The sequence below is a fragment of the Leptodactylus fuscus genome, chromosome 6 (assembly GCF_031893055.1).
Source record: "Leptodactylus fuscus isolate aLepFus1 chromosome 6, aLepFus1.hap2, whole genome shotgun sequence".
NCBI lineage: Eukaryota > Metazoa > Chordata > Amphibia > Anura > Leptodactylidae > Leptodactylus > Leptodactylus fuscus.
Genome location: NC_134270.1, coordinates 112,755,109 through 112,827,197, shown reverse-complemented (window position 1 = coordinate 112,827,197; position 72,089 = coordinate 112,755,109). Strand labels below are relative to the sequence as shown.

The following is a 72,089-nucleotide window of genomic DNA, read 5'->3' as shown; positions in this document are numbered from 1 at the left end:
CCATATATACAGCCATTCTTTTTGTGGCTGTGTATCTGGGCCAAATTGAAGAGCTGAAAACTATTGAGCAGGTCCTATATGTGTCCTATACACCCCCTATATCTGTCTGCATTTGCAGCCCTTTCAATTCATTTTTAATGTATAGGTCAGTGAAAACCACATGCGTGCCACTTGTATGCAGGAGGCCTAAGGCTGAGGCCCCACATTGCAGAAATGCAGCATTTTTGTTGCAGATTTTGATGCGGTTTATTTCAACCAAAGCTAAAAATGGCTACAGAAGGAATGGGAAATATATAGGAAGCTTCTTATACGTTTCCCTTCTGCTCAATCTACTCCTGGCTTAGGCTCAGAAAAACACAGCAAAATATGTAACAAAAAAAGCTGTGTTCCAACAACGTGGGGGCCTTAGGCTAAAGCAGGAGCAGGAGGGAGACGTATAAGAAGCTTCCTATATATTTCCCATTTGTTTTCTAGCCATTCTTGGCTTTGACGGGAAAAAAACGCAGCTAAATCTGCAATAAAAAAGCTGCATTTTTGTAATGTGGGGCCTCAGCCTTAGGGTGCATGCACACTGAGTAACGCCGGGCGTGTATGAGAGCCGTACACGCCGGCATTACAGCAGACTGCCGAACACTTCCCATTCACTTCAATGGGAGCGCTCGTAACAGCGGCGTTTACGAGCGCTCCCATTGAAGTGAATGGGAAGTGTTCGGCAGCCCTGCTGTAACGCCGGCGTGTATGGCTCTCATACACGCCCGGCGTTACGTAGTGTGCATACACCCTCAGTGTGATTCTATTGGATGGTGACACTGTAACTAGATGCAATTAAAGCCAAATCCAGTTCCTGGGCACCAGTGCATTCACTTTGTTGAAAGTGTGACACCCATTAATTCCTGGCTGGGGTTTTGCTGTTACTGCACCGCCAGGAACTAAAAGTGACAAATTAATCTGTGTTTCACTTAGGGAGCGTTCACACTACCCTCTGTGTCCGACGGCTAGTGTCCACTGCTAATGTCTGTTCAAAATCTTGTGCGGACATTAGCAGTGGACACTAGCTGTGTCTGTGACATTTTGCATTGATTTAAATGGACATCGGGTGCGTTCTTTTACTGTTCGTGGGTGTCCTTAAGTGTCCGTTCCCAAAGATGTCCGACTTTTCAAGCGGACAGAAAAACCTTCATAGTCCATAGAAAAAACGCAATCAGCGGCACCACTTCTCACAGGACATATTATTTGAAAACATACGGTAAATCTTAACGGTAAATCTGCGCCTTTTTAGCCCACACATATTATGGGGCGTGACACTGAACAAAAAAGACATCCTTCAGTGAATACATGGCTGGGTGCTCTCTGTATTTGTAAGAGAAGAAAGTCCACCGATATACAACAACATAGAAAAAAAGCAGGGCACTAGCCAGCCAGCTCCCCTGATGAAGTGCAGCATGCACGAAACGATCGTCGCTTCTGTCAGATCTTGTTTCATCTACATTCAATCCCGTATGTGAGTGACACAATGTGTGTTTTTTTTAACGGAATGAATTAAAATTTTGTCAAGTTTTAACTACTGGCTGGCTAGTGCCCTGCTTTTTTTCTATGTTGTTGTAGAAAAACCTTCATGTCGGGTTTTGCTGTCCGCTTGAAAAGTCAGACATCTTTGAGAACGGACAGTTAAGGACACCCACAGACAGTAAAAGAACGCACCCGATGTCCATTTAAATCAGTGCAAAATGTCACGGACACAGCTAGTGTCCGCTGCTAATGTCCGCACAAGATTTTGAACAGACATTAGCAGTGGACACTAGCTGTCGGACATTGACGGTAGTGTGAATGCTCCCTTACAGAAAACTGAAGTTACTAACAGCCAAGGACTGGATGGAGCATACAGGTACATTGTGTGTCAGCTCTTTACAGGTATGACCTCACTCTGCTCCCAGTCACATACATTACCACTAATTGTGGGTTACATATGTACTTACATTGCTTCTAAAGGAAAAGAACATGTGTATCCAGGCAAATAGTGGTAAGTGCATGTGGCTGGGAGCGCAGTATGACAGCACCCCTATGTTGTGGTTTGTGCTATATGACTTTAGTGTAGGTGTTGTCAGTTTTACAATTATTGCCCGGCACTCCGAGGACCTCATCTTTGATTTTTTTATTTAAATCGGCACGCTGAACAAAAAAGGTTGCTTACCCCTGCTCTAGAAGTAACAGAATGAATGACAGCAAGCAGAGATCTAAAAAACCATGAGGAATTGATACAGAAAGTATATTGGAAAATAGTATATCTTTTTATTGTACATTTGTTTGTCAATATTGGTCTGAAAGTGGCCAACCCCTTTAAAATCCGTATCAATAAGACATACACATACAGATTTTAAAGTAGAACTCCAATGAGATCTGTGGCATCACTATTCTGCCACATCTGAACTTCCTCTACAAGGAGGACATGGCCTGAAGACATTTTTTACAACTGATTGAGAGAACGGCTATGAATGGTAATGTTTTTAGGCGGGGCCCATGTGGTTATGTCACATTTTACAGTTCCTGCAAATCTAGTAATTTCAATCTACACATTGCAGGAAAATATGCACAGCCATCATGCTTTGGAAATCGCAGCACGTCAATTATACCAAATTAAACATTGGCGGTTTCCCTAGAAGTATAATGGAAGCAGCAAGTCCTCAGAGGAAACCTCTGCGGACTTTATGCGAAAAGTTTTATCCAGTCTACACCATCTTCTGTAAGATACATAGTAGTGATGCATTAACACCGCGTTTTTTCCCACAGTGCTTTTTTTTTGCTGTGGGCTGCTATGTGGGGCCTTAGTCTTATCTTATCTTATCTTATGGTAGAGTTGGAAGGGACCTCAAGGGCCATCGGGTCCAACCCCCTGCGAGTGCAGGTTTTCCTAAATCATCCCAGCTATATGTTTATCCAGATTCCGCTTGAAGATTTCCATTGATGGAGCGCCCACCACCTCCCGTGGCAGCCTATTCCACTCTCTCACTACCCTCACTGTCAGAAAGTTTTTCCTAATGTCTAATCTGTATCTCTTTCCCTTTAGTTTCATCCCATTGCTTCTTGTACTTCCTTGTGCTAATGAGAATAGGGGAGATCCCTCTGCACTGTGACTACCTTTCAGATATTTGTAGACTGCTATTAAATCTCCCCTCAGCCTTCTCTTCTGCAAACTAAACAATCCCAGTTCTTTTAGCCGCTCCTCATAGGACATGGTTTGCAGACCTTCCACCATTTTGGTTGCTCTTCTCTGGACTTGCTCCAATATATCGATGTCTTTCTTGAATTGAGGCGCCCAGAACTGTACACAGTATTCCAGGTGTGGTCTGACCAGGGAAGAGTACAGCGGAATAATGACCTCTCTTGATCTAGATTCAATGCTTGTCTTAATACATCCCAGAATTTTATTAGCCTTTTTTGCAGCAGCACCGCACTGTTGGCTCATGTTGAATTTGTGATCTACTATTATGCCCAAGTCCTTTTCCCCTATGCTATCACTTAGTTCTATTCCTCCCATACTATATATGTTTTTTACATTTCTGTTACCCAGATGTAGAACTTTGCATTTGTCCCTGTTAAATACCATTTTGTTTGCCTCAGCCCATTGTTCCAGTGTGTCTAAGTTCTTTTGAATACACTCTCTCTCCTCTCTAGTGTTGGCTATTCCTCCTATCTTCGTATCATCTGCAAATTTTATGAGTTCCCCAATAATTCCATCGTCCAGATCATTTATAAAGATATTAAAAAGTACTGGGCCCAGAACAGAGCCCTGCGGCACCCCGCTTTTGACTTTCTTCCAGTTCGATGTGTAGCCATTTAGTATTACTCGTTGTGCCCGATCATTAAGCCAGTTGTGAATCCACCTAACTGATTTTTTGTCAAAGCCATACTTGAGGGTCCTTTCAAACAGAGGAAAATGGTGAGGAATTTGGTGTGGAATTTTCCACGCTGAAAAAAAAGCCTCCCATTGATTTCAATGGGTTCGGAAAGTTTTTTTCCCCACTATTCCGCTGAAATCAATGGGAGGCTTTTTTTTCAGCGTGGAAAATTTCACACCAAATTCCTCACCATTTTCCTCCATGTGAATGGACGCGAAGAGAAGAAAGAATGTGCATATAACCAGCACAACTGACTGTAACTGCCTGGGATGCCATAAAGCAATAGCTAGTGCGCGTCAGTATGTAAGTGAGATCCCATCCCCCTCTCGTCTTATCTCTACTAGTTCACCGATAAGAACAGACTGAGGGAAAGGTAAAGAACATATTGTCCATACTGAAGCCCTGAATATGCTAAATTTCCCAGAAAACTTTGCAACCTTTGATATACAGGATTTAGCGTGGAGCACCAGCCTATAAATTCCGCAGATAGAATAGAATTAGCAATAGATAAATGTAATTTTTAAGGCAATGAACAAAGGCGTGATATGTTTCTTTGGTTTTAGGGAAAAAAAAATAAAAAAATAGATATATCTATTTTTTGAGAAAAAATGACTAGTATGACCACGATTACAGCACCTTCTAGAGTAGTCACCAAGCCTGGTTGGAACACCCCCCACACACACACACACAGTGGGGTAGGCTACATTTGTCACTACAGGGAAGTCATTTGGTTTTTTTCCTCGACTGTTGGGTTTTGTTTTCCAACTTGTTCTGCCACTGCGGAGAGTTATTTGTTGATTGTTAGTGAACATTTATTTGACTATAGACATCAGAAAATCCCCTGATGAGTGGTGCGTTACTGTACCAGGAAACGCGTAGGGACTAGGTTTCAGGTACAGCATTTTAAAGTTAGGTAGTGAAGCTGAAATATGGAAATAGAGAAGTTGGCAAAGCCAGCTGTCATAGGAGTCAAAGGCTGCAATTCACTCCTGTGGTTTTTAACTTCTTCAGCACCCACCCTATTCCCCGATTTGGCTCCCTCAGACTATCACCTATTCCCACAGATGAAAAGGCACCTGTCATGGATGGCTCGCTTCGCCAACTTCTCCATTTCCATATTTCATCTTCACTACCTAACTTTAAAATGCTGTACATTGAACAAAAAAAAAAGTCAAAACACATCCAGATTGCTCATGAAACCTTTCAAATAACTAAATATCATATTGCATTGCAATACAAGGCCATGTGAAAAATATTTCATGGGTGGGATACAAACTTTTCAGGCGCCCCTCATAGTTTTTCCTTTCAGGAATCTGGGCTAAAATAATAATAGCAATTCATTACAGCATTATAGAAAATGGAAGCTAAGACTCGCCTCCTCCCAAACTTCCTCTGATACCATGGTTGCTCTGTAGCTGAAAATGAAGCTGCTCAGAGCGACAATTTAGCAGTTAATCCTACAGATAGACCTATCGGTATATCATACTTTTTTTTTTTTAAGAATTTAGTCTCCTTTAATTTGAGACATTATACATAGTTAGGCCTCATGCCCATGCCAATAGCATATGGACCCATTCATTTATATGGCTCTATGCACACAATTGTGATTTGCATCGGTCTACACGTGGGCCATGGGACCAAAAAGGAAAATTTACCACAGGTCTTATTCCAGTCTGCTTTGCTGCTCTCTCATACAATCAAGTGATAGGGTTTGTGAAAAGCTAAGATGGCATCCATGTGTTACCCGTTACGTCTTTTATGGACCTATGCACATATATACATGTCGTCTTACACTCATTTATGTTGTGTTCCTCACTGGAGGACCCTGCAGTCTTTCTCATGCAATGTAGAGGGTGATGCAGAAGTGGCTAAGGTTTTAAGCGGTTTTAAACAAAAATTTGTGTAAAAATAATAAAACATACTTAAAAGGGAGTCTCTCAGTAGAATACTGATATTAAGTAGAGATGAGCGAACACTATTCGAAATAGCCGTTTCGAATAGCATGCTCCCATAGAAATGAATGGAAATGGCCGGCTGCTTAACCTCCCGCATGGCGACTATGTCCATTCATTTCTATGAGAGCGTGCTATTCGAAACGGCTGTTTCGAATAGTGTTCGCTCATCTCTAGTATTAAACCAATGAGCTCATCCTCCTGGGCAGCGGGAGGATCAACTCATACTGTCCAACGGGACAATCTGAATACAGGATTGGAGTGTTTAGTGATGATGCAGCAGTGCTCAGTAATAGAAGAAAACTCCCCCTGTGCTTCAGGATCCTCATGGGAATAAAGAATAAAAGTGATTTTTCTACGCATCTCTGGGGCTCTGAAACCTAAGAAAGGTATCGTTTTTATTGTGCTACCAGCATCTACAGCACTATGGGAGTGGTTTAAAGTAGTTGGGGGCAGTGATTAGACTCCCTTTAAAAAGTTCAATGAGCTGTCACAGAGAGAAGCTTCCTCGTCGTATTACCTCACTACTGACTGTGGTGAAGAAACTGCTGATCATAGTTTGCATAAGGAAGACAAAGCCTGCATGGAATATATCAGGCACTGTGGCTTGGCTAACAGCAAATTTCACAACTTGTAGTTCATTTCAATGAGAATGCTGGAGACAGCCGAAGTAAAGCACACAACTATCTCTGGTGCTCCCACTTAAGTGAATGGGAGTGCATTACTCACTATGGTTGTGGTCAGGCACAATGGGGTAAAAGGACCCTCTAGTTCTATGGATAGAGGATAAATACTTTTCATACCTCCCACCTTTTGAAGAACTGAAAGAGGGACAAAATGTGGGGCGCACGTAGCGTGCTGTGGCAAATTTAGCTTCACACACTTTTATGTTGACTCCGCCCATTCTCTTTCATTTTCCATGTGCCCCCACACAGTATAATCCTCCTACAGTCACCCGTACATTATATGTCCCCCCCTCTATCGCTCCCCCAGTTTCATATACAACCTTCATCTGTCCCCAGTTTCATGTCCCCCTCTCCATCTCTGTCCCAGATTCATGTCCCCTCCATCTCTGTCCCAGATTCATGTCCCCTATTTCTGCCCACAGTTTCATGTCCCCTCATCTCTACCCCCAGATTCATGTCCCCCATCTCTGCCCCCAGATTAATGCCCCCCCCATCTCTGCCCCCTTCATGTCCCCCATCTCTCCCTCAGTTTCATATACACCCTTCATCTGCCCCCCAGTTTCATGTCCCCCCTCCATCTCTGCCCCCAGATTCATGTCTCCCTATCTCTGCCCCCAGATTCATGTCCCCCCAACTCTACCCCCAGATTCATGTCCTCCATCTCTTCCCCCAGATTCATGTCCTCCATCTCTTCCCCCAGATTACTGTCCCCCCATCTCTGCCCCCAGATTCATGTCCCCCCATCTCTGCCCCCAGATTCATGTCCCCCCATCTCTGCCCCCAGATTCATGTCCCCCCATCTCTGCCCCCAGTGTCATGCCGTCCTCTCCTTCATCTGCCCCCAGTTTCATGTTCCACTTCAATGTCTACACACAAAAAACACTTATACTCACCTTTTCCTCGCTCCCCTGCCGCTCTCTCCGCAGTCTCGCTAACACAGTTGTAGGTGCGATGTGACATCATCACATCGCGCCTACACAGTCACTACTCGGAGTGCAGCGGCAAAGCAAAGAGCTGAGCTGTGATAGCTCCTTGCTTTAGTCGCGTATGACTTCAACTCAGATCTGCGTTCTCCAGACGCAGATCTGAGTTGAAATCGGGACATACCTCCTTCCAACCGGGACCGTGGGACACGTCACCGAAATCGTGAATGTCCCGCGGAAATTGGGATGGTTGGGAGGTATGTACTTTTTTGGTCCAACACCAGTCATGCCCACATTCACTCTGGTTGCGGTTAGGCTGAGTGTGCAACAGAGAAAAGCACCCCTGGTTCTTGCCTTGTGATTTTTGAGTATATACTGTATACTATATTTTCTGTGTATTTTACACACTGAGCTGCTGTGCCTGCCAGGTACTACAGAGGAGTCCCCTCCAGCAGCCTGGTTCATAAATGGAATAAGAGAGCTCCACATAAACAGTAGGCAGCTGCACCATGCCATATTGCCACCTACTGGACACAATCATTATGTCTCTTCCACGATAGATGAAGACAATGCAAATTAGACCTTCCTGGTAGAAAAGAAGAAATTGCTCTAGCACCATCTCTTGGAAGGCAGCTCACTGTAAACCAATACATATTTTTAATGAAACACACTACCATAATTTGGAAATATAGCCAATAATAACTCCTCCAAAAAGGAGAGGGACCCAGGTCTTATTTGCATATTCCTTACCCAGAATTCTTAGCAGAGCATGCATGGTCTAAATATGTCCCTTTACACGTCATAAACTAGAAAAATAGCTACAGCCCTCATCCAAAGTGACATACAATTCAAAAATAGGTAAAAAACCTTGTGCACTCACTCTGTCCGTTTGCTGGTTGCTGTAAATCGTGGAACCTCAAGACCGGTGCCAGGAAATCTCTCTCGGCTGAGATGAGGTCAAATGGAAGCAAATTTGAAGAAAATCCAGCACTGCAGTCAGGTATCCGTATAAAATAAAACTTAACTTTTATTGACTTGTAGTTGCTACATTAAAAAATCTGTGTGCAGCAATAGGAGTAGCAGAAGCCTACGCGTTTCGGGATAGACCCTTACTCATGGCATACAGAGCTTTAATATGCTGCAATCTTATATAAAAATAAAAGAGACACACATAAAATCCAGGCCCCTCCCATCTGCACATAGACAGGAAGTTAATTAATTAAGCAACATCTGTGATACATGCGATAAGATGCAAGTGAAGCAGGAAAGAAAGCAGACAAAGTTGGCTGATTGTAGTCAAAATAGTTCAAACAGGTTAAGGTAAATAAGTAAATAAATCATAATTTTTAGTGACATAGATAAAACGTGACATGACCAAGAGATGTAACATCTTCATTACATAGTTGTGGCACCATACTGAAGAAACATAATGACAACATCCCTTTCTATGGTGCATAATGCACCAGGAGGATAGAGTACGTATTATACTGAGAAAAAAAAAAAAAAAAAAAAAAAAAAGTATAATACGTACTCTATCCTCCTGGTGCATTATGCACCATAGAAAGGGATGTTGTCATTATGTTTCTTCAGTATGGTGCCACAACTATGTAATGAAGATGTTACATCTCTTGGTCATGTCACATTTTATCTATGTCACTAAAAATTATGATTTATTTACTTATTTACCTTAACCTGTTTGAACTATTTTGACTACAATCAGCCAACTTTGTCTGCTTTCTTTCCTGCTTCACTTGCATCTTATCGCATGTATCACAGATGTTGCTTAATTAATTAACTTCCTGTCTATGTGCAGATGGGAGGGGCCTGGATTTTATGTGTGTCTCTTTTATTTTTATATAAGATTGCAGCATATTAAAGCTCTGTATGCCATGAGTAAGGGTCTATCCCGAAACGCGTAGGCTTCTGCTACTCCTATTGCTGCACACAGATTTTTTAATGTAGCAACTACAAGTCAATAAAAGTTAAGTTTTATTTTATACGGATACCTGACTGCAGTGCTGGATTTTCTTCAAATTTGCTTCCCTTTACACGTCATGGCGGTGTCTCTAATGAGACAAAGTACCTAAAAGAGAGGAGACCTATTACTGCTCACTCTACCACCTTGCAGTCTATGGGCCATTATGCGTACGACCACAATGAGGACTTACACGGTAAACCACACAGATATTGGTTGAAAGTCACATGTGGCTCCTAAGTCCGTGCTTGAGGACCAAGGATCTGTAGTCATCAATGAGGGCTGTGCAGGTTCAGTGTAAATATAGAATACTTACACTTGATTTGCTGTGAATTGAAGATGCCATGAATGTACAATCATGGCCAAATACTCTACAGCATGATCCATAAAGCATCTGCTGGGAAGATCAAGACACAGTCATCAACCATAAGGATTGCTGATGTTCTCAGAATAATAGATAGGCCACACCAGAGCCAAAGAGAATGTGTTAGTAATAACTTGGATAGTGAGATCCAGAAAATACAACTAATTTCCAAGGCTTACCCCACCTTCACATGACAGAGTTTCACCCATGATACCGTCCGTGTGTTGGCTTGAATAACTGTATGTCAGGAGTTGTCTGATAGATAGTCCTATCTGCTCTGTGTCACCAGAGTGTCATCTAACTGCATTTGGACTCTACATCGGATGCACACTCAGTTGTATACATAGGGTCTAAAGGAAATGACTTTATGATGAATTAAATGCATTTTTGCAGTACTGAGGTCATCATTACAACTAATGTAGAGGAATGTGAGCCATAATGAAAGGATAATAGGAAATAGCTCTGCTGTAGAACGTGACCATTCAGACCCCGAGCTCAGTCCAACCATTGTTATTTGTACCTGTTGACATCTGAGGTTATATACGTGATATTTTTTACACCAAAGGTGAACCGGGAAGGGTCTTGTGCTGTTGAGGAAATTTTCCAGCTTGTTATGCAAATCCAGTGCTCATCGCTGTCAATAAGATTAATCGCTGTAGAAGTGGAAAATGTTCTATAAATTTCTAACATAAGAGGGCAGTCTGAAAAGTTTCTGACCTCCACATGTAGATAGCAACACTCGTCAACCAAAGTTGGGGAATGTGTTCGCGCATGCGTTGGAATGTACTCACAAAAATCTCAGCCATTTTGCACCAGCGGTTCTTCTTTGATAGTCGTTGTAGTGAGTTGATGCGAGTGATTTTGTGAAAATGGATAAAATCGAATATATGAGCTGTCATTAGATATTTGTTTTTGAAAGGCAATACGCCTTCGCAAATTAAAAACGAGTTGAACGCTGTGTACAGGCACCATCATGTACAACCGTCAAATTTTGGGCAGCTGAATTTAAACGAGGCCGTACCAGCTTGGTTGACGATGAACGTTCGGGGATGGCCAAAAACTGCAACCACGAACGAAAACATTGCTCAAGTTCACCAAATAGTGCTAGAGAACCGTCAAATTAAGGTTAGAGAGATAGCAGAGGCTATGAGCATATCGAAAGAACGTGTTGAAATTTTAGGGATGAGAAAGCTGACCGCGCGCTGGGTGCCACGATTGCTCACTCTGGACCAAAAACTTGTTCGGATAAACTGTTGGCGCAGTTTAGGCGCAATAAATCAGAGTTTTGGCGCCAATTAATTACTGTGGATGAAACTTCTATACACCCTTACAACCCAGAAACAAAAGCACAGACAAAAACAGTGGACTGCGAAAGAATAATCGGCTCCAACTAAGGCAAAGACAACTCCTTTGGCTGGGAAAGTGATGGCAACTGTTTTCTGGAATACGACTCACTTCAACGACTGTCAAAGAAAAACCGCTGGTGCAAAATGGCTGAAATTTTTGTGAGTACATTCCAACGCATGCGCGAACACATTCCCCAACTTTGGTTGACAAGTATTGCCATCTATATGTGGAGGTCAGAAACTTTTCAGACTACCCTCGTACTTTAGCTTCCAATTACTTATAATTTTCAAGATTTCTGTTTGTGATAAGTGAATGAAGACATTTACCTCCAGGGAGTGGAATCCATTAGACCTAGTCCTGCTAATACAACTGTATCCAGGCTAGACAAAGTCCTGTAGGCCTGTGACAGTCTCAACCCCATTTTATATTTCACCTGCACTGATACAATTTGGCAACCTACCAAGACAGGAGAGAGATTTCTGCTATTGGCACATTTATCTTACAGAGAAATATCTAGTGGAAATATCGGGATGGATTGATAGCCTCTGGAGGAAAGCAGCAATGTTCTCACGGCCTGAACGACAAAGCCTGGGAAAGCTATAGAACAGGGCACCTGTGCCGAGCGTGGCACCTCAGGTGTGTTTACCCGGCACAGGACTCTCTAATGTTTACAACACTACTGCTCCAGGTGGTTCCTCTCTCTGTTGGATCATGTGAACACAGTAGGAAGGGAGGAGACAGTAAGATGGAAGACATGAGGCATCCTAGTGTCCGGGCTGAGAGCTAGCCTAGTCAGAGGGAAGTACTAGAATCTTCGTTTCAACAAGGCTAGATTTCTATGGGCTTATGCAACTAAAACCCCCCAAAACTGGGCAATATGAGGGACATCTGCTCTACAAAGCCGGCTTACTACAGATCACTCTAAGTACTGTGTTCTGCCAAAAGTCATATCCACCAGAGAAGGGTCATCTTTGCATAAAAAAGTCATGGTCAAGGAGAACATGGAAAAGAAAGTTTAATTGGTTACTATTATTATGTCCGTTCTATGACTTTCACGTAGGGGTCTACATCCTGATGTGTCACACTGAATACGCCATCTTTCACATTTTTTTTTTCTTTTAATTTGCACACCATGTAGAAAAAGTTGCTGACCCTGCTGTAGAATTTCATCAATAAATATGCATGATTTATGTGAAACTGGAAACGCAATAGCAATAAGACAGAAACCTCACTTTACTACAGAGAAGGCAACCTTTGGCACTCAAACTCCCAGCATGCTCCATTCACTTCTACGGGAGTCCCAAGAACAGCAGAGCATGGACCAAAGGTTACCTACACCTGCTACAGACACACTGTCATGGCTAGAATACTTGTCTGGTGAGGTGGATGGAAGTAAGGAAGAAGGAAGGAGTGAGGAAACAGCTAAACACACTTTTAGGCAAAAACCCCACGCTGCTTTTTGTTTTTTTGTTGTTGCAGATTTTACTGTGCCTTTTTGAGCCAGGAGCGGATTGAGTAGAAGGGAGAAGTATAAGAGCCAGGCCTAGATATTTCCCATTCTCTAGCCACTACCTCTTTTGACTAAAAAAAAAAAATGCAGCAAAATCTGCAACAAAAAGTCTTCACAACTCCCATGGAAACATGCTGGGAAAACAGCGTAGCATAGCAAGCTATGTGGTTTCCAGACGTCTGAATACTACTGTTAGGGAATTGCTAGGACAGCAATTTCCCAGTAGCTGTTGAACCCTGGGACGGGGACACGAGACAGTGAGCCCTAAGCTGAAGCCCCCAACTGACCCTTCTATTGCCAGGCCCTAGCCTACGTAATAGGCGGCAACCAAAATGCAAAAACTGCACTTAAAGGTGATTGTAGAGAAAATCGCTGTAACCTGTGAAACTTTCTTGATGATATAGAAGTTGATCCTTTAGGACAGTCTCTTCTGCTAGGTCTAGGAAACCTCTACCTGACCTTTTAACTTTGAAGCTATTGCTATAATGTAGCAGATGGAAGTACGTCTTAATAAAAAATTCCAGGCAAAACATGTACACTGATATACTAATAGTTAAACAGTGTAAACACAGACAGTCTGAAAATGCGTCAGATCTATGACAGCGGCTGCTGCAGGACGATAGATCAGACATATCTGCAGACTGTTTAGCCTAGGTATATACCACTTTTTAGCTGGCTTACTTTGAGCCAGAATTTTAACACAATTTTGACAAATTTTTGTATATTTAAGCCACAAACATATGTTATCAAGTTGAAAAAAGTGTGTCACATGTGCGATTGTCTAATTGTAGCCACAATAGTAAATCTTAGCCCCTGTGCTTTGGCTTGAAGGGTAACAAGGGTGATTCATAACACAGGAACTGTTTCTTTGGTGGTGTTGGATCTGCTGTACCTACATTGTATACTAAGCAGAACTGCAATTCTAGACAAATATATTACCATTAGATTAGGGATTGGAATACAGATAGAAGCCTTAAAGGGGTTGACCAGTTCATATTTGTGTTATTTATAGGTGCTGCAGGAATGATAAACATGAACAATTACGCCCCAATCCCCTGCCTCTATATCCAGTGGCAGCATTTCCATTGGTCTGTATACAAGTAATGCAGCCAATCACAGGCCACAGTGGAGACCTAAAGAGCTGGGGATCTGTATACAGACCAACAGAGATGTAAATTGGGGCTCGGTGGAAGGTGAGTACATGTTCGCTATGTGTATAGCTCTTAGAGCAGCACTATTAAATAACAGACAACTTGAACTGGACAACCCCTTTAATACAAGTAATATGGGTTGTATATGTATTACAACATTTTCCTGGGCTCATTATGTACTTACCGGGTGGTATTTAACCCTTTCTAAACATCTAATCTTACAGTCCAGGACTGGGGAGGTTAACATAAACATCAGCGAGACAAAAAGATTTACTGCATGGTTCCTGGCGTCTTCTGGACCGTGAAACCTAGAAAAATGAACAATCTGCAAAAGGATTTCCAGAGGAATGAGTTCTAATATTGTTTGACATACCAGTGGGATTTCTGGAACTATCCCATTAATCTTACAAGTATTCTACAGTACAGGGAGTAGTATCCTCCAAGTATCCGTAGCAGGAAATCATGGGGGGATGGTTGAGCACGGTGAGGGTTGTAATGACCTTCTTGATAAATTAGACACAAGGGTGTCCTTATAAATGCTCAAACTGCAGAGCACATGAAAAGTTCATCCATTGTATACACAATGGAGCCAGGATTTTATGGGATGTGCTAATATTTGTGACAGATGCTGCCAAACACATACAAGGATGCAGATAACTAGAGCAACTGAAATTGAAAAACTTTTTGGTGACAGCGTAAAAAAAAAGTTTTTCTAAAAAGTGAGCACAATGTATGTTCTTAGATTTGAGAAACCGAGGTCTGCATCATAAGGAAAGGAGATTGAGGTAGGCAGGCAATATTGTACTCTAGCCGGGATTATCCATTAAGCCTGGTCATAAACACTGGCAAGCTAATCCACCATAGTCGTAAAAATGACCTTCCTAAAAACATGATATGTGGAACATACAATATTTTACAGGCTTCAGAGCAGTTATCTCCAGGTACTCCTCAGTGTCTGCACATCCCTGGCTTTGGTAACACTGAAAAGGTTTAATAATCTTATACAGCAAAAACAAATTGTCCCACTGCCTTATAGGAGCACGACTAAGGGTAGGTTCACACCTGCGCTCATTGCCCGTTCGCGGATTCCGTCCCCCATTCTGCTTGAACAATGCGGAGACAAAGGTCCTGCAAGCAGGAATTTTCACTACATTTTTCAGGTGGAATCCAGGCAGAAACCCAGCAGACCCCATTATAGTCTATGGGGTATGCAGGCTTCTGTGTGTAACCGCTTTTTAAGCAGATTGGGTTTACGTTTTTCGGGAATGGGAAACCTGAATGCAGGTATGAACCTAGCATAAACTGCTCAGGCTGTGTCCAACTTGACACTTTCCAATTTGACACTTTCCAATTTGACACTTTCCAATTTATATATGAACTGCAACATGGCACCCAAAAATACCCCTCAACTTTTTAATCTATTTTATGATGACCTGACAATACTACAAGTGTTTGATGGCTGGTATTATATGGTTACTGTTACTTTAGAATATAAAATGTAATACAGATATTGGACAGTATGTCTGCTACTTCATAAATATAATGAATTTTACAATATTTGGGCACTAGTTCACTTTTTGTTGATATGTTATAATCATTACTGATAAATTTATATATGTCATATAGCTGATATTATGTAGGCACATACGTATAACGTATACAATGAATGGGCACTGCTGATATACAGTCCTATGAAAAAGTTTGGGCACCCCTATTAATCTTAATCATTTTTAGTTCTAAATATTTTGGTATTTGCAACAGCCATTTCAGTTTGATATATCTAATAATTGATGGACACAGTAATATTTCAGGATTGAAATGAGGTTTATTGTACTAACAGAAAATGTGCAATATGCATTAAACCAAAATTTGACCGGTGCAAAAGTATGCGCACCCTTATCATTTTATTGATTTGAATTCCCCTAACTACTTTTTACTGACTTACTGAAGCACAAAATTGGTTTTGTAACCTCAGTGAGCTTTGAACTTCATAGCCAGATGTATCCAATCATAAGAAAAGGTATTTAAGGTGGCCAATTGCAAGTTGATCTCCTATTTGAATCTCCTCTGAAGAGTGGCATCATGGGCTACTCAAAACAACTCTCAAATGATCTGAAAACAAAGATTGTTCAACATAGTTGTTCAGGGGAAGGATACAAAAAGTTGTCTCAGAGATTTAACCTGTCAGTTTCCACTGTGAGGAACATAGTAAGGAAATGGAAGACCACAGGGACAGTTCTTGTTAAGCCCAGAAGTGGCAGGCCAAGAAAAATATCAGAAAGGCAGAGAAGAAGAATGGTGAGAACAGTCAAGGACAATCCACAGACCACCTCCAAAGAGCTGCAGCATCATCTTGCTGCAGATGGTGTCACTGTGCATCGGTCAACTATACAGCGCACTTTGCACAAATAGAAGCTGTATGGGAGAGTGATGAGAAAGAAGCCGTTTCTGCACGTACGCCACAAATAGAGTTGCCTGAGGTATGAAAAAACACATTTGGACAAGGCAGCTTCATTTTGGAAACAAAAATTGAGTTGTTTGGTTATAAAAAAAAGGCGTTATGCATGGCGTCCAAAAAGAAACAGCATTCCAAGAAAAACACATGCTACCCACTGTAAAATTTGGTGGAGGTTCCATCATGCTTTGGGGCTGTGTGGCCAATGCCGGCATCGGGAATCTTGTTAAAGTTGAGAGTCGCATGGATTCCACTCAGTATCAGCAGATTCTTGAGAATAATGTTCAAGAATCAGTGACGAAGTTGAAGTTACGCCGGGGATGGATATTTCAGCAAGACAATGATCCAAAACACCGCTCCAAATCCTCAGGCATTCATGCAGAGGAACAATTACAATGTTCTGGAATGGCCATCCCAGTCCCCAGACCTGAATATCATTGAACATCTGTGGGATGATTTGAAGCGGGCTGTCCATGCTCGGCGACCATCTACCTTAACTGAACTTGAATTGTTTGTCCAAAATACCTTTATCCAGGATCCAGGAACGGATTAAAGGCTACAGGAAGTGACTAGAGGCTGTTATCTTTGCAAAAGGAGGATCTACTAAATATTAATGTCACTTTTCTGTTGAGGTGCCCATACTTTTGCACCGGTCAAATTTTGGTTTAATGCATATTGCACATTTTCTGTTAGTACAATAAACCTCATTTCAATCCTGAAATATTACTGTGTCCATCAGTTATTAGATATATCAAACTGAAATGGCTGTTATAAACACCAAAATATTTAGAACTAAAAATGATTAAGATTAATAGGGGTGCCCAAACTTTTTCATAGGACTGCAGATAAAATCTACTATTGCAGAGAGTCTATGAATAAACTTTTTTTCATCAAAGTCCTAGGATTTTTTTTTTACTGAAAAATGGACTGCTTTTGCTGCATATAAATGAGAGCTCAATGTTTAAGGCGATTTCTCCACAGCTCCAAGAAGGTACATCAGGTCAGACAATCTTCATTGATGCTGCAAACACACAGAATAAAGATCTACAATATACATAGGGGTTATTTAAAATACAGCATTTTTGCCATTCAGGACCCTAGGAAAGCAGGATCCTACCACTACAGAAGTTGCAGCACAGGCCAGATATGCATAACTTACAATGATCCTTATACCTGGGTGAACAAGCAGACTATTCGAGTACATTTACAGCAGGGAAATTGTCATCTGTAACACGAGAAACCAACACAATTTATATCTGGTTACATTCAATGTCTTCTCACATTACTGTAAATGATGTATTGTACAAGCAGTACAGGATCATAGGCTATAGGTAAAGCTCCTTCATTAAAGGCAACCTCTTATAATACAATGGCGCCACCTAGTGCTGGCACACATTTTATAGACCAGACCACCAGACTGATGGACAACAGATACAGATGGCAATTCCTCGTGGACTCCAGTTCTCCCATTAACACACTTGCAGCAAATGAAAAATCTTAGATGGGCACATGCAAATTTATGTTAACTAGTCAAGGGGGATGGACAGAAGCTTCATGGAGTCACACAGTCACTTTGTTAAATCACACCTGTGAGGTCAGCAGTTATGTGGAGTATAAGGTGACGTTTGACGTTGCATAAGGCCACACACGATGGCTGGATGACAAGATGAATCTGCTCTCCTTTGCTAGTTAAGGTAAGTTTTCATATGCCAATATAAGGTTTTAAAAGTTTACAGCTTGACTTTTAAACAACAGAAATCTTAGCAAGGGGCACCATAGATCGCAGCTTGATGTTGTGGAAACCGGTCAGTTTTAAGTGTGTGGGGGAAGGGAGGGACAACAAAAAAAACAAACAAAAAAACCCAGGTTTTAATAGTACCGGTAAGTGGTTTTCTTATATTGGCTCATTCATTTCCCAGTTTAATACAAAGGCTGTTTTAACATGTTTTTATTTGTTAATCCAACAACAGATTCAGAGAACAATAATTTTTTCTTAATTCTTTTTTTCTTTATGTAGATTGTGAGCCCCACATAGGAATCACAATGTATTTTTTTTTCCTATCATTATGTCTTTGTAGAATGGGAGGAAATCCACACAAACACGGAGAACATATAAACTCCTTGTAGATGTTGTTCCTGGCGGGATTCGAAACCAGGACTCCAGCGCTGCAAGGCTGTAGTGCTAACCACTGAGCCACCGTGTTGCCCCTGATTTTTCCTTAATTCTATTATTGATGTAGGTGTAAAGGAGTCTTCATTTTTGTGGAATAAGTTGGAATTTTCAATGGCATTATTTTAAAGTATGTACACTTAAGGTATGTACACTGGAATCGAACGAAACTTTGTGTGAACGTAATGATATTTTTGAGTACAATATCAGACTGAAGGGATAATAATATTGGGGAAAATTGTACAAATGAAATGAGGCTCAAATACCCTCTTGGGCTGACTCTAGCTTGGATGCAAGATTATACGGCTGAGCATGGAGGAAGACAGATTCCATATGGTATCCTGTGGGACATTTCTAGATGTTGCAGCTAGGCATGTAGTTTGCCAACGTTGTCATCCCAGCTGATCACATATACGCTCAATAAGCAGTAATTCTGGTGACCAGACAGGCCAAGGAAGTGTAATCTGGTGGAGACATTTTTTTGGAAATGCCTGCTGTCAGTTGAGACACTGCCATGAGAGGCAACACATGTTGCCGAAGGATGTTCTGCACATATAGAATGGCTAACATATGGTCATATGTGATGGATTCCTCAGCAAAGGCAGGATTGAAGTGCTAACCACAAGACCTCTATAACTAGAGCACAATGGTCATGGAATCCCTACTAGAACCTGGATCAATCACTAAAGACAGTATGGTTTTAGTCCATAGCAGTTCTCTTAAATTTTCACAGTGTGAATGGGTGTACCATAAACTATATAGTCATACAGTGGTAGGAAAGTAGTATGAGATTATTCAGGACTATGATCCACTTCTTCTAAGGAAATGACATGGCGTTTGTTGGTCACATTTCTATGCTGCAGTTCGAACTGTAACACAACCATGTGACCAACGGACATTATGTCACTTCCTGAGAAAAGAGGTTATCCAGGATTATAGTTCTGGATAACCCCTTTAAATTGAGTACTCCAATTACAGCAAACAAAGGTTATTCAGTCTGTAATAAATTATACTATTTTTCACTACTTTCTATCATCAATTCCTTACCATTTTCAAGATGTATGCTGTCAACAAGAAGTGAAATAAAGAAAAAAATTCCCACTGAAGGGCAGCCAGCAGAGATCTTATAAACGGAGAGGAATTGATAAAACTGATAAAGGAAGTATCATGGAAAATTGTATAACTTTTTCCATTACACAAAGAATAACCTAAAACAGTAATATTCCCTTACATAGGACATACACAATCAGACATTATAAATGACGCAGAGATTTGTTAAATAGAAATCTAGTTTTATTGAGATTAATACAAACTGGTTTCCAGAACACTGTGTATAATACACTGCTATTAAAGTGAAGTGCGTATCACCTAAAGGGTTTGTATTAAAGGGACAGTGTACACAGCCGCTGAAAAGAACAGTCCATTATTGATCCAGGGAAAAAAAAACACGAAGTAAAAAGACAAAATCTTTACACAAGTGTGAACATGTTCCCATCAGATCAACGAGTGAGGTGATGTTGCTCCCAATGCAAAGTGCATGCCAGCACTGTAACCAGGTCATAGCTGCCAGGTTGATAACTGCTGTACAGTGAATAGATCATAAAAACACTGTTCTCTGTTGAATAAGAAAAAACATATATACAATGGAATGAAGGCTTACTGCCAATCTAAAATATACAGAGAAAGGAACCATTCAGGAATGATACAGTCATGTCAACAGAAATGCATGTGGTTACCCAGGATTCCTAGCTGTGCGTGCAGATAATAAGCAGAAAATACCAATATAAACCTAATGAAAATTATGCAGAATGAACACGTGGCCGAAATAAACCACACTTTAGATTACCAGTGTAAGTGCTAGAATATTTTAAGACCCATCTGAAAGAACTGTGATGTTGGTGATACTACGTCTTACACTTACATGCTGCTGCCCTTGAGGAGAATGCCCAGCTGTGATTCATGGTTTACATGAGATTCTAACAGAAAAACACACCACAATGTAGTGCCGCAGAGTGCAGCGCATCACCAGCAAAGTTTTTGGAGGGGAGTCTGTCAGCAGAGCATTGACAGACTTCTAGTGGCAGGCATTAGTACAAGACATCTGAATAGCATTTCACAGACTGATAAACTAACATAGAAAACTCTTCAACCCTCAAGTGAAAAGGTTTACCCAACAAAATATCAGATCCACAGGCTGACTATGCTAAACATAGCAAACGTATTGTGTATGTACATGAGTTCAGTGCCCATACATGTGCATGAAGGACAATACCACAGTATCAGAACATTTTGGAAGCTAGATTGCAGTGAAACCAGTGACCTATACAACCCGGAGTGTGCAGTAGCCTAGGCTGCTAGGAGAAAGTACCTCTATGGATCCTTCTTTTGCCCTCTGCATCCCTGAGATAGGTATGGCTCTAGGGAGGTTATAAGGTCCCAGCATGTTCTTTTATTACATTATGGCTTGCAAAAATTGCAAATCAGGAATTTTTCCAAGATAATAACCTTCTTAAAAGGACCACTTGAGGCAGATTGTGTCTGCCTGTGTTATGCCTAATGCGTGTCTTAAGGAGGTGATGCATGGCACAGGGATTCTCTCTGTTGTGGCATTTGAGACTGTGGCATGCCCAGTACTAGACATTTGGTGGGTGGGATGAGTATTAGTTTTTAAGTGTCCCTTTACTGTATGAAAAGGATAATCTTGGCCACTACAGTTGGTTAGCGCAAAAAAAAAACCAAACAAAAAAAGCAAAAAACACACTACCTTACGGATGTACCCAACAATGATTTGTCCAGTCCGGACATACACCAGTGCATATGAAAAAGAAATGCTGTCAGCATTTATCAAAAAGTGCATATTCTTTTAACAATGGTTAATAGTACTTGACTGTCCACCCCCCACAAAACAAAGTTCTACAGTGAGCAGAAGGTTTAGTCATTATTAAAGACTTAACATAATTGGGGGCTAAGCTCCAGTACCCCAGCATGGCCACTACTCCTTGTGCAGAGCTGCCTGCTTCAGATTCTGTACAGTGCCAGTGAGTGATGAGAAGAGCTGAGGGGTGGGGGTACCGAGTGTTGGACACCAATCTGACACTTGAAATTAAGGAGAGGTTATCAGTATAACACTGGAAACCCTTTTTAAAGTTTTTGCAAGTTTTGAGTGACTTCCTTTAAATTATAAAATAAAAAAAAAATAAACGTGCTGCCACCTGGAAAAAGTAAGCTGCTGCAGGATTGATGTCTCTAGCACATACATGGCTGCTCCTTTCATCTCTATAGGACTGTCACAAGAGCATTGCAATGCATGCACACCATTCCTCTAATCGTATGGGGCAAGTGGCGATCATGAGAACACCGGGATCTCCACGAGGGAGAAACCCCATTAAGTATTGGTTTGTGTGTCATACTTAAAATCAGAAGCAACCAACAAATTCCTTTGCTGCAATTTTTGTTTCTAAACTGTACAGCACAAAAAAGTGAAACATTTCTGTTTCTTTTACCTCTTTGCTAAAGGGAATCCTTTATGTTAGACAAGGGTAGTGACACAAAGAGGCCACTCTAGTAAAGATGGCCACTGGCTGTCCATGCTCTCCTTTTAGGAGAGGGTAATGGGTGAGGGTCACAGTCCACCACCTGGAGCCTTTCATTCATCACTGGACAAGGACTGTGCCAATGTCACCTGGGCACGTGCAATCTTTCTATTAAATAGTTTTGTTCATTACAATGTGCTTATTAAATAATAATTTTGTGTGCTTTGCATTACATAAAACCCCCCATTATGGGTACAATGAAATGTATTACAAAGAAATGGTCTTACAGCACAAGCAGAAGGTAGTAGTGGTTATAGCAGCAGAATCTGAAATAAGCAGTGCGGTTGTCAGGGCAAGCTGAGATCAATACTGTAGAGGAACATATAGGTGGAGTTTATAGGTCTGTCTGATCTCATTCCACATCATCTATTGAACTATATACAGTACATGGAATGTATCTTTGTAATGGTATATACACCAAGGTTGTTATAGGAAAACAACCAGCCATCGTATTAAAGTGTGATGACTTTTACAAAACCCAGATAGTCTTGTAGACAATCCATTGTCATATACTCTATTAGCGAGACTTAACTACAAATGTGGTGGTGGGGTCGGGGGAAATTCAGGATCCTGAAAAACAGCCAAAGTGGAGAGTGGCTACAAAGAGGGCATATATTACAAAAACAGCCCACTGATTTTGTTGGGGGACCATGAAATTATTTATTTCCCTTGCCTATTGCGGCACTACAGGGTGCAGGGAATCTGAAGCTGCCCTATAGAGTACTGCTTATTGCTGGGGTCCCAGCAGCGACAGAACAAGTGGTCAGCTTATAAAAGTGGGACTCATTTAACAAAAAGGGACAACCCCTTGAAAAGGTCTACAGAAGAAACTTTTGCATATTCTTTGCAGAATTGATGGCAATTCCCCTCCTTGAGGATGCCGGAAATTCCTTCTTTCACCCTCTCAATAGATTCAACTTAGAACAAATAAAATGATTGACACGAACAAAGAAAAACTATTGAAGATTCACTTGTAAGATCCGTAGGTGGTGCCAATATTACAAAGATACTTAAAAAAAAAAAAAAAATTCTTCTGCAGTGTCTGCAGACTGGACAAGTCAAGAAAACCTACATACAAGCTTCAAGAACTTGGCATTACAGAGTTGGACGCGCTTCACATATGATCATCTGTGTCTAGGCCTTAAAGGGATGTGTCCGATTACAGGGGGGGAAAAAAAAGTGTCTGCCGTTTTCTTTTTCAGAAATAGCACCTATCCTGCCCAAAGCCTGTGTCTGCCGCTGCACCTATATGCCATTGTCATTCATTTGGTCAATCTACATAAATATATTCAGCAACATTTTCTTTAACCCTGTGTCTGCTGAGCTTGCAACATGTTCCCATGATCCTCACTCTGCAGGCAGACAGATAAGTGAGATGTTTGACCAACACATTATAGACTGGCTTCATTATTATTCATGTGACCATCACCTACAAATTTACTTGACCACAGTTTTTTTTTCTTTTTGTTAAAAAAATATATAAAATATATTCAAAAACATATTACAGAAGTAGATAGTGTACAGCTTTCCATCTTATACAGGTATATATACAAACACTGAACATTGGCTCCTTGTTTTCTATTAAGCTTTTACATTTAAAGCCCTTGGTTCATGGACCGGGTTTCTCTAGTGAATGGGTTCAGGGACAGAAGCTTAGCCATCTTATAGTTACCATGCATCTTTGCGATATTAAATGTATCTATAAAAAAAAATTGCTTTTTAATAAGTCTCATGCCATTAAAAGGTTGGGTTATACCAATCTGCAGACCTATTGGAACAATTAAAAAATAATAATTAAAAAAAAACAAAAAAACAAATACCACACACACACAGGTCAGGCTATCAGATCAATCGACAGACTGTTCTAAAGGGGTGCTCCGGAGGTGTCGCTTTGGCTCTGTTGTAGAAAAGAATCGCACATCTTGGTCTCGGTCCAGCTGCATAGCTTGCACAGTCTTTTCCACAGCATCTAGATGTGGGTTACCCAGGCTGGTGAAGTAGGCTGGAAAAATCAGTCCACAATTATATTGCTGATACAGAAAAAACTGGAAATGCTGCTGAAGAAAATGCTCATTCGACTGGCTTCCTTAAGTCCGCTTAAACTGGGTCTCATCACTCTATTAACTTCATGACAAGATCAAGACCTACACAATTCTCTTCTGAAATAATCTCTGCTGCATATTCACAAATTTAATACATATTAGAAATGTCCAATTGCGCCTTTGAAGAGACTGGAGATGTAAAGACATTCTTTATTGTCTGGAAGGGGTTTCCCCACAAGAGCAACTCCTCTCTTATCCACAGGACCAACTGGACCTTCATAGATCAAGTGAACAATTGTGCTCCATTCATATATCTAGATCATTCATATGTCACTGCCGCAGACACAAAGTATGGCACTGCACTATCTCAGGGAATCATATAAAAAATGAAGTAGAAGTGCACCCCATATTCCCATGATTACTGGGGCCCCTGAGGATGGACCTCGATAAATTTGCAACTTATACCCCAAGACTAAGATTAAGGCCCCATGTAGCGGGCCACAGCAAAAAAGCACTGCGGAAAAAACAGCAGCGGCAACACATTGCAGTTTTTCCTGCACTCATTTCACAGAAAGGAATCCTCCGCGGACTTTCTGCTTCCATTAATACCTAAAGGGAAAACACCAGCATTTCCATAGGAAAAATTGACATGCTGTGATTTCCAAAACCGAGGCGGTGGGGAATGGGATTCACTAGACTCTCATCCACTATACAGTGACTGTAAAACGCTGCGTTTATGCCATGTGGGTCCCTGGCCTAAAGGGGTTTATCTATTGAAAGATCAGTGGGATTCTGACTCCCGACAACGCCACTAACATACAACTCAAGGGGACACAGCACAATCCTCTTTATTGGTTACCATGCGCCGCTTTACTGCATCTGTGTCTGGTGTTCCAATTCACTACAGCTGGATCCTATTCTAGGGAGCCATAATAAAGTCCATTTGTAACGGCTGTACCTGGTGGAAAAACACCTTGTCGGAATACAGTGTCCCTTTTAACCAGCTCATCTGCAGCGGTGCAAAGCATCACAACCCCAATGACCCTATAATGATGGTTTAGGCCAAATCTTTCTCACTCTACTATGTAAGTATCAACCTCTGACCTCCCATTAATTTTATATTTATATCCTGAAACACTGCTACTCTCTAACACCTACAACCATTTCAGCACGAACAGATTAAACTCCATGATCAGTAGAATCCTTTCCTACGGCTGTTACCATTACCAGCAATGCGACCAGCTACACTCCACTCTCTATTTGGACACCTAAGATGACACTTATTTGAATCTTAAACATTGAGCCAAGTATTTAGAAGATATAGTACCTTTCTCCAGGAGTGTCTGTTTCAGAGCTTTAGCAAGTAAAACTCGTACATTGGGCACAGGATCAGAAGCAAGACTCAGCAGATTGGGGAGAAGGTGAGCAGCAAACTGTTCAGCAGGCATGCATTCCTCCTGTACCACCGCCTGCAACAAATAATATTTTTTTTTATTTATAATGTATATGATCCATTATTGGCTCAGGCTTGCTATGCAAACAAAAAAAAAATAAAATTCTTCTACACATTTATGAAAAAAAGTATGGCGCTACATAAAGGGCTTTCTGATGCATGGTCTGTGCCTCAACCACACAGAAAATGTACAATGGTCATCTTACCTGGCAGATAAATGCAAATGCCTGGCGTCCAACCCATTTGGAGGAATGTCTGAACTGCACAATGAGCTCATTAATGAAGTTAATGCCCAATTCATTTTCACTATTTGCGTAAAACTTCCGTAAAATTGCGACAATCTGTGAAGATAAAAAAAGACTTGCAGTTGTCAAATAATTACTTCCAAGCTAGACATATACACACAAACTTCTGTTCTGACACAAATGTTTTCATAAGGGATTTTCAGCTTACCAGTTTAAAGGAGATCCACCTCACTTCAGATACCTTGTCTGAGCAAAGCGTCAGCGCTATGACCCGTAAATAATCATAGACGTCTTTGGGGCTGTACAACTCAAGGATCAGGATTAGTTGCCTGAAAATAGTAGAAGACATTTTCATTATTTCATGGATGCCTCCAATGTATACAACCCAGAAGCTCCAATTTAAAAAACTTACTACATGAAGTGTCTTCCGTATATAATGCACTGTTTCCATCCCCAGGTAAATCGCCCTATATGAGTATATGTGATTTCAGACTGGGGCAGATACTTAGGGTCTGCTAGCGGGAAAAGGAACCCATTGAAGTCAATGGGAGGCTTTTTTTTTCAGCGCTGAAATTCCACACCAAATTCCTCCCCATTTTCCTCCGTGTGAATGCACCCTTACCCAGGAGGTATCTTGGTTTCCACTAAAACGGACTCCAATACAGGTACTACGCACATCTGGTGGGAATAACTAGCCATTTGCAAGTTTTGGGTCTGTCTATACCACCATACACATTCTGTCACTAGAATCAGTCTCATTAAATCCTAGAACAAGCCTTATTCTGCATATACCCTGAAGGGTACTCAGAAATTATTCCACTTCATTTTGTCAGCCAAGCTGGCCACAGCTCAGAGCTGAAAACCACTTCAGTGCTCTTAGACTTCATTAACAATAAACTAGGATGGGACTTGGCAAACATCCTGAAGAACTCTCAAGGGTATAGAAGCCATGGTAGTGTTATCAGTCTGTAGAGTAATAAACCTCTTTCCCAATGCATTGTATAGTTTTGAGTCGAGTCCCTCATCCCCTTGTCTATAATGTCTTACTCCCTTCTGTGGTCCTTCCGTTTTGATACAAAATTTAATCTGCTTCTACATTTTTGCAGCCTTTTCTTCCTAAAGCAGAAAGTTCCATTCTACGTTTTATTAATTGACTGAGGTTACGGATTTTAGAAAGCGTGGATGTCCTTATCACCTGTGGACCACTTACAGCAGGACATCAGGACTTCTACCTACTAGACTAGTAGAAGTCCTGCTGCTTCCTGATACACTGAACATCTACATGCTATTACAGCAGTTGTGGCTGGTCACAACCCATAAAGGTGAGAGGACATCCTGACCACTTTTCTGATTATAGTACTTTGATTTCTGAGCACCACCACTTACAAATATAAACAGTATCATGCTATGTGCCGCTTGGCGTATTGTTTTTCTTGTTTCTAGATAATTGTTAAAGGGGCCATCAGTATCAGATTGGTCAAAGCCGCAACACGCAGGACACCTACTGATAAGCTGTTCTCAGCACTATCTACGTATATTGAGGACAGAGCTGGAAGCAGCTGTGCTCAAGTATTATAGCTCAGCTCCTATACACATGAGAAGGAACTAAAATATAGTAACGCAACACAGCCATTACTCAGAGCTATCCATTTCTGGTCTTGCTCCCTGGCAGCTGAATATGATTTGCCCATAAAATCCCTTTAATAAAAGGTTAATCAGCAAGTTTCACAGGCTCTAAAAATGGTGCCACTGAAAATTATAACTAGTCCCACAAAAAAAAGTCCCTCCTCATTCAGCTACATTAACAGAAAAATCAGTAAGAGTTAGTAAAAATTGTTAAAAAGTAAAATTTATAAAGCAAAATAATTTTACTGAAAAAAAAAAGGTATACCTCACATATACCAGCCTGTCAGAGGCAAAAAGGGACACTCTTGAGCAATGTTTGGTGAATAGGACCTATTTATACATTTGCTATATGTAGTAGCAGCTTTCCTGGCACATATACCAAAAGAATACTGCCAACACAGTGTCTAGATACGTAAACGTACACGTTTCACTTCCCTGTGCAGCAACTAAAACATTACAAGGTACAAAAAAAACAATGGGGAGAAAAACTATCAAGCCATGCACAATAGAATTCTGGCGTAAAAAGCCACAAAACAGATTTAAGCCTTTTTTTAATGTAGGTTGTGAGCCCCATATAGGGATCACAATGTACATTTTTTTTCCTATCAGTATGTCTTTGTAGAATGGGAGGAAATCCACGCAAACTCAGGGCGAACATACAAACTCCTTGCAGATGTTGTTCCTGGCGGGTTTCGAACCCAGGACTCCAGCACTGCAAGGCTGCAGTGCTAAACACTGAGCCACTGTGTTGCCCCCGATTTAAGCCTTTTTAACCTCAGCTGCACAAAACAGTTTTTTATGACATCCCATTTTTGCACCACTGACACCACAAAAATTGTCACAAAATGATTGACACAAAATTGACTGAAGTATTAAGACATGTAAATGTGCCAAATTTATCCAACTACGTACAACATTTGATAAATTTGGCTTAAATTACACAAGACCCCAGCAAAACTGACTTTCAAAATATCCCTTATGATAAATCTCCCCCAATGTCTTAACAAGAGGAGGAATGGAAAATAAAAAAAAAAAATTAAAAAAAATGAAGCCCAGATACAAATGTGTCACTTTGTGCCATTGTCGTAATCTCATTTCTTCTGCTTCGATCAATAACACATGTAACCTTGTTTTTCCTGACACAATCGCCCCTGAAAACAAAATCCTGGTAAAAGTTCTATCACTTACTCTGCCAACTCATATCGGAATCTCCAGTTCCTGATGTTATCTGTGGTGAGGAACTCCTGCAGCTGGTATAGATATTCCCTCCTCATGTCTGCATGGAGAAGCTGCAGAGACAGAAATACATCTGTGATACTTTATACAACCCTCCAAACATGCCCTATTGGCCTTTTGTGTAGGAGAGTAGACTATGAGCAACAAGGGGTGCGGGAAGGTTTTCACATATAACAGGCAGAGAGGTCACTCATGAGTTCTCATACATATTTCATAACTTCAACATTACCTTTAGAAAATCATACAGATGCTTCAGGACACCAATGCGGACTTCATCCAGGTCTTTCAGAAATCCATTGAAAATGGGAACAAGATCCGCTGCGGTCAGCTTATCTCCCAAAATGACTGCTAGCTCATGGATGGAAAATGCCAGTGTCCGTCGTACCTTCCACTAAGGAGAAAGTTAACCCTCAGTTCCGATGTATTCAGAAGTTTGTATCTAGTGTTTTGTTGTATAATTATATATATTATATATTATATATTAGTTCTATATTAGTTTGTATCTAGTGTTTTGTTGTATAATTATATATATTATATATTATATATTAGTTCTATATTAGTTTGTATCTAGTGTTTTGTTGTATAATTATATATATTATTATATACAGTCCTATGAAAAAGTTTGGGCACCCCTATTACTATTAATTATTTTTAGTTCTAAATATTTTGGTGTTTGCAACGGCCATTTCAGTTTGATATATCTAATAACTGATGGACACAGTAATATTTCAGGATTGAAATGAGGTTTATTGTACTAACAGAAAATGTGCAATATGCATTAAACCAAAATTTTACTGGTGCAAAAGTATGGGCACCTCAACAGAAAACTGACATTAATATTTAGTAGATCCTCCTTTTGCAAAGATAACAGCCTCTAGTCGCTTCCTGTAGCTTTTAATCAGTTCCTGGATCCTAGATGAAGGTATTTTGGACCATTCCTCTTTACAAAACAATCCAAGTTCAGTTAAGTTTGATGGTCGCCAAGCATGGACAGCCCGCTTCAAATCATCCCACAGATGTTCAATGATATTCAGGTCTGGGGACTAGGATGGCCATTCCAGAATATTGTAATTGTTCCTCTGCATGAATGCCTGAGTCGATGTGGAGTGGTGTTTTGGATCATTGTCTTGCTGAAATATCCATCCCCGGCGTAACTTCAACTTCGTCACTGATTCTTGAACATTATTCTCAAGAATCTGCTGATACTGAGTGGAATCCATGCGACCCTCAACTTTAACAACATTCCCGGTGCCGGCATTGGCCACACAGCCCCAAAGCATGATGGAACCTCCACCAAACTTTACAGTGGGTAGCAAGTGTTTTTCTTGGAATGCTGCTTTTTTTGGACGCCATGCATAACACCTTTTTGTATCACCAAACAACTCAATCTTTGTTTCATCAGTCCACAGGACTTTCTTCCAAAATGAAGCTGGCTTGTCCAAATGTGCTTTTTCATACCTCAGGCGACTCTGTTTGTGGTGTGCTTGCAGAAACGGCTTCTTTCTCATCACTCTCCCATACAGCTTCTCCTTGTGCAAAATGCACTGTATTGTTGACCGATGCACAGTGACACCATCTGCAGCAAGATGATGCTGCAGCTCTTTGGAGGTGGTCTGTGGATTGTCCTTGACTGTTCTCACCATTCTTCTTCTCTGCCTTTCTGATATTTTTCTTGGCCTGCCACTTCTGGGCTTAACAAGAACTGTCCCTGTGGTCTTCCATTTCCTTACTATGTTCCTCACAGTGGAAACTGACAGGTTAAATGTCTGAGACAACTTTTTGTATCCTTCCCCTGAACAACTATGTTGAACAATCTTTGTTTTCAGATCATTTGAGATCGGGCTGTCCATGCTTGGCGACCATCAAACTTAACTGAACTTGAATTGTTTTTTAAAGAGGAATGGTCCAAAATCCCTTCATCCAGGATCCAGGAACTGATTAAAAGCTACAGGAAGCGACTAGAGGCTGCTATCTTTGCAAAAGGAGGAGCTACTAAATATTAATGTCACTTTTCTGTTGAGGTGCCCATACTTTTGCACAATCAAATTTTGGTTTAATGCATATTGCACATTTTCTGTTAGTACAATAAACCTCATTTCAATCCTGAAATATTACTGTGTCCATCAGTTATTAGATATATCAAACTGAAATGGCTGTTGCAAACACCAAAATATTTAGAACTAAAAATGATTAAGATTAATAGGGGTGCCCAAACTTTTTCATAGGACTGTATATAATAATAATGTGTTTTCACTACTTTCAATAATTCAATCATTTAACGGCTTATCACTAGGTAAGTGAGAGTTACAAATATTTTATCAGATGCTGCTAAGGACTAAAACAAGTCACTGTTATCTGCTTCAATAACATGTAAATTAATTCCATGGCCGATACATTTTTTTTTTTGTGTGCGTGGGGGGGGGGGGACGGACGGACAAAAAGACATTGGTAAAAGTTTGGCCGATCCCATAATCTATTTGTTCATCATACCTGGACATCAGCAGCCAGGGTCTCATAGGTGTCCTTCAGAAAATGCCAGTTTTGTCTTCCTAGGGTCAGAGCCACTCCCGGTAAACTATAAGCACAGTGCTTTGTGATTTCTGTATCTACTGTTTGGGCACGGACTGGGTCAGTCATGGAGAGATACTGGTCTAGCAATGGTTGGGGAACAACATCCTGAGAAAAAAATATAACACCAAATGTCAACCATTTTCCATTACATAAGGCACACAATGATTAAAATGGGTAAAACCTCTATTCGCAGGATTGGGACTGATGTGTCTGATCGCTTACAGTCTGACTGTTTTTACCCCCTAGTAATGAGGAGGATGGAGCTGTACATGAGTGGCCATCTCTTGGCTCACTTTTATGGGACTATAGGAATAGCAATCTCTGGGAGTCCCATAGAACTGAATGAGGCTTTGGCAGAGTATGTACAGTTCCTTTCACAAGTAATGTTAGCGGACCCCTATTCTCCTGATCACTGGGCGTCCCAATGGAAAGAGAGCGGGGGGTAACTGCAAGTAGTAGGAGAAACCCTTAAAGGCTGAGGCCACAAGTTGCAGAAAAGCTGTATTCTTTTGTTGCCAAATCAAGGTTGGATTTAGCATGAAGGAGAAGTAGTTAGAAGAACTTCCTTTATATTTCCCGTTCATTTGAATCCACTCCTGGCTATGTCTGAAAAAACCACAACAAAACCGGAACCAAAAGAAGCAACGAAAGGTCTTCAGCCTAAACGAAATTGTGAAAAAATGAAAACAATTTACTTATAAAGTACAAGAACTAACCTGGACTTTAATAATTTCTTCTTCATGGTTTTCCTCTTCTTGAAGAGAAACAATAGGAAGCAGTGGTTCATCCTCAGATAACTAAAACATAAAAAAAACCCTGTGATTGTGATTTCTAACACCCACGTCAACAGTTCAAGATGCATTTTTCTCTGACATAAATCACAGTTTGCAATACAATGGTCGGTCATGGTTTGAGGTAAAGACAGATGCAACATAACGCACTGGTAATGCTCAGAGAAAAAAAACAAAGACTCACTGGGCTTTCAGAAGCGAGGTTGGGCTCCTCTTGTTCTTGATGTGTGGGACTGGGACATTGAGTGCAGACGCTACTTGGGGCCTCTTCTAACTCCTGACTGCTCTCTTTACTTGTTGCTTCCTCTGGAGATTCAGAGTCAAGTTCTGCTGCTCGGAGGGCAGCCGATAGAACCTGAACCTGGGCTAAAAATTCAGGATAAAATCTTTATTACATTATTCCAAAGCTTTATAATTTTGTATGAACAAAGCTCAGCAAAGGTTATGTGGTCATTTCTGTAGGACTTCCAATCACTACAGGAAATTTATGCATTACAAACTAAGTTCTAGAGGACTACAGCTTTACTTAATTGCAGTAATGAGTAGAATATTTAGGGTGCACTTCAGCTGAATTGCACATTTTTAACTTGTGAATAAACCAGAGGTTTTCAACTTAGAGAGATTCTATGGTTAGAGCTTCAATACTTGCTTCCTCAATGGCTCTATTTGTGACTGTGTTTCCGGACCGATTCAGACTCCAGGTCATGTGATTGGAACTAGCGCAGGAGAGATGGGAGAAGGTGGAGTGACTTAGGGACCAAATGCTGGTTCTGATCATATGACCTGGGGTTGGAACTAGTTCTTCACAAATAGCACCACCGAGGAAGTTAGTGTTCAAAGACTCCCTGGAGCATTTGCTAGCAGGGAATGTGAATACTGACATGTGCTAGACATCACTGCAATTAAAAAAGTATGCAGTTCTTATTTAACCTCTTCCTGACAAGCACATGTACTTCAGTGAATTTAATAAATACCATCAACACCACCAATACATATCATTACGTATTGTCTTGGTTATTACATATTAGCTAGAGGGTCACAATACAGAACTCAGTAGAAAGATATGGCTCTCTTTTCATACCTCTAATATTTACATTACCTTGAACATCTGGATCATCCATGTGCCCCTGCAAGCTCTGAAGAACCTTCTCTATGTCACTACTAGCCATGTATGATTTGCAGACTGGGTTGGATTCTGATTCCAAATCACAATCTTTCCTTGACTCATCTACAGGCAGTAAATCAAGTTCTTCACTTATGTCAGGTAGTGGGCTTCTCCAGTACAGGAAAGAGTTAAACACGTCAGCTGGGCGTCCGTCTGCAGAGGGGCCTGCTGGTGGTCTCTGGCTGTGGCTTCCATCATCTTCTATTGTAGGACTGCACGTAACATGCCCACTATTACTGAAAGAACCATTGGAGCCTTCACAGTTAGAAGAAACTGGATGGGACCGATTTGTTTTGATGAAGTGATCGCTGTTCTCACTGGTGGAGACAGGCGTGGTGGAAAACACAGTAGGTCAATAACACAAGCCAAAAAAATTACAAAAAACAGCAATTTAGCTATTTTATAATCTTTAATGTGGAAAACTAAAGTAAGGAAAGATGAGTTCAGGAATTAAGAATTAACTGCATAATCACTAAAATTATCAACACATGAAATTAATAAAGCCAAAGCACATATAGATATATCTATCTCAGTGTGTGTACATATATATATTGGTGGCCTCAAACACCCTTTTAAAAATCAGTTTATACTGGGCTGCTGAATCACCAAACTGGTGGTGGTGGGGGGGGGAGTGTTGAATCGCCAATAACAGTCCTGTTCGGAGAGCAAAAACCACAACAATGAAAGGTGGGGTGAGACAGACACAATATTGGTCACTACAGACAACTATCAAGACTGTTTAAACAACATCAGAAAACCTTGTACTGGGTGAGAAGCAACTAGCTCCAGCAAGGCAGGATCACCCACTGGAGAAGGTGTGTGCCATGTTTTTGTCCTATAGACAGTAGGCTAAATACTGATTAGTTTGGTGCCTGCAGGAAAGGCACAGCCTGTGTACGAAGAAATAAGAATATCCAGAAAAATGTATTGTAGGGTACAGAAGATTATCCATGGTCTCACCTGGAACTGCAATGTGCACGGTCTCCAGCATCGGAATCTGTTACTAGGTCATCTGTAGGAGGTCTTAGGCTCAGTGTCCCATCCTCCTTAACATATAAACCGGCAGACGATGGGTTAGCGAAAGTGGAAATGAATGGTCCCAAAGACTGAAATGCAGTTTGACGAACCTGTGACATTAAACACAGAAAGGTTAATAGTTAAGTACAATCAGAACACAAGCTCATAATAATTGGATTTTTGTACTCATGGTAAAATCTATTTCTCTTTGAATTCATTGGGGGACACAGCACCATGGGTATAGGCCCAGATACTAGGAAGCTTTCCTTCTCCATCCCCAGGATCCTGGCTTCCTCCAGTCTGGTTTGTACCAAGGTCTTGGTCTGTCTACACTGAAGGAGCAGGGAGAAGGAAAGCGGATCTAAATAGAGAAGTTCGTCCAACCACACTTAGGCATTCCAGGTGCAATGACAGGCCCACACGGAGTGAATCTTGCAAGCCTGGATCACAGTCAGGAGACTGGCTGAGAGAAACCACAACGCTTCATAATCTCTGCTTCAACAGCCACACAGTTAAACACAGTCGAGGTAAGGTGGGGTGGAATAGCAGACCCGGGGGAAAGAGATCCCAGAAGGGTCAATTTCGTGCCACCAGAACATCAAGAACCCTCTCTGCCATGAGTTTCTGGAGAACATGGGGAGAAGGAGAATAGATATAGAATTCAGACAAGGGAACATGAGGGCGTCAGAGGCGAGGGCCCAGGTATCCACGAACTGACCACTTAACAGGGGAACTTGTGGTTCAGACAGGAGGTGAGGTTGGAGGTTGACATACAGAGTTCTCCACCCAGCTGAAGAAAGATCTGTTGGGGAAGGACCACTCACATGGGTCAAGCTTGACACGGCTCAGGTAAGCCACCATCCCACTGTCTACCCTAAAGTGTGGACAGAAGAGGGCAGGAACGAGATGCTCTAACCAGGGAGGTTGCCAGAACAGCAGCTAGGATCCAGGTCCCTCCCTGAAAGTCAAGTAGGCAATTAATGGAGTTGTCATCTGGACTCTGGCTGGAAGGCCCAGACGGGACAGCAGGGAAGATGAATCTCAGTTCAGACAATTCATCTGGAGGAAGGTCTTAGACTTGGACCACAGGGTCCTGGACAAAGCAAAGAAGACTGCTCCCCATCCAAAGAGACTGGCAACGACTGACAATACATCATTTCAGGTTTAACCAACACTTCGTCAGGCAAGTAGAAATTAGCTCAGGAAGTGAATTCTTATAGTTCATCTGACTGAGATACCATATTAGGGGGTGATATGTCTGGTGTGGGATGTGTTTGAGAAGCTAGGCTGTTGAACTATAAGAATCCACTTACTGAGCTAATTGCCACCTTCAAGTGAATCTATCATCACTGGCTATTGACTGTGACTGACAAAGGATTGCTTAAAACCCAAAACATTGTATTAACTGTGGCTTTATAAAATTTTAAGAAGCATAACCTTTAGGAGCACTGTTCAACTTTACTGCTATTTTTAACCATGGTGCTGGGTTCCCCAATGATATAAACCAGAAAATACACTTTACATGCAAACATGGCAGATAATACCTAAAACAGCTACAGAACCTGGTCAAGAAAAATATTACAAACTCAAAACAGAGACATGTTCCAAACAAAGAAATGCAGTGATCATTTGCAAAGAGAATGGTGAGAAAAACTGCCAGCAAATACATTTCAGTGTTGGTGCAATATCACAGACAGTCTTGCTTTGTCTTTCTGTATGCATTGTATTTTTAATGCCTTTTCCAATATCTTAAGTGCAAACACGTTTGTAAAACTCTGAATCAGTAGGTTTCGGAGGCACTTGGTGATAGCAGCCTTTTAGAGTCTCCAAACGGAGCAGTATCTCTATTAATGTGTGTATCTCTCTGTCGCCAGCATTATAAATATCCAGCCTGCTGTCAGCAATTTGCCATTTGGAAGCACTTATGTTGTGGGAGCTCACTGACTACAGCTGCTCTGCAGCACTCCCAGCACAGATGAGCTATATGGCAGTAATAATAAACCTCCCTCCTACCCACTGGCAGACCATGTGCCCACTGGCAGATAGGCCTATCAGCCTTGGATTGGTGTTTCTGCCCATAGCAGAGAAATTAAACTGTACAATGAAGCAGGAGTAATGGGAAGTGCTACATTGTTATAAGTAATAAAATATAATGTTGGCTGTCTTGCCAATGATAGTTGAATTTTACAAGCTAATGTAAAGTCAAACTGAGAAGTATGCCACCACTGCTCATATACTTGTTTTATTAGAGGCATTTAATGGTAAGGATTTAAAGGGGTTATCCAGTTTCTATCATTTATGAGTGTAGGTACTGCAGTGCTGCTACACAGATTTCAGTGGGACAGCGCTATATATGTAAACAACACCGCAAATCATGCTGTCTTGGTACTGGTGATTTGCAGCAGTTCTGGGTCTCAGACCCCCGCAGATCTAATATTGATGACCTAACCTAAGCATAGGCCATCAATGTTAGATACCAGATAACCCCTTTAACAGATCTCGGCTTGCTGCATCAAGTACATCCCACTAGCCCAATTAGGTTGCCATGTCGACGACCTCATCTAAGGGTACATTCAACTGGAAGTGGAAGAGGAATTTGAGGTAAACTTCTCCCTTAATGCTCTCTTCCATTTCTGCTCTCTAGCATCCCATGGTAGAAAGCCAAAGAAGAGCTACAGCTTTCATCCACTGACTGGGCCTGATCACTGAAATGGCTCTTGCTGCAGTTTCTGTGGCTTAATCAGCCACGCAATGATCAAGTAGGGCGCTTATTCTTTCGGTGTCTTGCTTCAATGTCTGCCTACCACTGAAAACAGAATCAGGGTGGAATTCGGTGCTGATTTTGCTGTGAAATCCGCTGTGTAAATGGATCCCAAAGGACATACATGAAATTAATTTCCAGTTCTAAATCATTCTTCTAAAGCCTGCACACAATGAGATGCAGAGCAAGTTTTATTAGCACACTTAGCAACTTACCCAGCGGCAGGGATCGCTTATCAGGTTTATGAACAGAGGAGAGAGTTTGGTTCTTCTGACTTCACTGGATGTGGTGTAGGACACAGCCATAAAGCATTCTGCACACACCTTGCGCATTCCCCAAGCACTGTCAGAACACAGCTCAAGAAACTTTGGAATCTGCAAAGTGAAACATCAATAGCCAAGTTATATTTAGTAGCATTACCCATCATAAATGCCAAGTTCACATTCAGCTCTGTGAATCTGCAATTTGATCCTTCATATGACCCTTTTCTTAGGTCATAATATCTTACTATGACCCAGGAAAACAAGACGTCTGCCACATTGAAGAGTGGATTAAACGTGATCACAATTGCCAATGAATTCTCACTTACCAAAAACTTCTCCGTAGCTTCCTGACCCACAGCACTGCATACATCTCCAAAGTTTGCTGCACAGACCTACATATACATAAAGAATAAATACTTTAAGATTTAATACAATAACACTGAAGCAAACTAACTCCTGTCCCCCATTAAATTCTGTCATGCAGGCACTGTGAAGATGTAGAGTAACTTGCATTACTGCACAGTAAGCCTGTAACCTGTCCCTCTAATGGTATACATTGGATTTCTAAGTGCAAATAGTACAGTGGACTCCTAGAAGCTTCATAAGGATACATTACAGGAGAGCGGCAGCGAGTACACGCATGAGAAACACAAATTTGTCTTTGCAGCTATACACACACTAAAGAGAAACTTTCACTCCATCTACAGCGTAACTAAACTTTCAAACAAGCTTTGATTTTCTGTCAGAATTTGTGTTAATAAAGTATATTAAAATTTTTGCTTCCTTTCAGTGAAATCCTGCATTTATTCTTTCCCTTGTTTCTGTATTGAGAGCTGCACCATGCTTCTCACTGTGTACCATATAGGGCAGTGTGTGTAAGACAAGGAAGATAATAGTGAGGGAGGATCACGTCAAACAGTTAGATTTCAGGCACTATAAAACATAGTAACTTGTCATATGAAAGAGGACGTTCTTACCACTACTTGAATATACAGCTGGGATTGAGGACAGCTGCATATATATATACAGTCCTATGAAAAAGTTTGGGCACCCCTATTAATCTTAATCATTTTTAGTTCTAAATATTTTGGTGTTTGCAACAGCCATTTCAGTTTGATATATCTAATAACTGATGGACACAGTAATATTTCAGGATTGAAATGAGGTTTATTGTACTAACAGAAAATGCGCAATATGCATTAAACCAAAATTTGACCGGTGCAAAAATATGGGCACCTCAACAGAAAAGTGACATTAATATTTAGTACATCCTCCTTTTGCAAAGATAACAGCCTCTAGTCGCTTCCTGTAGCTTTTAATCAGTTCCTGGATCCTGGATGAAGGTATTTTGGACCATTTCTTTCTACAAAACAATTCAAGTTCAGTTAAGTTTGATGGTCGCCGAACATGGACAGCCCGCTCTCAAATGATCTGAAAACAAAGATTGTTCAACATAGTTGTTCAGGGGAAGGATACAAAACGTTGTCTCAGAGATTTAACCTGTCAGTTTCCACTGTGAGGAACATAGTAAGGAAATGGAAGACCACAGGGACAGTTCTTGTTAAGCCCAGAAGTGGCAGGCCAAGAAAAATATCAGAAAGGCAGAGAAGAAGAATGGTGAGAACAGTCAAGGACAATCCACAGACCACCTCCAAAGAGCTGCAGCATCATCTTGCTGCAGATGGTGTCACTGTGCATCGGTCAACTATACAGCGCACTTTGCACAAATAGAAGCTGTATGGGAGAGTGATGAGAAAGAAGCCGTTTCTGCACGTACGCCACAAATAGCGTTGCCTGTGGTATGCAAAAGCACATTTGGACAAGGCAGCTTCATTTTGGAAACAAAAATTGAGTTGTTTGGTTATAAAAAAAGGCGTTATGCATGGCGTCCAAAAAGAAACAGCATTCCAAGAAAAACACATGCTACCCACTGTAAAATTTGGTGGAGGTTCCATCATGCTTTGGGGCTGTGTGGCCAATGCCGGCATCGGGAATCTTGTTAAAGTTGAGGGTCGCATGGATTCCACTCAGTATCAGCAGATTCTTGAGAATAATGTTCAAGAATCAGTGACGAAGTTGAAGTTACGCCGGGGATGGATATTTCAGCAAGACAATGATCCAAAACACCGCTCCAAATCCTCAGGCATTCATGCAGAGGAACAATTACAATGATCTGGAATGGCCATCCCAGTCCCCAGACCTGAATATCATTGAACATCTGTGGGATGATTTGAAGCGGGCTGTCCATGCTCGGCGACCATCTAACTTAACTGAACTTGAATTGTTTGTCCAAAATACCTTTATCCAGGATCCAGGAACTGATTAAAAGCTACAGGAAGCGACTAGAGGCTGTTATCTTTGCAAAAGGAGGATCTACTAAATATTAATGTCACTTTTCTGTTGAGGTGCCCATACTTTTGCACCGGTCAAATTTTGGTTTAATGCATATTGCGCATTTTCTGTTAGTACAATAAACCTCATTTCAATCCTGAAATATTACTGTGTCCATCAGTTATTAGATATATCAAACTGAAATGGCTGTTGCAAATACCAAAATATTTAGAACTAAAAATGATTAAGATTAATAGGGGTGCCCAAACTTTTTCATAGGACTGTATATATATATATATATATATATATATATATATATATATATATATATATATATATATATCCCCCAGTCCCAACTGTGTTTTCAACCAGTGGTATCTCTGGAAATATCCCATTTCTCAATGACACCAGAAGCACGTTTCTGTGTTGTATTATGCCCGAGATATAACTGTATGAAGTGACCCCTCACCCAAACTCATTTCCCCTTCATTCCACACAAGACTGTACACTTGAGGGTTTGTTTTACTGTGGAATCAGTTGAAATTTACTGTGACACAATATTGGGGTATATATATATATATATATCACATGGTTTGCTAAAGTTAAAGTCTAAGAATGGAGGTGGTCAGGGAGTAACATTTGTGAGTGGCATGTTATTTTCTGACAGACATAGTGGTATGGTGAAGTGTTGAGTAGATCTAAAATGGAAGGCTCACACTTGGACTTATCCTTATATGAGGAATTAGCTTTGACGAGAATAAAGGTTCCAACGGCCTTTATAAGCAGACGTTAGAAGTGTGGAAGGAGGGAACCAACACCACCTTCACGCCTGCTCTCATTCTGTCTCTGTTATTTTATTTTGATAGACTTTTTGTAACCTAGATTGTTTGAATTAAACCCTTTACTTCCACCTATTCAATAGACTCCCGCTGATGTCTAGTGTCACCTAATTGCACTTCTTGTCTTATGAGTCCAGAACTGCAGGACAGTATTTTACAATATAAAGTATTGAATCAAAAAAGTATGTTAACTCCTTATGGGAAGGACTGGGAAAGGTGTAAATCTGCAGTTGCTTGATTTTAATGACATTGACTGTACAGTATGACATGTTGTGTAGCTTTGCTCTGCGGGTTGATCTCATCAAAGCAAAGGCAAATGTTTTACTACTTTTGCACAATTATTATACTTTTATTATAAATAATTTGTTTCTGTGTCTCAATCATTTTTATTGGTGTCATTTTTTGGTACAAATGCCTTTTGATCATTTTAATATTTAATAACAGGGTTCTTATGGACATGGCCATACACACTTTATGGAATCTGTTATTTTCTTTTATTTTTAAGTTAGGGAACTGAGTTAAAAGATTTGTACCATGATAGAAATGTATCACGTTTACATAGAATATGCCACAAATACCTGATAGATGTGTATTCCATAGGTGGGACCTGCATCTAATACTAACCTGTTCCAACTCACCCTGATCCTGCCTACAGCCAAATCCAGGCTGTCAGCAGTGGACAGGATTACGGGAACAGCTGATCCTACTGAGCTATGCCGTTCAGCTCTATGGAAGTTGCGGAAAACAGCAAAGCCAAATACGTTTGACATTTTCTGTAAACTCAACCAGCAATGACAGTCTGGATTTGGCTATCAAGAGAAATGGTTTGAGGGGGTTAGTATCAGAGACTACTGGTTTTATGTGTCTCCAGATCAGCACACAAGTCTGTGTCATACACACGCACAAATATAATGCTGGATAAAGGAACTTTGTTATCTCTTATGCCTTCAGGACACATGAACCAAATTTTCAACATAACAGATTCTATAACTAGTTTAACTTCTTTCCATACCCTGCAACAAAGCCACAATTGTGTAGGAGAATTTTTCAACACGTGGCATTATGAAGGTCACTAGACTAGTATTAATATTCTAGTCGGACACAAAGATTGGTCATAATAAAGGCAAATTAACACTATTAAAAAAACAATAACATTGTTACACTAACGTATTTATAGATCCCAAAATATAAGTCATGATAAAGTTGCTGTAAACACATTCTGTGGATGACACTAGGTTCACACTAGCACCCGGAGTCCGTTCTCAGCTTTCCGTCTTCTGCATGCAGGAGACGGAAAGCTGTCAGACAGGGTCCGGCCGTTTGCGCCGGTGAGCATTTTATGCTTTCCGCCGCGAAACCGGTTTTTTTCAAACCGGACATAGAGTACTGCATGTCCGACTCTGTGTCCGATTTAAAAAAGACGGTTTCGCGGCGGAGAGCATAAAACGTTCACCGGTGCTCACAGCCGGACATCTTTCAAACCCATTCAAATGAATGGGTATGAAAGAGTCCTGCAGGTTTCCGTATCCTGCTCTGTTTTGTGCAGGAAACGGAAACCTGTATAACGGAGACCAGGTGCAGATGTGAACGAGCCCTTACTCTCTTTAGATTATTGTCAAGTGCAGTGCTTTGCATATGGAGATCTGGGTCCATAAAAAGTAGCGCAAGGCAATTTCAATGACTTTTCATTGGATTTTGCTGGTTTGTGTAATAAGATATGATACTGCGGCAGTTTAGCCAATTACAGAAGTTTGGGTTAACTCTTCTGCATCTATACGGGACTCCTTTTCATTGTGTCAGCTCACGCTAGGTTCACACTAGCATTCGGGTTTACGTCCTTTGGGTTTGCTTGAGAATCCAAAAGACAGAAACCCTATCCACTTAAAAGGTGGTTACAATTGGGTTCTCGCCTATTTTATACTGAAATTGGAAGAGAGAAAAGTCCTCCTTGCAGACTTTTGTCTCTGCCGATTTTAACCAGAATCTTGGATGGGATGCCCGAACATTAGTGTGAACCTAGCGCAGTGATGGCGAACCTTTTAGAGACCGAATGCCCAAACTGCAACCCAAAACCCACTAATTTATCACAAAGTGCCAACACGGCAATTTAACCTTAATAATGTGTGGATCTACAATTTCACACAATTACAGACCTGCAAAATATGGTCATACAAATGGGGCTTTATAGAGCTTTCTGCTCCACTGTGACCCCACACAGTCCAATCTGCTTCACAGTGTTCCCCCACACAGTCCAATCTGCTTCACAGTGACCCCCACACAGTACAATTTGCTCCACAGTGGTCCCCACACAGTACAATTTGCTCCACGGTGGCCCCCACACAGCATAATCTGTTCCAGATGGGTGCCCAAAGAGAGGACTCTGAGTGCCACCTCTGTTACCCGTGCCATAGGATCGCTATCACGGGCCTAGCGTCACTGAACTTTAAGTTTTTTTTTTTTTTGTTCCTATGAACAAAGTGGTGTTTTGTTTTTTGTTTAAAAAAACAAACCCCAAAACATTTTATTCTTTTAGGCAGAAAAAAAATATGATGGAAATATTATGGATATTATTTGATGGAAATGAAGATGCTCTTATTTGATGAAAATCAAAAGTAAGGTTCACACTTGCATCATGGCTTTGGTTTACAATGACGTGTAGACATGTTAGATTGATTGCACAATTAATTCACTTGGGTTCATTCGTGGCCTGTTGAATCAAGTCTAATCTGTCAGAATTCCTCTGAACACCAAGAACAGAAAGGTTACTGTGAAGAGACAGCTATAACCTGAACAGTTTACTGGGACAGAGGGGTGTCTTAGGTAGGTCATTTTAAAATGGTCAACTGGTCACAACCTTGTAACAGTAAGAGTCAACTGAGGAGGTTTCAGATAAATATTAAGCACAAACGACGTACGTCACCTTATCTTCATGGTGCATAGCTTGATATGACCGGTATACTTGATAATGGTTGTGTTGAAAAGTGGTAAAAAGTACCAATATAAAAACGTAAATGCTACAGGATTTACCAAGTGAATACTTGCATATTTACTGAAAAATCAGTTTCAGCTGCCTTTTGGCTACAAATCCCATACAAATCTTGCAGTATGTCGCAGAGTGTGTATAAGTTCAGTCACTATGTGACTCAATGTATGCCTTAAAGCTGGCCTACAAGGTCCAAGGTCACAAAACAGAAACTAATGTACCTTACGGACTTGGAACAATTTGCTGTCACTGCAGAGATCACAGAATCGTGGAAGTAACATCTGTTCCACTGTCTGCCTGCCGAGCATGGAAATCATTTTACAGATAATCTGAGGAAGAGGAAAAAATTATTCAGTTAAACATAAAGCAGTAGAATGGACATGACACGTGTGTAGGTAGGCTGAGTCATGTAGGTTATGTAAATCGAAGTGCAGGTAAAGAATGTGAAATGTATTCAGTTCTACAAGAAATACGTACATTGTAGATACTTGTGTAAACATGCAAGAGAGCAAGTTTCCTAATACCTGCCCTTTTACTCACATTCACAGCTTCCACTTTGTATTCGTCATCGTTGTCAGGAGCGGAAAGTTCCAGCAAGATGGGGCAGACTTTGTTCTCCAGATCGCTCTGATCAATCAGGTCTTGCTCCAAAAGTATCAGTAAAGCTTCCTGGCTTGCTTTCCTTACCTGCAGTGCAATGAAAAAGTCATAGAATAGTATGATGTTAAATGATGCTATGGTGACCTACTACCGACATGTAAGTTGAGGAGAAGCAAAAGATTTCTGTAGAAATACAGATGCCGTTCAAGCAAGAAGGTAAATCATGGAAAAGACATCCACCTTCAGTGTCTAGCAAAGGAGGTAGCTGATCAGAAATGCATATCTATGGTACATAAATATAAATATGACAGAAGGAGACAGAAACGCATGGTATAAGACATGCCAAACTTGTATCCTCCATTAAATAATTCTGGAGCAGCGCTCTGTATCTCTCCCTGTATAAATAGACAACGGGGTATTTCCCAGATGGATGGAGGCATAGCACTGTTTAATCAGGCCCTGCAAGTGCCTGTGTAAGGATGCACACCTAGGCAAGGGGAATGGTAACTCCCATTTGGCAATTTATTCATGAATATTCAGGAGGAGAAACAGCTAAACTTTAATATTCTAAGCAAATTTGTTCCTGAACTGCTATTTCAAGGTGAATAGGAGTATTTACTAAAACAAACATGTCGGAAGTCATGAGACTCTCTAGTCACTATAGACAGTACGGGACAGTCATGGCATGGAACCAGGGAATACCCGTAGAATGCAGATCGTAAATATATTACAAAGGGTTTTCTATTTCAAGTTCCATCATTTCTTATTTCAGAAATTCCAGCCTTTATATTCCCAAACAAGCCATTAAGGAAAAATAAAGGGGTGTTTTACAGGAGTATTTGCTGCGGAAAATTTTATGAACTGTTACATGCAGAGACATGCAACATTACTCCATTCATGTTACCAGCGAAAACTGCACCTCAGGCATAGAATAACTAAGGAGTTGCCCTTTAATTTCCTGTCCAGTAAGAACCAAGTGAGCAAACCGGTTTCCAGGTTACTTAATAATACTCATTGCAGAGATACAGAGTCAGTTTATAGCTGAACACGTGACTGGAAAGAAATTTATACTTTTTAGACTTACAAAACTACCAGTGACACGAACTGGAAATGATACTTTATATGCAGGACATTGCTTCGTAATTCGCTTTATGAAGTCCTTAGAATAGCTGCATCCCAAAATAGGAAACATTGCTGTTGTCAATCCCTTAATAGCCATATAATAGCTTGATATCACAGCAACATTCTGTTCTAATAAGCTGGAAACGCTTCAGAATACGTGATGATGGGATCGTCTCATATGACACCAAGTGCCTGACAACACCTCAACAGCACCGTTCATCTACCACTGGGGATGAGCGATTTTTGAGTAAAATATATATATATATATATATATATATATATATATATATATATATATATATATATTAATCAAGTTTATGGGAGATTAACCTGGATTTTCAAGTTTTTGCCTGAACAAATTTTAAAAAAATTCAGTGAGCTGGAACAGGGTGAAGGAGTCATATATAATTGATGCCGGCTTCCTTCACCCAACTACATACCGTATTTTTCGGACTATAAGACGCACTTTTTTTCCCCAAAATTTTTGGGGAAAAGAAGGGTGCGTCTTATAGTATGAAGGTGGCGCCTGGCATCCGCTGTAATAGAGAGGCGGAAGCCGGCAAGTGATAGACACCATTACAGGTGCCGGGGCCTGAGACATCGCTGCGCTCCTCTGCCTTGCATGAAGCCAGCAGCGGGAGGAGTGATGCTATTTCGCTCCTCCGTCCCCCCGCCGCTGGCTTCATGCAGGGCAGAGGATCGTAGCGATGTATCAGGCCCCGGCGTCTATCCCTCCCCAGCATCCGCCTCTCTAGTACAGCGGATGCCGGGTCAGTATCGGTGGCCCCTTCTCCCCCGAACCTGTAAAGATGCAGGCCGGCTCCTGCGTGGCGATGTCGCAGGAGCCGACCTGTTCGGGTGACAGCCGGGAGCCTAATGAGGCTCCCAGGCCTGTCACTGCTGTATTAGTATTGCGGCTGGTCTCTATGACCAGCCGTAATACTAATAGACAGAATGTCCCATAGACGGCAATACAGTTGTATTGCCGTCTATGGGACTTGCGATCAAGTGACCGCAGGTTCAAGCCCCCGGGGGGGAATAAAATAGTAAAAAAAAAAAAAAGCTTTAAAAATATGAAATAAATAAAAGTTCTAAATCACCTCCTGTTTTTTTTTTCAATACAAGGTGATCTAAGCAATAGATATCCCCCAAAATGGTATAACTAAAAATTACAGCTGGCCCCGCAAAAAAAACGCTCTATGCGTCCCCGTACAGCTGCAGGGTCACCTGTCAATGTGGCCTTGCAGCTGTTGCAAAACTACAACTCCCATATATTAAATATTTTACCAGTTTTTGCTTCAAAATTTTTTTTCCCTATTTTCCTCCTCTAAAACCTAGGTGCGTCTTATAGTCCAGTGCGTCTTATAGTCCGAAAAATACGGTAATAAACTGTCAATCATAGTTTGCAGCGGAAGGACAAAGCCTGCATTAAATATTTATCAGATTCCGTGGCAGGACTAACAGCGATTTCATGATTTTGGGGAATATCAGAAAAAAGATTTTTGGAAATGGCAAACTAATTGCACGACCCTTCCTACATCCATGGTGTATGCAAATTCTCAAAAAATTTGAATGGAAACAATATATGAAAAGATGATATGTAAGCTCTGTATAGTATTGGGCAAATGCCATTCCACTGGCACAAGCAGGAAAAGTCAGCCAGGGCCAACAGTAGACTAGGTGATGCACTTCTTTGTTGTTACCCCTTAGTGCCAGGTGTTTGGTGGGGGTCACAGTGGCCCTTGCTGATCAGTTATTGGAGACATAACCTTGTAAATTGGAAATAATGGAACAAGAATCCTTTTAATGTTTAATGTTGAGGTCCATGTATGCAAACAAAGAAGTCTCATAAGGACTAAAGAGGAAGTAGTACATTTCACACTCACCTGGTTATTAGGATCAGTGAGATAACGCACGAGAATAGGCAGCAGGTATTCAGAAAATGCCCTGGGAAACTGAGGTCGGCTCTCCTGCAGAAAGATGGTGATTTGTGGCACCTGCTCCATAAGCTCTGTCCGTACCGTCGGTTCTGCAAAAACAGCAAAAGAAGCGGCTACAAAAAGTTTTTACTTCTTAAGAATTTAAGGGGGTTTTCCCACAAATGACATTTATAAGTGTTGGATCACTGGCTGCTCAGAGCCCGAATGACTACAAGGTGAAAGGACAGTGGCTGAGTGTCCAAAATATGACAGGACTCCCAAAACTTGGAGAAGATGGATGAACTGACCTGCATCCTCTGACAGGCGAACAACTATCTCCATGACAGTCAGAAAATCATCTTCAGTACTACTAAAATCTCTCAGAACATCCAGCAATCCACGTGCAATTATCTGTCTGTAAGAGAAATGAGTCCGTGGAAGGATTACACAGATTATATATTGCAAGTGGCACAAAGTCATATGATATAGATTTCTTCTATCGCAGCTATATTACTCATGAACAGGATAGCATTCTGCATTCTTCAGGTCAGTGATCTGCTATCTGGCAAAACTACAACTCCCAAAATGCCCTGACATACCCCAGAAGTTGAATTCCAACCTCATTTTTGCATGACCAATCCGAAAGCCATAAAGCAATATGGCAGAAGTGGGTATAAAGTCTCCCCTAGATCATGTGTTTCCACTTGGTAATGACGCACCACTTGTTGCAATTCAGTCCCATTCAAAAGGGAATGGGTTACAGTACTGAGCACATATGCTCTGCAGTTTATGGTGTTGTGCCTGTTCAAGGAGTCTTACTAATAGCTGATCATTATGGGTGCCAGCTGTAGCAACCATGTTGATAAGATACAGTCCTATGAAAAAGTTTGGGCACCCCTATTAATCTTAATCATTTTTAGTTCTAAATATTTTGGTGTTTATAACAGCCATTTCAGTTTGATATATCTAATAACTGATGGACACAGGATTGAAATGAGGTTTATTGTACTAACAGAAAATGTGCAATATGCATTAAACCAAAATTTGACCGGTGCAAAAGTATGGGCACCTCAACAGAAAAGTGACATTAATATTTAGTAGATCCTCCTTTTGCAAAGATAACAGCCTCTAGTCGCTTCCTGTAGCTTTTAATCAGTTCCTGGATCCTGGATAAAGGTATTTTGGACAAACAATTCAAGTTCAGTTAAGTTAGATGGTCGCCGAGCATGGACAGCCCGCTTCAAATCATCCCACAGATGTTCAATGATATTCAGGTCTGGGGACTGGGATGGCCATTCCAGAACATTGTAATTGTTCCTCTGCATGAATGCCTGAGGATTTGGAGCGGTGTTTTGGATCATTGTCTTGCTGAAATATCCATCCCCGGCGTAACTTCAACTTCGTCACTGATTCTTGAACATTATTCTCAAGAATCTGCTGATACTGAGTGGAATCCATGCGACTCTCAACTTTAACAAGATTCCCGATGCCGGCATTGGCCACACAGCCCCAAAGCATGATGGAACCTCCACCAAATTTTACAGTGGGTAGCATGTGTTTTTCTTGGAATGCTGTTTCTTTTTGGACGCCATGCATAACGCCTTTTTTTTATAACCAAACAACTCAATTTTTGTTTCCAAAATGAAGCTGCCCTGTCCAAATGTGCTTTTTCATACCTCAGGCAACTCTATTTGTGGCGTACGTGCAGAAACGGCTTCTTTCTCATCACTCTCCCATACAGCTTCTATTTGTGCAAAGTGCGCTGTATAGTTGACCGATGCACAGTGACACCATCTGCAGCAAGATGATGCTGCAGCTCTTTGGAGGTGGTCTGTGGATTGTCCTTGACTGTTCTCACCATTCTTCTTCTCTGCCTTTCTGATATTTTTCTTGGCCTGCCACTTCTGGGCTTAACAAGAACTGTCCCTGTGGTCTTCCATTTCCTTACTATGTTCCTCACAGTGGAAACTGACAGGTTAAATCTCTGAGACAACTTTTTGTATCCTTCCCCTGAACAACTATGTTGAACAATCTTTGTTTTCAGATCATTTGAGAGTTGTTTTGAGTAGCCCATGATGCCACTCTTCAGAGGAGATTCAAATAGGAGATCAACTTGCAATTGGCCACCTTAAATACCTTTTCTTATGATTGGATACATCTGGCTATGAAGTTCAAAGCTCACTGAGGTTACAAAACCAATTTTGTGCTTCAGTAAGTCAGTTAAAAGTAGTTAGGGGAATTCAAATCAATAAAATGATAAGGGTGCCCATACTTTTGCACCGGTCAAATTTTGGTTTAATGCATATTGCACATTTTCTGTTAGTACAATAAACCTCATTTCAATCCTGAAATATTACTGTGTCCATCAGTTATTAGATATATCAAACTGAAATGGCTGTTATAAACACCAAAATATTTAGAACAAAAAATGATTAAGATTAATAGGGGTGCCCAAACTTTTTCATAGGACTGTACTGATGACATGCCCACCGAATATATCATCAATATTATAGTCTCAGAAAAAACCCTTTAAAGGATGGTCATGGATATTAGAAGGAACAAAATTAAACCATTGGGCCTTGTTCCTCTATATGTTTAATGGGAACCTATGGAACCAATTAACATACAGTACTGCTGAGTTTTTCCAGCACATACATTTAACAGAACCAGATGCTCCAATTACATCAACAGAGCCCCCATGTGCAGATCTTAGATGGGCAATGCATTGGGAAAAGAGCATTAGAGCTTTAGGGGCATCTTACAAATGGCCCAACGTAGATTCAGGTGACAGATTCCCTAACCTCACTGAATTAAATCATTTACCTGTTAAATATATTATCACTAAAAGCATATTTCTCCAGGCGTGCAAGAGGTGTCAGGTTGTCCTGTCCTGGAATGTCTAGAAAAGCGCTTATCCTCATGCTTTCACAGTCTGGTCCATAATCCTCAAAGCCAACTTTGGAGATAAAGAGAAAAAAAGAAGACACATTATCTCCCCGTTCACCAAGAAGCAAACTCAGGCAGGTGTTATGTGAGAGCGGGATCAGTCAGATGGTACGTTTCATATGTCCAGAGATATATACGTAGAGTGCTTAGGTTACAGAATAATAAATGCTGTTGGACAGTACAGGCCTCTTTAAGCTAATTTGCTTCCAGCATGAAGATAGTGATCTGATAAGATGCTCAGTGATGCTCCGCAGGTTCTGAGAGCAGGACACTAATCTCTTCTAACCTCAAGTGTGAGCAGAATTTTAATTCCATCTCAAGTGGAATTAAGTCTTGGCAGACAGAAGATTTCACTTGGTTTCTAGACGGCCCTTTAAAGTATGTCTACCGATTACCCATGATGCTGCCATCCTTTTTATAAGCGACGATTTGCTATGGACCTTGTCGGTTTACAGGCTACATTCTCCTGAATATTATCTCGGCTCACATGTCTAGGCCTTGGGCATGCTAAGAACTGATAGTACTCTATGTACCAGGGCTGCACCTTGTAGCGCTGTTTATAAAACGTGGCATACATATAATTATCGTGATGTTGTGTTAAACAAGAGCCGTCATCGCTTTGTCTATCATGTACATAGGTCCGATAGATTAGGTAATCATGAATAAGCTCATTTACACTATAATGTAAATTACACAGCGGGGTCATATATCAATAATTTGCTCATCATTTTTGCTAATCATGTGGTGAATAAGCAGCTCTATGTACGATGCTATTGACTGAAATGCAGCACAACTAGGAGAGTTGCATCTCTATAGCATACGCTGCATAAAAGTAAGCAAAAATATAATCTCTACGACAACGCAAAATAGAAAACGAATATAAAAAACACTTTATATGCAAGTTACGCAAATAAAGCCCTAATAAATTTACTGGATGTATCAGAAAAACGGCAGATAATGTACTGCGTCCAGAAGGATATTCTGCAGCATTTTTCAGTATTAGCAAACTATATGAGATTTTAAAGGGAGTCTATCAACCCTCCCTCTCCCAAACCACTGTAAGTCACTGCCACAGTACTGTACAGGCTATGAATACAAGCTCAACCGTAACTATGAAATGTTGACGAACCCCTGGGATGAGCGTAAAAAGCAATTTTAACTATGTGAATGAGGTTCACGAAGCACAGCGGACTGGTCTACAATGCCAAACACAGCTGCGTCATCACTAAACACGCCAATCCAGGATTCTTGTTTGGCCCCCTGGGCACTGGAAAATATGCATCATCCAGCCTGATGTCGGTGAGCACCGACAAAATCCAGCGAATGCGCAGTATGCTTCTGTAGTATCGGAAGCTCCACGGCAGTGTCCGGGGGTTGCCAGTCCCCTCCTGACCTGTTACTTCCGTTTTCTTGGGTCAGATGATGGGCTGGAGCCTATTTAAGATGGGCTCTCGCTCAGGCTGGCTACAGTTATACTGGAAGTTAGCTCCTCTGTCTGCCTGTTACCAGTGCGCCTCTGTTCTGATCCTGGTTTGCCCCTGCCTCCTGATTTTTGTACTGTGCTTCTCCTGTTGACAACCCCAGCTCCTTGAACCGGATTCTGTACCACTCTGCTCTCCTGTTACTGACTCTGCCTGCTTGACCTCGCCTCTGGATTATCCTCTGTACTGTGCGAACCTCACATTGACGACCCAGATTGGACGACTACTCTTTGGTATTCTGCTGCCATCTACTGATAACCACCTGCCGCTGCCTTCTGGAACTTCTGACCTGCTTCTCTACCCCGAGGACCTGCTGGTAAGAGATTCCAGTTTCTGATTCTGCTGTGCGTCCGGCCTTCCCTTACCTGTACCACTTGGCCCAACAGTAGCCTCCAAGTCCATCCCCACCATGAGAGGCTCTGGTGAACACCACTGTATGGTGGAGTTGGTGTAGCAGGGGTTTGCTGGACGCTCAGAGCCATGTTGGCCATTTTGATCAGTGTATCTAGTACTGGTTCTCACAATTTGTTCAGTTTTGCATATGCATCCGTAACAGGTCATTTACATATGACCTTTTATTCTTTCAAATATTTATAAACTCACTTTGCAACAGAAAGATTACAAGTCGGCAGCAATGGAAAGGGAATTACTTAATCCTGCACTTGATGGCGCCAGTTTATGGTGGAAAATTTCCACAACATTAAATCATTTGGTGCATTCATGACTGCTGTGTATTTCCAGTAGATAAACCGCAGGATTTCAGCCTCTTGTACCTTTATAGGGGACTTTTTTTTATTGATGATCTATCCATTAGATAAGTCACCAATCGAAGATCTGTTGGGGTCCGACGCCTAAGAATCAGCTGTTTGAAGTGGCAGAGGCACTCCTTCAGCACATCTTCTACTTCACAGGCCGTGTGATATCACATTTATCAGTTACATGGCCTGATTGTAGCTCAGTCCCATTCAAGTGAATACACAGAGCTGCAACACCAAGCACAGTCTCTGCACCAATGTACAGCACTGTGCTTGGTAAGTACTGATGAAGATGCACCACTCACCTGAATGCAGCAGCTTCTTAAAACAGCTGATCGTCAGGGGCCAGTGTTGGGCACCCGCTAATCTTTAATTGATAGCCTATCCAATGCGTTGGTCATTAATTAAAAAAGTGGTCAGGATAACTTTTTTTCCCTGCTGCCTTCCAGTCCAGCTGCTTTGATGTTTTCTTCTGGCAAAAGTCCCCACTGAATGTGATCGCTGCAAAGGACATGGGACGTCTCTACCTGTAACGTCCTGTGTCCCCTTCCTTAGACTGCTGAAGACCATCAGCGGCCTAAGGAAAGGGATACCGGATGTCACAGTACAGCGGAGACTTCTGGCAAAATAAGAGTAATCCAGGATCCAGCTTTATTTTAAACAACCTGAACCATCATCATGTCAGTAATATATCAAGTATTATCAAGTATTTTATATATCCAGTTCCAAGGTGTCTTCACCCCAAAATTGTCATCATCTCTATTCAGACTCAGACTTCAGCTTCCTTCCTCTCCACATACGTTGTAAATTTATTCTACAAAGTCCAAGGTTTAAGCACTTACAGTGAAGGATTAACCAGAGAACCTATTGACAATTGTGACCAGAAGTGGAATTGATCATAACATAGTACTGCATGAAACGGCAGGAGAAGGAAACTCTGCTTAACAAAGAATGCTATAAAGTGCCCTAGAGGCAAAAAAGGAATTTCTCCACCTGACTATGCTAGTAGTTAGAGGAGAGGATTGTGCGTGTGGGTGCCTGGCGGATAGACTTTATTGTACATGGTGGAACTATGTTAATAAATAAGCCATTAGAAGGTAGGTCAGTGTAGAAGGGCATTGACTGCATGGAGCGATTAGTAAAGCTGGAAACTATGACATCACTGTGGGGAGTCTGTGTGAGCAATGTCACAGGAAACATTTTCAGAGCTTGTAACCCTGTTGCCTAACCGGTCAATGCCCCACAATGGTAACATTACCAAAGTACAAAACCTAGAGTTGACTTGCTGGAAATCCCATTGTTTCTGGAAAAAAAGCATCCATGTATTCCTACTTCTATACAACTCATGGGTTGGTTTCTACCAGGATATGTGGAGATCTGACTACTTGGACCATCATTGATCACAAATAGAGGAGTCCTGTGTCCCACCATTTGAACAGCTCAGAAGTTCCTCTCTATAGGACTGCTGAAGAGAAGCCAAGTACAGTGCTCTCCGATCTCTGGCAGTCCCATAGAGTGGAACTGAGCAGTAGTATGCATTCCCGACCACCACTCTATTCAAATGGTGGGACGCAGAACCCCTGTTCTAATGATCAGTAGGGGTAACAGCAATTAAGTCCTCACTAATTCGACACTTATGACCTATCCTATGAATAGCCAATAGCTAATAAGTTATAATCTTGGGACAATTCCTTTAAAGGGGTTATCCAGCTTCCAAAAATTATCTGCAAATACTGCATTTCTAAGTAATCATGGTTTCCTTGGCTGTATTTTACTTGAGACTCCTTGTATCACTATTATTTATATGCAGTGAATCTATAAAGGAACTACATTTACCATAATGCCTGCAACCACTCTATATGTTTGTTGCTCACAGGGGAGAGTGAGCTTGAATGAAACATCACAGTATCATGTGACCACAGATGTGGGAGTGATTTATTTTTAAATGGGTTTGAAAAGTGTCCGGCCGTGAGCGTTTTGTGCTCTCCACGGCAATTTTTTTTTTTTTTTTTAACTGGACACAAAGTCAGACATGCAGGACTTTGTGTCCGGTTAAAAAAAACAAACAAAAAAAAAACCGGTTTCGCCGCAGAGAGCACCATACGCTCATGGCCGGACACCATCTGACAGGTTTCCATCTTCTGCCGGCAGAAAATGGAAACCTGGATAACGGAGATCAGGTGCTGGTGTGAACCCGCCCTTATTCTGTGACATGAAGGTTTATTTATTTTTTGCTGTTTTTCCAAATAAACCTATTTGCACCAGAAATCATGTCCCTGTCTCTCACTGCTTGGGTCCAGATCATTGTTGCTACCGAGCTACCTTCCTCACACGTATTATTGTACTACAAAAGTGGCCAGCACAAATGTCAAACTCTGGTGTTGTGTCCCTACAGATGATCATACTGTGCATGTATTATGTAATGAGACAAACAGAGGACACAGGAAGTGAAAAGAACACAAAGGAGGAAATGCAGACACCGTCATACACTCACAGTCATCCAGATCGTCCTGCAGGTCCACAAAATACAGTGGGATCCCTAAGAGGAAGCAGAACAGGAAGTTAATACAACTGCATGTGCGGCAACAACAAAAAGGGCCATTTCATTGACTTATTAGTGTATTATTCAACAGTGACAGCAGTTTACTCATAGCGCCAAGTAAACTATACATACAATAGTACATAGATAGAAATTAAGTATTCTTCAAGTGAGGAATCTCTCAGCTGAGAGAGCAATTTATTGGCTGAAGTGTAGCTTAGACCATTATAAGGCTTCTTGCGGTGTTAGGTAAACACAGTTTAACCCTTATACAGCTATTTAATATACTTTGTGAGCCACTTCTTTAACACAATGAAGACACCTGCTCGCGGTTAGTAAATGGACATTCAGATTTGTTACCAGTCTGAATAATTGTCTTTAAAAAAAGAAAAAAATTGTAAAACTTTATAGAGGAGATACAATATACTGTAAATGGCATAATAGAATGGTTTCCATAACTTCCATGGAATTAAATGGAGAGAGAGAGATGTGGACAGGCAATCTTATCTGGCAGGTCAGGGGACCCTATTAGGGAAAGGTCTGGATCCCACAGAATACAATATAAGAGCATAAAACACAATGTATACCAGGTCTTGGTAGGCAGATCTCTGGTTGCGACTTTCTCCTACTGATTGGTCCAGGTCCTTTTGTTTGCCCATAAGCTACCACTGCCCTTCAGCACCCAAGAGAAGAACTTTCAGATTCTAACTCATTGGTATTGTTGTCCAGACCTCCTCCATAAGTTCTATCCAAGTGTCTCCAACCGCTGATGGAGCTGTGATTTTCGAGAGGGGTTTTATCTTTCACATTTGGTGGGAATGTGGGGCGATACAACCCTTTTTTGTCTTCTGTGTTCACCTCATACTCTAAGGTTTGTGGTCGCTTTTTTTTGTGCCCTCTCCCCAGCTTGCTCTCCTCTCAGTTATACCGGGCAAGATGTCTAAGGTGAAGGAGGACTTCCTGCGGCACTTCCTCATGGCTGAAAGAGTGGTAACCCTCAGTCACTGGCATACTTCAGCAGCTCCCACACTTCTGGAATGGCTTAAGAAGTTCCTTCACATACGACGGATGGAGGTCCTGGTGGTGGACGACTCCAGTGACTACACCAAATTTGAGACCCTCTAGTAGCCATTGTTGGGGTTTCAAGATTCTTCCCATTCCTCCTCACTGTCACCTCCTATGGTTTGAACAGTAGGGCTCTTGGTGTAGGCCCTTTGCCCATTTTTGTGGTTGTGTGTCATGAAGCGGGTCCTGACTGAGTACCTTGCCCATTGTATTCTGTTTAACAGTACTGTTCCAATTGTCTTTAGTATGAGGCATATAGTGCCCTCCTCAGCACTTGCTTGCCTCCAAATGCTGCTTGTTATTATCATTTGCCCCTTGTTTTACCGGTTCCTTGGCCTGCTTATTCTTCCGATTGTACATTATACTTTTGTACTTGTTTACTCATGAAAAACTTATAATAAACATTGATTAACCATAAAACACAAAATCCTATTAACATAAGGTGTAAATAATTTAGGGCAAATGCACAGCAAGCAAAGATTGTTGAAAATTTCTGCCAGAGGTCAAACGTTTTAAACCACTCTTTTAGCATATCCAAAGTTGTTTTCTGGGGAAAAGAGCATATCCTAAAAACATCTAAAACATAATAAAACATTGCTCATCTTTGCCTGTTCCCCCTCCCCACAACCACATACCCCAGTTCGTGGTGTCCAGCACACAGGAAATACCAGGCAGATCACTAATCTGGCTGGTGATTCACTTATCTGGTATCTCCTTTGTGTAAGGAACAAGAGCGTGGAGCATCAGGGAGAGGTGAGTAACAATTTGTTGTTAGGACCCCCATATACCTCCCTGGAATACTCCTAAATAAATGCTCCGAGCAAAGCTTCTTTGTGCTGTAATGCATCCATTCCCCAGGTCTGCCTCTGCATGACATCCAGTACCAATTGCATTAAAGGGAGTCTGTCAGCAATAAATTGGTTATAAACTTAACTACCTTGTAGAGGTGATCTACAGTTTACAAATATGTCTTCTGATATTCAGCTTTTCCATCTAAATCGACGTTTAGTTCATATGCAAATGGAAGAAAAAGTGCTTTGAGGTGTGTATTACCTTGCCTGGGCTATGGCTTCAGCTCTAGATTTGCAGCCTAAGCACTTTGCCCCCTCATTTCCATATGAATAAGACTGGGTTCACTCTAGTATTGGTCTCAAAGGTTACCTGCCGACCCCATAGACGATAATGAAGGCTGTTGGGTTTCCATCAGTTTTATACTGAAACCGGCAGAAAGAAATGACTTTTCTTTCCGCTGATTTTAGGTGGAATCTGCGGCAATCCCAATATGAACCTAGCCTCAAATGGTGACCTACATGTGGCAAGCCTGGAAACTGTAGAATTACCTCTACAAAGTACCAAGATTGGGTTTAACAGATTTATTTCCTTCAAGCCACTCCTGCAGACCACATGGTGTAGGTCTCCTGGCAAAGATACCACTTGCCATCCTGCATCCATCTCCAAGGGTATATCCCCAAAAATCTACCTACCTATTTACAGAAGCAGCTCTTTAGCCGACATTAAAAGTTTTAACTATCAACCTGTCCTGCAATGATATGGACACTCAACTTTCCTAGTGTCCCCTGTAGATGAGCTGCTTCAAGCCTCAGCCGGGCAGCACGGTGGCTCAGTGGTTAGCACTGCAGCCTTGCAGCACTGGAGTCCTAGGTTCAAATCCTGCCATGGGCAACATCTGCAAGGAGTTTGTATGTTCTCCCTGTGTTTGCGTGGGTTTCCTCCGGGTACTCCGGTCTCCTCCCACACACCAAAGACATACTGATAGGGAATGTAGATTGTGAGCCCTATATGGGACAGTGACTGACAACATCTTTAAAGCGCTGCGGAATATGATGGCGCTATATAAGTAAGCATAATAAATACATAACTTCCCCCCAATTACTGAATATAATAACTGTTACAAACTGATATTAAAGTGATTCTACCATTAAAAACCTTTTTTTCTCGTTGACATGAAGGAATACACTTAAGAAAGCCTATTTAGATGTCTTCTCTGCCCGCCGTTCGGTTAAAATCCCATTTTCCGCCGGTATGCAAATGAGTTCTCTCGCAGCACAGGGCGTCCCCAATACTGCGAGAGAACTCTCTAGCGCCGCCTCCATCTTCTTCAGGAACGGGGTCTTCACGCGTCTTCTTCTGGGGTTTGGCTTCAAACTTCTAGACCTCGGGCCAAGCCGACTGCGCATGCCCCTCGGCCACAAGAAAATGGCCGCTTACAATACTGCTTTCGGCTTAGCCCTAGAAGTTTGAAGCCAACCCCCGGAAGAAGACATGTGAAGACCCCGTTCCTGAAGATGATGGAGGCGGCACTGGAGAGTTCTCTCGCAGAATTGGAGTCGCCCCCTGTACTGTTTGAGTGCTGGGGCCTGCCCCAGTGCTGCAAAAGAACCCAACTTACTGATGGACATGAAACTGGTGAAAATCTATTTCACATCCTTTAAAAATATGTTTGGCTGTCAAAATGGACAAAGATAGTATAGGTCAATTTTTTGATGGGCGTGGATGGAAACATTGAATTCAATGTGTTGTCAAAATGAATGTGTGTTGGATGTTGCAAAAGCGTCACATGTCCATTTTTCATGTCGTAATTTTTTCACACAATTTTTTACTCCAAATTAACTACATTACAAGATTACAACTATAAAAACGTGTCCATCACTGGGAACTAAAAAAATTATGACAATGACAAACATTTATAACGCAATTCTCACACAGGGAATCAAAGTGCAGGGGCTTGGAGATAGGGGCTGTCGTACAGGCTCTCATCACCAACTCTAAGAAGGGTCACATATTTTTAAAGGGATTCAATTTTAGGAGGACTTTTTACATCCTCTGGTGCTGGCTTTTTTTTTTTTTTATAGTCCACTGGAATGCTGACAGATCACTGAATTCAGCGAACTGTCAGCTGTTATGTTATGCGCCCCGGGCCTAGAGATATCGGTGCAGTTAACTTCAGCACCGATATCCCTTCACTGTCAGAAGGGCGGGCCTTAAGCCTAGCGTCATCGCTGGACGGTAAAGTACGTCCCCTCTGACAGTACAATGCTATGGATACGTACTGTCGGGAGGGGCATTCCTTACGACCCAGCGATGACGCTAGATGGTAAAGCCTGCCCTTCTGACCGTGGAGAGATGTTGGTGCCAAAACTAGCGGCACCGATATCTCCAGCACCTGGGAGCACATCGGGAAAGTTGACAGTGCGCTGACTTCAGAGGAAACCCAACCAGATACAGGGTGATCATACAAACTCCATGCAGATGACGTCCTTGGTCAGATTCAGACATAGAATCCAAAAGCAAAGGGGGACAAGATTGTTGACTATAGATTTTTTGTATGACATTTCCTTTTTCATCTCACACAACCGATTAATAAAATATCCTGCAAAACACAAGGATTCTCTCTTCGGAGTGTCAAGTCTTACCCTAGATTGTCCACAACTAAAAAGATGTACACCTTCTTGGGATTTTTTTTTTTAATTCCCGTATCATGCAATACCCCATGCCTGTGATACCCTGACATGGTGCAATGTATTTATCATCAATATGGTACATCACATTTCTGATATGGTGAAAAAGGGGGAATATATACAAAAGCCCCAAAACATCTCACCATACCTATAGGGGTAAATGTATCCTAATAGAAAGGTATACAGCAATGGCGCAGATAAAATACGCTTTGTAAAAATCGTGCGCCATGTTGTATCTTGCTTTGGAAAATTGATGTATATTTAGAGGTGTAGCCAAAATCTTTCCATTTGAGGTTGTCGCCAATTTTTTTGCCTTAAAATATTAAGACACATGTGACAGTTGTGAAGTGGTATCTGTACCATGATGGCAGCAGTACCAAGGGAGACACACAGCTACACCTATACATCCTATATGGCATCCCATACCCAGCAGCCTGAGGCCGGCACACAACCAGTGCCCAGCGCACACATGCTACATGGGCATGCACAACAACATTACATTGAAAGTTCCCCGGAACAACAATGGCTGCATGTCCCCTGCATAGAGACTGTAGGAGTGGAGGAGGACGGCGCCGCACAGCAGCCTCTGCCCGCACCTCACACCAGCCCACCAGCCTACCCCGACACCTTGTCATACCCCCGTCCCCGGTAACAACCTGTGCTATCACATCTACCCAGGCACCCAGGACTCTGCTTACCGGCCATCTTGAGGGCTGAGCCGGGAGGACGGAAGCGCGGCCCCGACACTCACACTGCTCATCCCCGCGGCTAGGGAGAAGCGCGCCCCCTACAGCCGCACCATACAGGAGACGTCATGATGAGAACGAGCACAGTGGAAGGACAGGAGAAAGACAGGGACTGGGGCCGGCACATCAATGCTGTATGCACGGACGGTGCAATGTCGTGTGTTACCTGGAGCTACTCTGCTCCAGCACACGAAGGGTGTGGTGGAGGGCCGGGGGTGCAGGCTATGCCTTTTTAATGGAACAACGTGTATTTTGTATGTTGGTACATGGAGAGGTCAGAGGTTGTCTCACAGAGATGTCTCACACAGAGTCGCTATGTGCTGCTAAGAGGCCAACATTTGAAAATCGCTTTTTACAGCTTGCAGGCGTGGTCTAAAGAGGGTGTGGCTTGCAGTGGGCGGAGCTTCCTTAATATTCTATGTCTGTATAGCAGGCTGAGAATCTGTGCAGGACACGCCCCTTATTTACATGTAAAAAATATCTGGACAAAATAGAGCAGTGTTTTATTAGGTGAAATATCAGGTTCCCTATATTGCACCCCTCCTATGTAACGTGGAACTGCTCCACACAGTATAATGTCCCCTTAGAACCTCTGCTCGGTAAGGGCTAGTTCACACGTAAAAACCGCCTGGCTTATTTTGGTCCAGAAACCCCCCCACAAAAACAAAGCAGTATATCCAGCTCACCCTTGTATCCTGAGTAGAGATGAGCGAGTACTGTTCGGATCAGCTGATCCGAACAGCACGCTCGCATAGAAATGAATGGACGTAGCCGGCACGCGGTGGGTTAAGCGGCCGGCCGACGTCAAAGCGGAAGTACCAGGTGCATCCATTCATTTCTATGGAGCGTGCTGTTCGGATCGGCTGATCCGAAAAGTACTCGCTCATCTCTAATCCTGAGAACTCCTCCTGGGAAGCCCGGATAGCCGTGAAGAAGGAACTAGTATTCCAAAACATGTAGCCACTATATGTCAGTACATCTTGAACCGCAATGATTGTTACTATGTAACTCCTTTTTAAAGAAAAGAATATAAAAGTTACGTTTTATATACTCCCTGGTCGACGCTGGATCATTCCATGTGATACCAGAAAAAAAACGCTTCCTAATTAGGAAGTGGTTTTTTGAACTTGAGGTGTTTTTTGGAGCGTTTTCTGGAGCAGTTTTTGGTAAAAACTACTTCAGAAAACGCCAGGTGTATTTCCCTTGCCCTACAGTGAATGGACCATAAAAAAAAGCGTCGCGTTTTCGGTCGCGGTTTTCGCCTCCCATTCACTTCTATTGCTTTCCTCACGCGGAATCCGCCTGAAGAAAGGTCATGTCGCTTCTTTTTTCTGCTAGCAGCAAAAAACTGCTAGCAGAAAAATGAAAGCTAGCGGTCTCCATAGACCACCATTGTATAGAGGCAGATTTTGAGGCGAAATCTACTGTTAAAATGTGCCTCATTGCCCCCGTGTGAACTAGTCCTAATAGTGCTCCTTATTGCCGCCACGTAAAGAGGACCGTTTGTGTCCTCATATATATACGGTTTTATATACCGCTAGAAAGCCGACAGTGCCATAATGTGTCCCGAGGCTGGAAATCTCAGTGCTGGGACACATTATGGGAAAGGGGCATCCCTCACAGCTCAGCGATGACACTGAACTATGAGGAATGCCCTTCTGACAATGGGGAAATATCGGTGACGAAATTACTAAAACCGAGATCACCAGCTCCAAGGCACATAACAGGGAAACTGACGAAAGTGCGCTGGTGAGAATGTCTATGCCTAGTCGTAGTGGCATTAGTATGCCTAGATTAATAAAATAAACTGCCAGCTCACCATGCAACTGCACAGGCCATCTGCCCATCTCTAGGCCAAGCTAGATAGGTATAGACTGCTGGAGCATGACCCGTGGTATTGATGTAGGAGAGGATATTGATGTAACACTGTGTGAAGGCTAATGTTCTGGTTTGGCTAGCCTTTGCCCCAGGTCCCCTAAAAATTGTGGTAGTTTTTGTCACTATAATGCCATGATAGAAATGTCTAGTCCTAACAGCATTAGTATGCCCAGTGAAACCTAAGATAACCCACTACTAAAGAGAATGCTTCTTTTTTTTTTTTCGCTTTCTCATAGGTAACCAGTTATTCTGATCCCCAGTCCATGCCAGCAATGTTTTGGTTTGGTCATTTTTTTGCTGTTCTTGTGTTGGCTGTCCCCAGTCCTAATGTTAAAGGGGTTGTCCCATCTCAAGGATCATATCTATACTAGTAGCTTATGTAAATTGAAGACTTTTAATAAATATATTGCTTTAGAAATGCTGCTTTGTTTGCCTGCTATGTGAACTTACCATAACCACGGACCTATAGGACAAGTGACGTTACTCTGCTCTGCAAGACAATCAGTTCAGCTAATGGCAAGGCGGTTTTCTGATAAAGCCGAGTCTATTAACTCTCTGTATAAACACACAGATAGCACTAAGTTCATTCGCAACAAGCATATGCATATTATCTGATCTGCATAAGTATTGTGGTACTTCAGTGTCCCGTTAGGGGCAGGGGGAGAGGGGAATACAGGAAGTGAGAAGAAGAGACAACAGGCAGACTGCTGAAACAAGTTGGTCCAGGGTCTTATACTGTCAACTGGAAAGATTTATTCTATGAAATGTTTCAGATTTTTCTTTTGCTGTATAGGGTTTCCCATAAACATAATGAGATCCAAATTCTGATTCTGAATAGTTAAAGATTCTTGAACCATCTTGGTGGTGACAGTCAATGAAAACAAGGACTTTTAATGGTCTGGGACTTGTCAGAAACCCAGCTGTGGCTTCCTCATATCAGGCAGGGACACAGCACAGTTACAATAAGTAAATCATGGCTGGTGTTCTGTCAGACCATAGAAAGTTCTTATATTTATGATCAAAATTTTTGTATAAATTGTACATTTGGATATTGTTTCTTGAGTTGCTCAAATGTCTCCAGAAAAATTAGTGATATTTCCCAATGTCTTGTAAAGGTTTTCCCCAAGTGCTAAGATCTTCATTTTCTCAGATTTTATTTCACTGTAGCTTGCAAATAAAGGTGACATTTCTTCTCCTCACTGCAGGTGTGCAATATACCAGTAATATTAATTGCCAGTATTTGGTAGACACTGCAAAGCACCCTTGTCAGTCATGTACAAGCTCCACACCTAAAAGTGTCTGGTCACAATAGCCTTATACAAGGTAGAATCTGTGCCGGACAGAGCTGTGGGAGGTGTGATGTAGATTATTATTATTATTATTGTTTATTTATATAGCACCATTAATTCCATGGTGCTTTACATTTGGGGGTTACATACAATACTTAAAATATACAGGTAGATATAATACTAACAGTGACCGACTGGCACAGTGGGGTAGAGGGCCCTGCCCGTGAGGGCTTACACACTATGTACAGTCATGGCCAAAAGTTTTGATAATGACACAAATCTTATATTTTCATATGATCTGCTGCCCTCTGGTTTTTATATGTGTTTGTCAGATGTTTTTATCACATACAGAAATATAATTGCAATCATATTATGAGTAACAAAAGCTTATATTGACAGTTAGAATGAGTTAATGCAGCAAGTCAATATTTGCAGTGTTGACCCTTCTTCTTCAGGACCTCTGCAATTCTCCCTGGCATGCTCTCAATCAACTTCTGGACCAAATCCTGACTGATAGCAGTCCATTCTTGCACAATCAATGCTTGCATTTTGTCAGAATTTGTAGGTTTTTGTTTATCCACCCGTCTCTTGATGATTGACCACAAGTTCTCAATGGGATTAAGATCTGGGGAGTTTCCAGGCCATGGACCCAAAATCTCTATGTTTTTTTCCCTGAGCCATTTAGTTATCACCTTTGCTTTATGGCAAGGTGCTCCATCATGCTGGAAAAGGCATTGTTGATTGCCAAACTGCTCTTGGACGGTTGGGAGAAGTTGATGTTGGAGGACATTCTGGTACCATTCTTTATTCATGGCTGTGTTTTTAGGCAAGACTGTGAGAGAGCCGATTCCCTTGGCTGAGAAGCAACCCCACACATGAATGGTTTCAGGATGCTTTACAGTTGGCATGAGACAAGACTGGTGGTAGCGCTCACCTCGTCTTCTCCGAATAAGCTGTTTTCCAGATGTCCCAAACAATCGAAAAGGGGATTCATCAGAGAAAATGACTTTACCCCAGTCCTCAGCAGTCCACTCCCTGTACCTTTTGCAGAATATCAGTCTGTCCTTGATGTTTTTTCTGGAGAGAAGTGGCTTCTTTGCTGCCCTCCTTGAGACCAGGCCTTGCTCCAAGAGTCTCCGCCTCACAGTGCGTGCAGATGCACTCACACCTGCCTGATGCCATTCCTGAGCAAGCTCTGCACTGCTGGTAGCTCGATCCTGCAGCTGAAACACTTTTAAGAGACGGTCCTGGCGCTTGCTGGTCTTTCTTGGGCGCCCTGGAGCCTTTTTGCCAACAATGGAACCTCTCTCCTTGAAGTTCTTGATCATGCGATAGATTGTTGACTGAGGTGCAATCTTTGTAGCTGCAATACTCTTCCCTGTTAGGCCATTTTTGTGCAGTGCAATGATGACTGCACATGTTTCTTTAGAGATAACCATGGTTAACAGAAGAGGAACATTGATGCCAAGCACCAGCCTCCTTTTAAAGTGTCCAGTGGTGTCATTCTTACTTAATCATGACAGATTGATCTCCAACCCTGTCCTCATCAACACCCACACCTGTGTTAATGGAGCAATCACTGAAACAATGTTAGCTGGTCCTTTTAACGCAGGGCTGCAATGATGTTGAAATGTGTTTTGGGGGATAAAGTTCATTTTCTAGTCAAATATTGACTTTGCAAGTAATTGCTGTTAAGCTGATCACTCGTTATAACATTTTGGAGTATATGCAAATTGTATCATTCTCAAAACTTTTGGCCATGACTGTAGATGTAGTAGACTATGTGAGTTGGGGGAGACTAAGGATGTATCAGAGCTGTGTGTAAAGCAAGATGCTCAAAGGCAGCATATAGCTAAAAAAACAGAACAAAGGCAGAAATAGCTGAGGTGTTCCTCCACCATATTTTACAGTCCCTTACATTATGTGGAAAAACTAAGAACCATGTTTTAACTGCAGAAATGTTGTTTGGTTTTTTTTTTGCCCTCTTAGAAATGCAATGAAGGCAAACTTTTTGCTGCATTTTGCCAGGTCTTGTTCACACTGATTTCAATGTTTATTCACATGGCCATATTCCTGACTATAGTCAATGTTGTATTCAAAGCAACGTCACGAGGCGCACTCAATAAAAGTCTGAAGAGTCAATGTTTATTATTTGAGCTGCCCCTTCTTGCACACTTACCACCTGCCACAGACTTTTGGACTGCTAGTTATAATAGGGATTCTAGGAGGTAGCTACCTCTCATAGTTCATTCCAGATCTCCATGCAGGGGTTGAATTATAGCTAAGTGGTAGGGGGTTACAGGCGTAGTAGAGCTGTGTGAGGTGGGGGAGAATAAGGAGGTAGCAGATTCCAGATCTCCATACAGGGGTTGAACTATAGGGTAGCATAGAAGCTGTGTAGGACTTAGCTAAGTGGTAAGGGGATATAGGTGTGGTAAAGCTGTGTGAGGTGGGGGAGAATATGGAGGTAGCAGATGGGGCCACATGGTGAATCCTGCCAAGGGCAAAAAACATCTGCAAGGAGTTTGTATGTTCTCCCTGTGTTTGCGTGGATTTCCATCCCATATTCCAAAGACATACTGATAGGGAAAAATGTACATTTTGAGCCTTAGGTGGGGCTAACAATCTACATTAAGAAAAAAAACAGATAGAAACAGATCAGTGGGTTAGGTAAAAAAAAAAAAAAAAGACCAATGAAACGAATACATTATTTATTTATTTATTTATTTATTTATTTATTTATTTATTTATTATAATGGCCCATACAAAATGGAAGACATTCGACCATCAAAAACAGCAAAACATAATGGAATGGGTGTAAAGTAGTCATCAAAAACAGATGTTCATCGCCGTTTTAAAATGGTCGTTAGATCCCTCAATAAATAGAACTATTGTGTGAATAAGGCTTTAGACCCTATGCTCATGACCGAGTGTGCATCTGATGTGGGGCTGACTTTGCAGCGGAATGCACTTGGTTGACATTCAGGGTGACATTCGAGTGCATTCCGTGATGCATTCACGTGTATAGGGGCTTCCAATCAGTTCTGATGACAAGGAGCAGGATAAAGCATGTCCTATCCTTTTTATTATGAATGGACCCTATCTCAAGTGCAATGACATTCATCTTATCTCAGATTCAAATATCTAGAAATGTAAGTGTTTACTTGGCAACATGAGTTTCTCCCTTACTTGAGGCAAGTTCACAAAGAGTGGCTTCTTGGTGTAAACTGTCTGTCACGGAGCAAAGGTATACGTCTTCCTCCGGATGGTCTTTTGAATCAACACGGACGCAAGAGGTCGGGAGACAACAGCAATTTATTGTAATCCACAAAGTTAGTAGCCGGCAGCGGTCACATCAACCGTAATAACAATAAGTCCACAGAAGTCACAATCCAATGATAACTTTGGTTCCTTGGTCCTGTAACTATATCCTGGCTCTCTGCAGAGCTGTGCACAGGCCGGCTAACACATACTAACTCCAGCTACAACTATATACTAAAACTGTTACACCTATATCTGTGGGTGGGAAGGGCTGAGTCACAGATCCTTCCCCCCTCACCTATACCAAGGAGAGCAGACTCCCTGTCTACTATGGACAATGCACCATCCAACATCTTCTTGGAGACACTGATCAGATTATCTCCACCCATTGTCCTCACTAGTTAGAGGTATTTGCATACAATGTGCTAACACACTAGACCCGAATCAGCCAACTACACACTGATGTTTACAACAGGTTAGAGAATACATTCCACATGAAATATATATTACACATTGCCTATAGTATAGACTCTAACCATCCCGTGACAACCCCTCCCCCTCTCAAAACATGTGCATGACACAATTGGCCTACACAGGTAAATTGGGGAATGCACATCAGTCTCTATAGCTCATATGTCCTCCTGCCGGGATAACCCATCCGCGTTCTGGTGTTGGTTCCCTCGGCGGTACTGAATGGTAAAGTTGTAGGGTTGAAGGGCTGGCATCTGTCAGAAAATCCGGTGGATCCATGTTGGCTTCTCCCTGAGCTTGGCTTCGGGTCACTGCTCCCACAAAGTGGCACTGTAGATTTCCAACATCGTTGCCTAACAGAACATCGGCCGGCAGCCCGCTCATCACACCAATTGTGCATCGTTTTGGTCCATAACCATAGTCGAGTTCCACGGTAGCTTTAGGAATACGTCTTTGAGTACCCCCTGCCAACTTGATAGAAATGCCAGGACCCTCCTCTAGGGCCTCGGGTCGCACAACTCGGGGGTCCGCTACCGTTAGGAAAGCTCCCGAGTCCCGGAATCCAACAACTGTTCGGCCATCCAGTAGGACCTCCTGCAAGTGCTTCCTCTGAAGGTTTGCGGGATGTGTGGCGGAAGGCTGAATCCCATAGACCCCTGGAGGTGGAACAGATGTGTCATTCATGGAGTCATCTGGAAATGGGGCCAAACTTTCTGTCCTAGGAGTGGTTCCCAGGTAGTGAATAGGCCGGGATGCCACGGTGGCCCGTGCCCCCATGTTAACAGGGCAACTAGCTTGCAAATGTCCAGGCCGCCCGCACCCAAAACATCTGCGCTCTAGCATTCTTCCAGTAGGTCGTTGTCTAGGGACAGGGTTGTTCATAGCTGGAGGCCGATGGGCTGGGGCAGGGGTAGAGGGGGAATTGTAATCCTGAGGCCGGGCACGAAAGGTGGTTGGCTGGCTGAAGGGTGTCTGGCGGACTGTGGTAGTTTTCCGCTCCTCTGCAAACAACCTCTTCCACTGCGGCTTGATGGTCAGGCCCTCATCTGCAAGAGAAGCAGCTTGCTCAACTGTGGCTGGGTTCCGTTCCAGCACCCACTCACGGATCTCAGCGGGGCACTGGGAAAAGAACTGTTCCTTAAGTATGACTTGGAGGATCTTATCGACTGTGACAGCCTCCTCTCCTTCTAGCCAGCGCTTGCATGCTTGCTTCAACTTGTGGGCGAACATGTGGAAGGAGCTTCCCCCATTGTAAGACAAAGAGCGGAACTGAACTCGGTAGGTCTCTGGAGTGACTGCATAATACTTCTGCACCGCTCTTTTAATGGCCTCATAGTCCCGCTGATCACTAGGGTCCATGGCTCTGAGAGCTTCCGCAGCCCCATCTCGTAGGTGCCCCACCAGATACCGGACCCAATCCTTCTCTGGGACTTCCATCAGGTGGCACTGGTGTTCGAAGTCCTGAAAATATCCATCAACATCCCCAGCCGCTTCCTCAAAGGTCTTGAAGTGTTTATGGGAGACATATGGTGGTTCTCTCACTGTTGGGCTGGGGGTCGACGTTTGATTATAATTCCTCATAGTTATCTCAGCCATTCGCATTTCATGCGCCATTCTTTCCTTTTCATGCGCCATTCTCTGTTCCTCCTTCTCCGTTTCCTGAGCCCTCTGTAATGCTCTACTCCTTTGCTCTGCAGTTGCTCCTAGCCCCAGCACTGCCAATTCCTCCTCATACAAAACAACCCATCTGCTCTTTTGGGTCTGTACCTGCCACTCCTGTATCTCTACTGTCTCCTGGGGGCAGCCCTCCTCATGGTCGCTTTGCAGGGTCATCTCCTCCAGTGCCTCGATCAGTTGCTCTTTCGTTCTTCCCTGGTAACTCAGGTTTAGTTCCCGGGCCCTTACTTGTAGACTTGCCATAGTCCAGTTCCTGTATTCTGAGGTTGTGGCTCCATTAATCGCTGGGCTGCTGTAGTCCATCTCGCTATCCGCTGTTGATCCCACCGCTGCCAACCAGTTGTCACGGAGCAAAGGTATACGTCTTCCTCCGGATGGTCTTTTGAATCAACACGGACGCAAGAGGTCGGGAGACAACAGCAATTTATTGTAATCCACAAAGTTAGTAGCCGGCAGCGGTCACATCAACCGTAATAACAATAAGTCCACAGAAGTCACAATCCAATGATAACTTTGGTTCCTTGGTCCTGTAACTATATCCTGGCTCTCTGCAGAGCTGTGCACAGGCCGGCTAACACATACTAACTCCAGCTACAACTATATACTAAAACTGTTACACCTATATCTGTGGGTGGGAAGGGCTGAGTCACAGATCCTTCCCCCCTCACCTATACCAAGGAGAGCAGACTCCCTGTCTACTATGGACAATGCACCATCCAACATCTTCTTGGAGACACTGATCAGATTATCTCCACCCATTGTCCTCACTAGTTAGAGGTATTTGCATACAATGTGCTAACACACTAGACCCGAATCAGCCAACTACACACTGATGTTTACAACAGGTTAGAGAATACATTCCACATGAAATATATATTACACATTGCCTATAGTATAGACTCTAACCATCCCGTGACAACCCCTCCCCCTCTCAAAACATGTGCATGACACAATTGGCCTACACAGGTAAATTGGGGAATGCACATCAGTCTCTATAGCTCATATGTCCTCCTGCCGGGATAACCCATCCGCGTTCTGGTGTTGGTTCCCTCGGCGGTACTGAATGGTAAAGTTGTAGGGTTGAAGGGCTGGCATCTGTCAGAAAATCCGGTGGATCCATGTTGGCTTCTCCCTGAGCTTGGCTTCGGGTCACTGCTCCCACAAAGTGGCACTGTAGATTTCCAACATCGTTGCCTAACAGAACATCGGCCGGCAGCCCGCTCATCACACCAATTGTGCATCGTTTTGGTCCATAACCATAGTCGAGTTCCACGGTAGCTTTAGGAATACGTCTTTGAGTACCCCCTGCCAACTTGATAGAAATGCCAGGACCCTCCTCTAGGGCCTCGGGTCGCACAACTCGGGGGTCCGCTACCGTTAGGAAAGCTCCCGAGTCCCGGAATCCAACAACTGTTCGGCCATCCAGTAGGACCTCCTGCAAGTGCTTCCTCTGAAGGTTTGCGGGATGTGTGGCGGAAGGCTGAATCCCATAGACCCCTGGAGGTGGAACAGATGTGTCATTCATGGAGTCATCTGGAAATGGGGCCAAACTTTCTGTCCTAGGAGTGGTTCCCAGGTAGTGAATAGGCCGGGATGCCACGGTGGCCCGTGCCCCCATGTTAACAGGGCAACTAGCTTGCAAATGTCCAGGCCGCCCGCACCCAAAACATCTGCGCTCTAGCATTCTTCCAGTAGGTCGTTGTCTAGGGACAGGGTTGTTCATAGCTGGAGGCCGATGGGCTGGGGCAGGGGTAGAGGGGGAATTGTAATCCTGAGGCCGGGCACGAAAGGTGGTTGGCTGGCTGAAGGGTGTCTGGCGGACTGTGGTAGTTTTCCGCTCCTCTGCAAACAACCTCTTCCACTGCGGCTTGATGGTCAGGCCCTCATCTGCAAGAGAAGCAGCTTGCTCAACTGTGGCTGGGTTCCGTTCCAGCACCCACTCACGGATCTCAGCGGGGCACTGGGAAAAGAACTGTTCCTTAAGTATGACTTGGAGGATCTTATCGACTGTGACAGCCTCCTCTCCTTCTAGCCAGCGCTTGCATGCTTGCTTCAACTTGTGGGCGAACATGTGGAAGGAGCTTCCCCCATTGTAAGACAAAGAGCGGAACTGAACTCGGTAGGTCTCTGGAGTGACTGCATAATACTTCTGCACCGCTCTTTTAATGGCCTCATAGTCCCGCTGATCACTAGGGTCCATGGCTCTGAGAGCTTCCGCAGCCCCATCTCGTAGGTGCCCCACCAGATACCGGACCCAATCCTTCTCTGGGACTTCCATCAGGTGGCACTGGTGTTCGAAGTCCTGAAAATATCCATCAACATCCCCAGCCGCTTCCTCAAAGGTCTTGAAGTGTTTATGGGAGACATATGGTGGTTCTCTCACTGTTGGGCTGGGGGTCGACGTTTGATTATAATTCCTCATAGTTATCTCAGCCATTCGCATTTCATGCGCCATTCTTTCCTTTTCATGCGCCATTCTCTGTTCCTCCTTCTCCGTTTCCTGAGCCCTCTGTAATGCTCTACTCCTTTGCTCTGCAGTTGCTCCTAGCCCCAGCACTGCCAATTCCTCCTCATACAAAACAACCCATCTGCTCTTTTGGGTCTGTACCTGCCACTCCTGTATCTCTACTGTCTCCTGGGGGCAGCCCTCCTCATGGTCGCTTTGCAGGGTCATCTCCTCCAGTGCCTCGATCAGTTGCTCTTTCGTTCTTCCCTGGTAACTCAGGTTTAGTTCCCGGGCCCTTACTTGTAGACTTGCCATAGTCCAGTTCCTGTATTCTGAGGTTGTGGCTCCATTAATCGCTGGGCTGCTGTAGTCCATCTCGCTATCCGCTGTTGATCCCACCGCTGCCAACCAGTTGTCACGGAGCAAAGGTATACGTCTTCCTCCGGATGGTCTTTTGAATCAACACGGACGCAAGAGGTCGGGAGACAACAGCAATTTATTGTAATCCACAAAGTTAGTAGCCGGCAGCGGTCACATCAACCGTAATAACAATAAGTCCACAGAAGTCACAATCCAATGATAACTTTGGTTCCTTGGTCCTGTAACTATATCCTGGCTCTCTGCAGAGCTGTGCACAGGCCGGCTAACACATACTAACTCCAGCTACAACTATATACTAAAACTGTTACACCTATATCTGTGGGTGGGAAGGGCTGAGTCACAGATCCTTCCCCCCTCACCTATACCAAGGAGAGCAGACTCCCTGTCTACTATGGACAATGCACCATCCAACATCTTCTTGGAGACACTGATCAGATTATCTCCACCCATTGTCCTCACTAGTTAGAGGTATTTGCATACAATGTGCTAACACACTAGACCCGAATCAGCCAACTACACACTGATGTTTACAACAGGTTAGAGAATACATTCCACATGAAATATATATTACACATTGCCTATAGTATAGACTCTAACCATCCCGTGACACTGTCCTTGCCATAGAGGCAGCCAGCGTATTTTACGCTATAAAGATCAGGACAGGGACAGTGAAAAAAATGTAAAATTTA

The 72,089-nt window shown here is 42.2% G+C and overlaps 1 protein-coding gene across 3 annotated transcripts; it reads right to left on the bottom strand.

Moving 5' to 3' along the window:
- Positions 1-19,725: 19,725 nt before the first annotated feature.
- LOC142208509 (serine/threonine-protein phosphatase 4 regulatory subunit 1-like) lies at positions 19,726-60,016 on the bottom strand. 3 transcript variants are annotated; one of them, XM_075277065.1, is made up of 20 exons: positions 59,950-60,016; positions 54,663-54,707; positions 49,810-49,942; positions 47,295-47,401; positions 46,954-47,096; positions 43,886-44,032; positions 43,567-43,674; positions 37,519-37,584; positions 37,145-37,303; positions 34,112-34,278; positions 33,086-33,468; positions 32,171-32,352; positions 31,912-31,992; positions 31,115-31,300; positions 28,854-29,015; positions 28,577-28,677; positions 25,971-26,091; positions 25,724-25,858; positions 25,392-25,533; positions 19,726-24,024 (listed from the first exon to the last, which is right to left on the bottom strand). In XM_075277065.1, the coding sequence occupies exons 1-20, from the start codon at positions 59,954-59,956 to the stop codon at positions 23,870-23,872; spliced, it is 2,730 nt and encodes a 909-aa protein (XP_075133166.1). In that variant the 5' UTR covers positions 59,957-60,016; the 3' UTR covers positions 19,726-23,869. The 3 variants fall into 3 exon arrangements, with proteins under 3 accessions (XP_075133166.1, XP_075133167.1, XP_075133168.1); XM_075277066.1 differs by having other exon boundaries at positions 33,086-33,459; XM_075277067.1 differs by having other exon boundaries at positions 33,086-33,363.
- Between the last annotated feature and the right edge of the window lie 12,073 nt (positions 60,017-72,089).

Bases quoted from the DNA above. Each gene is read 5' to 3' on its own strand.
- LOC142208509 (XM_075277065.1), bottom strand. The intron at 49,943-54,662 runs GTGAGTGTATGA...TTATCTCCAAAG, and splicing joins GCAGGACGATCTGGATGACT to TTGGCTTTGAGGATTATGGA. The intron at 25,534-25,723 runs GTAAGATGACCA...TATTTGTTGCAG, and splicing joins CATTTGCATTTATCTGCCAG to GCGGTGGTACAGGAGGAATG.